This window comes from Epinephelus moara, chromosome 3 (assembly GCF_006386435.1).
Source record: "Epinephelus moara isolate mb chromosome 3, YSFRI_EMoa_1.0, whole genome shotgun sequence".
NCBI classification, from domain to species: Eukaryota; Metazoa; Chordata; class Actinopteri; order Perciformes; family Serranidae; genus Epinephelus; species Epinephelus moara.
Genome location: NC_065508.1, coordinates 19,868,002 through 19,927,903, shown reverse-complemented (window position 1 = coordinate 19,927,903; position 59,902 = coordinate 19,868,002). Strand labels below are relative to the sequence as shown.

At 42.1% G+C, this 59,902-nt stretch overlaps 3 protein-coding genes across 4 annotated transcripts in view; all 3 read left to right on the top strand.

Moving 5' to 3' along the window:
• Window positions 1-14,338, top strand: part of flrt1a (fibronectin leucine rich transmembrane protein 1a) — a 71,728-nt gene extending 57,390 nt beyond the window's left edge. For both annotated transcript variants that reach the window (XM_050041436.1, XM_050041437.1), the window contains exon 3: window positions 10,077-14,338. In XM_050041436.1, coding sequence (XP_049897393.1) covers window positions 10,154-12,211 — 2,058 coding nt within the window. In that variant the 5' untranslated portion in view covers window positions 10,077-10,153 and the 3' untranslated portion in view covers window positions 12,212-14,338. The remainder of the gene's footprint in view (window positions 1-10,076) is intronic.
• Window positions 14,339-39,008: 24,670 nt separating this feature from the next.
• zfpl1 (zinc finger protein-like 1) lies at window positions 39,009-47,751 on the top strand. Its single transcript, XM_050040812.1, has 8 exons — window positions 39,009-39,177; window positions 43,561-43,668; window positions 43,761-43,872; window positions 44,003-44,196; window positions 45,525-45,603; window positions 45,727-45,918; window positions 46,102-46,225; window positions 46,336-47,751. Exons 2-8 carry the CDS (start codon window positions 43,567-43,569, stop codon window positions 46,520-46,522), a joined length of 990 nt encoding a protein of 329 aa, XP_049896769.1. The 5' UTR covers window positions 39,009-39,177; window positions 43,561-43,566; the 3' UTR covers window positions 46,523-47,751.
• Window positions 47,752-55,806: 8,055 nt separating this feature from the next.
• si:dkey-273o13.3 (uncharacterized protein DDB_G0271670) lies at window positions 55,807-58,990 on the top strand. Its single transcript, XM_050041016.1, has 4 exons — window positions 55,807-55,849; window positions 56,977-57,206; window positions 57,459-58,306; window positions 58,491-58,990. Exons 2-4 carry the CDS (start codon window positions 56,998-57,000, stop codon window positions 58,988-58,990), a joined length of 1,557 nt encoding a protein of 518 aa, XP_049896973.1. The 5' UTR covers window positions 55,807-55,849; window positions 56,977-56,997.
• Window positions 58,991-59,902: the final 912 nt, after the last annotated feature.

The window sequence follows — 59,902 nt, the reverse complement described above, 5'->3', positions numbered from 1 at the left end:
TTGCCCGTTCACTTACGTTTTAACAGGTCTGACGCTACTATGCGCCCCGGCTGTATCTAGGCTAACGGCTAACATGCTAACTATTATTTTTATGTCACTAGTCACTTGAAACAAATTTAGGATGATAGGAGACAGGTTGAAATAAACCGAAATTTCCATTTAAAGTAGATTTATTTCTCCTTTCGACCAGAAATGTTAACCCGGTCTCACTCCCTAACTCATCAAATACCGATGCGTGGTCAGTGGCCTTCGGCGTCATACACTATTTTTTACACTCCGGCTAATTACAGTAGTGTAAAGAGTGGACAAGTCTGCCTAGTGCGGGTAGGAGTGAAGGTGGGTCAAACAAACACCGGCCTTTCACCCGGGAGTCTGCTGTTCATGTCTGGTGTAAAACCAAAAGTAAATCGAGGTCTTTTAATAATTCAAATAAACACAAGAAGTTTGTGTGCGTGTGTGTAGCATGCTATCCTAGTGAGGTATGTAATTGGACGTATATGGCGCTCAGTTAATTAGTAACATTCATTCATTTACTTTCTATAACCGCTTATCCTGTTAGGAGTCGCGGGCGGGCTGGAGCCTATCCCTGCTGACATTGGGCGAGAGGCTGGGTACACCCTGGACAGGTCGCTAGACTATCACAGGGCTGACACATAGGCTGCGTTCAGACCTGATTCAAATCTGATTCCTTCTCAAATTGGATTTTTAGGGCTGACTGTCCACACTGTTTTTAGCAAGTGTCCAAATCGGATTTGGCTCTGTTCAGACTGGGCCACATTATTGACCAATCTGACAGGTTGCTGTGGCTACGACATCGGAGCGGAGATGTCATCTAGCGTGTATTGTGTGATGTCATATAAGGAGCTGTTCAGACTCAGACACATCTGTCCAAATGCGATTTGAAACTACCTCCCAAAGATGGTTTTGATCTGGTTTGCAAAAATCGGATTTCATGTCATTTATGACTGTTCAGACTTCACAAGAGCCATCTGGTTCCAATCTAGATTGGCTAAAAATCGGATTTTGGCTGGCAGTCTGAACAAGGCCATAGAGACAGACAGACATTCACACTCACATTCACACCTACGGACACCTACGGAGTCACCAATTAACCTGCATGTCTTTGGATTGTGGGAGGAAGCCGGAGTACCTGGAGAAAACCCACGCAGACACGGAGAGAACATGCAAACTCCGCACAAAAGGGATGGGGGGATCAAAACCCCCCACCCTGGGTTCAAACCAGGAACTCTCTTGCTGTGAGGCGACAATGCTTACCACTGCACCACTGTGGTGCCACATCAATAACAGCTGTAATTATTTCAAGCCAAACAATTATGTTTTTCTCTGTACATTTCGTCGTCCAAAAATGCATGGCTCTGGATGCAGATTTTGCCATGTTGTTTCTGGCCTCTTCTTCTGTTACGCATTTAATGCTATTCAACTTCCAGGTCAAAGCCCGGGGAGGAAACTGTGGAGCATTCACAGAGCACCTAGGTCCAATTGACTGTATACATGCAGGAGTAATTCGACTCCCAATTGCATTAACTGGGTGTGTTAGTCTGACTTTGAGAAATTAAGTTTAGTATGATTTCAGTCGGGCTAACGTATTTACATGTATTATAAAAGTCTGGTTTTAGTCGGAATAATACAATAAATCGGGTTTTTCTTTGTTGTTTTGCATTTCTTTGTTGTTTAGTGTACAGTATCTTTGCAGTTCCTTTGCATCTTTTTGTGGTAGTTTTTAGTCTAGTCCTGTTGGTGTGTGTTTCTTTGAGTGATGTTTTGCAGGTGAATGCCAGGGGGGCCTGCAGGACACTTTGGGCCCCTGAGCCTGTGCCTTGTAGGCATGTTCAGTAATCCATCCATGGCTGTTTACACGTCTAAAGAATGCTCCTAAAATCTGAATAATACTGGCATATTCCACGTTTTAATTGGAAAATGCTACATTTGGAAAAAGACCTGATTCACAATATCCGAACAGAATATGCTGTTTACCTATCAAATTCTAAATATTCAGAATGATAGTGGAATATTAGTGTGCATGTAAACTTAGTCAAAGATCACGATTTTGCATATGTAAAAGAAGCAATCTGTGAAGAGGAAAATATTTTTTTAATGCTGCAGTTTGTATTTGTGCCATGTTTGTTTCTTTTAAGGATTAAAGTCCATTTTTTAATCTCCGTGTTTTAATAGCTTGAAGATTACAGTACATTATTGCAAAGACATGGCCTCTTAGATAGAGTATTACAAGAAATGCACACACAAATAAAACACAACAACCTCTCCGATTAACTAAAATGAATAGGCCATGCTTTTCTGGCCTATCTCATTTTTTTTTCTATCCCGGATCCCTCGAGTTATTGCTGTCATCACCGTAATCATTATATTTTGCGTCATCTTTTCCAATCTGTAAATCTAAAATACGATCCATGGACATGGCATGTAAGATAAGCTGTGGGCCACTATTATCTTTTCCCTGCCATCAGTAAAGTGGATTTCCTGATGCATCAGCGGCCCCTTCGGTCATCCAAAATCTGGTTTTCCAGATTTCCCACTCCTATCCCCTCTGTGGGGGTCTTAATGGGGAGATGGGATTCAAAGGTCTTGCTCAAAGCCGCTTTCTGTCACTCTCTCTCCCTGCCTGTTTTTTTATGTAAATCGATCCAGTCTTGGGTTCCAGCATTAGATTGGGGGTTGTTGTGTGTGCTGTACACTGCCTGAGGCGGCTGACTGTCTGGCTAACACATTACCCCACATCCCCGCTTTACTCCCCTCTACAGATAACTGAAATGTAGACTGCAACCATATAGATTGTCCCCATATGGGTTAATGTTTGCAATTTGATCGTGCATGGATAGACAAACACACAGCACGTCCGAAGCAGAAACATACACACAAACACAAAGAGCCTTCAGGTGCTCTTTGTGCTTTTACATCGTTTTCTAATAGAGGAAGAAAAATGAGCAACCATAGGGCAAAACATCCTGAAATGACTGTCTGCCGTCCTTTGTAGCACCTGCTTAATCCAGAGAATCACAGCTCAATATGCTCTATTAATCCCTCCGGCGCTCTGCACCACTTCAATCTCACACCACATCTATGTTGTTTTTAAAGGGCTGACCCAAATACTCCAGTGTTCGAGAGACTCGCTGCTGAAGCTCCTGGGATTGAAAAGTCATCCATTCTTTAGCACTTTTCTGCCACACACACATTCACACAACGAGACCTCATGACATCCACAGCACAGTACGGTGTACAGCTTTCTTAGTCATAAAATCAGCTCATATCAAACTGCAAGTTTACAAACAGTACCAGCTTTTTAAATTTCAGAAATGATTCTCTTCAGGTTCACTGACACCACTTCACTTCAATCAAGAGGACTAAAGTAGAAATAGACACAAAAGCTCTGATGCTTGAACTGATTGTGACAGACATAAATCAAACAAGAAATATAAAGCACTATTTGGGCCCAATACCATTCCTTATCTTTACCCCTACTCCTCATTTTCCAGTGCAATTTTACTGAAATGGGACAACCTTTCAAGACCCTGATATGTCATTAGTAGTCGTCAATATGGTGCTCTGGGAATGAGTCCTAAAACCTGGAAATGAATTAGCATTTTAGCACTTCCGTTTCCCTTGTCTCGAAGTCAGTGGTTTTTGGTATGATGCCTGAAATAAGCCCTGTTAACACAAGTTTAAGAGACTTTCAGGTTTTGTTCTATGACATAAAATATGTCAGTAAATACCACACTTGTGAATTTTGAAGCTTTTATGTGCCTTTGCCAACAAGTAGCTAAATGAGACTACAGAACGTTATCACGCCGAACACGTCTTTACAGCCTCGTTGTAGCAGGGATGTTAAGTCATGTGACCGTGGTGTACTTTGTTTGTAGCCTAACATCAGTTTCTTACTTATGGTGATCGCATTTAGGCCATTTGTAAAGATTATCTTGCTGAACAAAACGTGCAAGTATCATAGGAGCTCATGTCTTTGCACAAGAGCTTGTTATCTGCCATAACCCAAATCCAAACTGAAAAATCCCATTGGCTTTTTGACAAGGGAACCTGCTAACTTCCGTGTCAGCCTAAGCATTATCCCTGGAGCACTCTACGACATTTACATAAACAGACTGAACTATGACAATAATGGTAATAAAGACATTTGTCATTCATCTTGTGGAGATAGAAAAGCATGTATGCTCACAATTTGTTCACAACTGAAGCTTAACCCTATCAATCATTAGTCAGCAAATAAAAAACAATACTGCTTTATTACCAGGTGGGGCACTGTAGGCTCACATAGCAACCCGTCTGCACTGATATTAGAGGAGTAGTAGCACTGCTGGCCTTAAGTTAAATTTCAGGTGTCACATACCATCAAAGAGGTGGGATGTGACATGGAAGTACTATGTCGAAATGTAGGACTGTAAAGTGCAAACCAGCAATAACAATATAACGTCAGCTAGCTAGCTAGTTGGCTACTTAGACATTAGCTGCTGGCCTTAAGTTAAATTTCAGGCATCATATACCATCAAAGAGGTGGGATGTGACATGGAAGTATGTCGAAATGTTGGACTGTAAAGCGCAAACCAGCAATAACAATATAACGTTAGCTGGCTAGCTAGTTGGCTACTTAGACATTAGCACACTGCTAGCAATCTTTCTTGTTATGTTTGTTCAGAAAAAGTCCATAGCAACAGTTTCTTGCTTGTCCCGCCATCTTGAGGATGATTTCTCATAACACTTGGACTGGAGCGTGCCTCTTAAAAACCTCCGCTTAAAGCGCCATGTAGCCCCAACACTTCACCCCACCTCTCTGTCCCAACAATAACCGAGCCCCCCCTCGAGTAGATGTGAACACACAAAATGGAGGGCTAAGTGGTAGAGGCAAGAGGTGTTGTAACTGTGTTGTGACATTGTTCATAATGGCACTGTTGTGCATTTATTTTCTATCGAAGCTATTATTCTGAAGTCCCAAGTCTGCTTTCTAATGAAGAAATATATTAATAATACAACATCTGGGAGAGCAGATTGTTGGCAGGATTGATAGACGTTTACAGCTAGATTTCTATAATAATCTGCCCTGTCAGGGTTATAAATGTAGGAATATAAGAGCAATTATAATCACAAATGTGTTATTTTTTTTTACTACACTGATGAGGACAACTGAACTAAAAGAAAGTTTGGCATAAATGTGATTTTTTTTTTTTTTTTTTAAATGTCACACTGCTTTAAAAATGGCTGTTCGCTCTGTGTTGTTGTGCAGGACTGAGTAAAGCAGGGTACACACAGTGATGTTCAATCAAGCGACACATTCTGCTGCTGCCAAAACATAAATTGCATTTATCCAGCCTCAATCTAAGACATCCATTTCCTTATGTATAATGCCATCTTGCATTACAGATATTGTTTTCTGAATTTGTCACTTCCCATGCTTGTCAGTTTTATGATGAGATTTTTTATATTTTTAGTGGCCTTATTAAGAGATTGGTTTTGGCTTCACACACTTTTTAGCAAAAGTATCTCATGGTCATGACTACAAGGCGCAGGGGATGGGTTGTGCTAGAGAAGAACTTTTAGTTTTAACTTTAATTTGTAGAACATATTGTCCGACCACGTTGGGAGACAAGTAGTTTTGTATAGCCAGATATGTCTCCATGCTTGCTGAACTAGGGATGTCAATGTTAAACTTAATTTGGTTGACTGCTGAGATGTTTTTGACCGGTTACATGTTGGTCTATGGGTAAATTCTGCTGCTCTTCAGTTTACTGCACTGTGCACCACCCAGTAGTGGGAGCTAGTTAGTGACCAAGCTGCTTAATTTTAACAACACTAAAAGGGATCTGTAGCCTAGATGTGTGTTGGCTGATCAAAAGCAAAATTAAAGAAACTGTCATCCCTGAATTTAACCACAGATTTTTAAATTTACTTAGCTACTGCATGCCAGGATGGCACCTTTTCATTCCAGTGGAGATACTCGCCTGATGAACACGCTAAAAAAAGTTTCTAGCTTCCGGGTAAAGTCTAAAGTCTCTGATGTTTTCACTGCAATACCATGAGTGGCCACTAGAGAACATTGGCTGCAAGGCTGAGCAGAGTTCTTAGGGGCAAAGCTGAACCCTTCAAAATCCTGCACTTAGGGGAAAAAACGCCTTGGGTGGAGCTAAGTTCAGGATTCAGTGAGTGTGCCCATGCAAAACAGTGTGAACTTGTTTTGATGGAACATTTGCAGGTGGAAAGGTGAGCCCTAAATCTCTACAAACGTAAACACCACATAAAACACTAAAAAGATGTTTAGTGTTTAGGTTGCTTATTTGGAGGTTGTAGTTGTTTCATGCATCGTGATAAAGCGAAGTGGAGATGGGTCTAGCTATTTGAAACTAGTTTCATGTAGTGATGGAGATTTGGAAACAGTAACACGCAGATAGTGAAATAGCAGGAGAATTCCATTGGCAGGCTTGGCTCTATGCACTGTCCTGTGAGGAGACAAGTGTTAAAGGGTGATTGAAAAGCAGGCTGTCACAGAGGGGATGGAGATGCGATAACATAGATAATCACTCCTGGAAGGTGTTCATAGTGTTTGACTTGGTTGTTTACATCAAAAGTCACAGAAACAGTTGTGCCAAGAATGAACAAAGAAAGAGAGAAGTTCAAACCCTGGCTCCTTTCTCACCTTCACATAGCTTTCCAATCAGCAGCAAAGGGGGTGTGAATCTGAGACTGAGTGTGCATACAGTTTGAAAACAAGGCGAGGCTCCAACTAGAAAACAATGTTTTGATGCACTGGATGTGCTAAATATGCATATTAAGGCAGTACAGGAGGAGGTGCACATTAATAATCCTCCAGGACTGTAAAATGCATGTTTAACCCAAACAATAGCCCTTTTTAGATAGGAATCGTGCAAATTTGCAGGACAGCCCAATCAGTCTTTTTTCAGCATTGGCAGTTTAAAAGCAAAATCGGGGAGTACGGCAAAATGCTGCCTACCTACTTTTGATATACAGAATGCGCCTTTTTCGGGGCAATGGGGGGCGTGAGCAAGTAACAAAACGTGTAGCTCAGAGTGTGACGTAACCAGTGACGTGGGAGGGAAGCCGTGGCTGGTCAGTCCTTCGGCGATTCTCTCGTAGGTTGGCCCGTCCTTCACCGTTCCCGTCACTTGACGGTTAATGGCCTCTTCGTTTGCGAGGACAAGGAGGGTGGGCAATTCCTTGTCTCCCCAGTTGCTCATCTTTACAGTGTCTGTCAGGTTTGTGTTTCTCTCTTGCTACTAGCTGCTCATTCCTGCTATCAGCTGTTTCCTGTTAGTCCACCGCCAGTGGGTCGCACGTGTGGCGTCATCAACAGCTCCTCCCACAAGTCTTCAACAGCCCTTCCCATTGCTGAAGGCCGCCTCGGTCTGTTTAAACTAAAAAGGGTTCCGTCAATATGACTACCCTACGAGGTGGAAAATTGGGCACCTCGGATCAACTCGCCAATCCAATAAACGCTTGCAGCTTGCCGGCAAAATGGCCCAACATTCACGGAAAATCTGGCAGTGTTAAAGAGGCTACTGTGTAATGTTACTGTAGTTGGTTCAGAATTAACCGCACCAGAGTTCATTTGTAATCTGGCGGGGACCACCTCTTCAAGAAGGTCTTAATCAGGTTGTTTTGGTGCGCATCTGAGTATGATTGCTGTGTTCACACCTGCCCAAACGATCCGCACTTAGGGGGCAAGAGGAAGTTGAATTTGATTGAACCGAACCAAACAGGGCAGGTGTTAAAGCACCCTGAGTTTTAGAAAGTTACAGAAATTTTTTGGACAGCCCCCCCAAATTCCTGTGTCAGAGAGATGTGAATTTAAGGGGTTTCCAAAGCTGTTTATCCATCTGACAAGTACTGCTAAAGAAGCATACTGCCAGCTTAAAAGTCTCCAGATAGATTTGATAGTTGGACCCTGAAGTCCAAATCAAATCTAACATAATGGTGAATAAGATGGTCATAAAATCCTGCTCACATCAATTCTCAGTGAAGGATAAATGCAACCCTCTATTTGCAAGAAGAATTTACACAACATTTGAACTGACAAAGGACAGACGGTAATTACTTTTCCATTAAATGATTCCCGACCAGCCATGGCTGAACAACTGTTGGAGGGTTTGGCGTTATTTATTTTTTCAAACGGTGATTCATTACACTTGAAAATGAGTGCCGTGTCAACAAAGTTTGCTCTCATCATTTTCAATATTTTGGCAATGAATAAGCACAGATTAATGTTTGCAAATATATATTCAGCAAAGTCAACTCCCAGCAGAGTTGTCATTCATTTGGTTAATTATCGTGCTGTCTGACTTACACTCCTGGGAATCCTGTAATATGCATGAGAACCGACTGGCTCTGGCAGATCACCTCGGATCTGTGAGGAAATCAATACTACAGCCTGACTATGTTTGCTGCTGTGTGGGCCTTAACGGCTTGACTAATGGCTCTGGTTATTGAAGACTGCGATGGGCTCAAGTTGTCACTCTGTTGCAATTTACCAGTTTCCAAATCTCTGTAGTCAATAATGTACTTACTGTTATGACATCTCGCGCTTAATCAATAACAACAGCAACTCGTGGTGCCAATCAAGTCCTGAGTACAGCTCATGCAGACTCCCACAGCACAATGGTACTGATCGCAAATAGTTAATTAGTTGTCACATCATCAGCATCCTGCTGCAGATTAAACCTTTCCCTTGATATTTTTGTTCCACTGTTTTGTTTCTTCACAGCTGAATTAAGATGTGTGTAGAAGTTTTAATGAAGTTTTGTAGTGCCCAGTGCCATCTTGACTGCCTGAGGAGAGTTTAGCTCTTGAAGACGATGGCTCTGAGCTAAAACATGTTGTTCCGTCTTCATAATGAAAAGTATCTTCGGCTCTGTCTGGCTAATGCAGCCATCTGCTGGCAACTCCTAATGGAATTATAGAGCCTTTCAAGATCTCTTAAATAATTCAGACGTGGAGAATATTCTCAAGACTTCATATTTATGTGCGAGGCTTAATTCTAACTGTAGGATTGGATTTGTCAATTCCAGAGTTGCTTTTCCTAATACTAAATATTCACTCTGCTTCGAACATTCAGTGCAGGACAAAGTAAGTCTGGTCTTGTCTGTAATCTTGGATTACTGTTGCTAATTCAACATAATGATGGTTGGCTGTGCAGTTATCTTTCAGTTTTTCTGGCTTTGAATCGATGGCAGAATGTTGTGAGAGGCTGAGAGGAATCTTCACAGATCCAGCCATGTGTGCACATCTCCTTGATGATATGAGTATTAATTGTGGAAAAAAACAATCTTGTCATTGAGTGCAAGCTGTCTTTGTTTAGATATGATAAATGAAGTATTGTTTAGACACAAGAAAATGAAAGTATAGTGTAAAGCTGAACAGAAAAATTTTAACCGAAATCACCTTATACTCCTTTCCCACCAAAATTAATGCATGTACGGGGATTTTTTTTAAACATGGGATGACCTGATAAAAATAGGCGATGGGCTGCTTTTCCCATTGCCAGTAGACCAGTGAGCTCTGCAGCAGACGAGTATGCCTTTTGGTCATATGTGTCATGGTCATCATCACGGATTGGCCGAAAAACAGGTTAATAAACAGTTGAAAGCAGCATGGGGGCCAGTGAAAATGTTACAGTGGTTCTTTATATATCTCTTATTTTAGTCGCTCTCTCAAACCCAGTGCTGACTAATTTCGAATGATATTTGAGCACTGCTTGGATGGAGACTGACAGCGTTATGTGGCAGCCCATCATTGCATCATGCCAGCAAAGAGGCTAAAAATAGCGTGTCCACCCAGGTGTCGTATTCCCATCACTGCCAATCAAAGCTGATCAGAGGTGGAGTCAGTAAATACTTGTGACAACTGCAGAGTCAATTGTCCCCGGGGAGTGAACCTTTTCCATTAAATACAAAAGCCAGATGTTAATGGGTGTTTGTATTTTTTCGTGTAGTGGGGAAAGGGCTTCAGTTGTCTTGTCACCTGTGAACATTAATGAATTCATTTGTGCATCAGTGCTGACTATATTTCTCTTTCTCTCTCAGGGTGGAGGTCACAGGATTCCAGCTCACTGCAGCAATTTGAGGATTAACAACAGACCTGGAAAAGAGAAACAGTGCTTATGTTCACCATAATGGCACCCGTAGGCGTGGCTAAGCTGCGGGCTCGGCTCTTCCTGCTGTTTCTTTGCTTGACACTACGTGCTGGCATGCTTCAGTTTGCTACAGCCACGATACAAGGGTACATTGGAGACAGGGACATGATATGCCCGTCTGTGTGCAGGTGCGATGAGGACTTTATCTACTGTAATGATCGTGGCCTGAGCTCCATCCCCTCACTGCCCCCTTCGGCGTCCGTCCTTTACCTTCAGAACAACCAGATAAACAACCCGGGTTTGCCCACCTCCTTGGAGCGCCAGCTTGCCGTCCGTGTGGTCTACCTCTATGATAATGAACTGGATGAATTCCCCATGCACTTGCCACCATCCGTCCGTGAACTGCATTTGCAGGACAACAACATACGCACTATTCCTCGTAGTGCACTGGCTCGGATGCCTTTGCTAGAGAAGCTCCACTTGGATGACAATTCTATTTCCACTGTCAGCATTGAGGACCAGGCCTTTGCTGACAACCCACGGTTGCGCCTACTTTTCCTGTCACGCAACCACCTGTCCAGTATCCCCTCAGGACTGCCTGCCTCTCTGGAAGAACTCCGTCTGGATGACAACCGAATCTCCACTATCCCAACCCATGCCTTTCGAGGCCTCGCCTCACTTAGATGTCTTGTCCTGGATGGGAACCTTTTGGCAAACCAGCGCATTGCTGATGACACATTCTCCCGCCTTTCCAACTTAACCGAGTTGTCCCTAGTCCGTAACTCCCTCCAGACCCCTCCTGTCAACCTGCCCAGTGCCCATCTGCAGCGCCTGTCTCTGCAGGAAAACGCCCTGACTCATATGCCACGTGGTTCCTTGGATGGCATGCGCAGGCTGCTGAGGCTGGACCTGTCAGGAAATAACCTGACCACCCTGCCGAGGGGACTGTTCAAAGACCTGGACAGCCTGGGACAGCTGCTGGTGCGAGGCAATCCTTGGCACTGTGGTTGCAACCTGCGCTGGCTGTATGACTGGCTGCATGCCCGTGGTAACTCCATCACTGTCAGAGGGCTCACCTGCCATGGACCTGACAGGGTGCGAGACATGGCCTTGATAGACCTGACCAGTGAGATGGAGGAGTGTGAGGTGGTGAGGACAGCAGGGACCAGAGACAGAGTGGGTGGGGGTGGAGTCGATAGCTCTACCACTCACACTCCTCCACAGGGCTCTCTCTTCACCCTCCGCTCAAAGCGACCAGGCCTGGGGCTTCCTGACTCTGGCTTAGACTACACTCTTAGCAGCAGCGGTGTGGGGAAGAGTCTGGCCCTCAACGTGAAGCCGCTCTCTCACAACAGCGTCCGTGTTACCTGGAGCGTGGCCCAACCCAGCTCCTCCTTCAGGCTGAGCTGGCTCCGACTGGGTACTGGGAACGCCATGGGCTCAATCACAGAAACTCTTGTGCGGGGTGACCGTCGAGAGTACCTGCTTACCTCCCTCCAACCACGCTCCAGCTACATCATCTGCATGGTGCCCCTCCCTGCCAGTTCAGAAAGCAAAGGAGGAATTTCTGGAGATGCTGACTCTGATGAAGCTCTGGTGTGTGCAAAAGCTGAAACGTCTGACCTCACCCCTCTGGAGGAGGAGGAGGATGAAGACTCCCATCAGATGACAGTGCTGCCCCTGGCAGGGATTATTGGTGGGGCCACCGCCATTGTATCTTTGGCTCTTATTTTTGGCATCTTCTGTTGGTATGGACATAGGACTGGGCATTTGTGCTCCCGTGACCATTACACACGCAGCAGCTCCCGAAAAAACAAGAACTATGATGATTACATTGAGTCAGGCACCAAGAAGGACAATACCATCTTGGAGATCCGCAGTCCGGGGTTCCAGATGACGCCTATGGCGGCTTGCCAGCCAATGCAGCCCAAGCCACTACGAGAGGATTACATCATTCATACCATATTCCCCTCCAATGGCACTGGCCTGTACAAAGGTGACAACCATGTCGCTAATGCAGGACATGGCACCAACCGTGGCTATAGAGAAGGAGGAATCCCAGATATAGACTACTGTTACACATGATGTACTGTACCAGATCCTGTTCACAGTGTTATTGGTAAACTGTATAGATGCACAATTTCCCTTCGCATGGACACTTCTGAAGCACCCCTCTGTGCCTTCTTCTTCTGGTCTCCCATTCCAAAATACCTGCTGTTCACTGCACTGAAAGAACTGTATGTGATTAACTGGAACTGAAACCGTGTGGGAGCAGTTGACTGCAGGAAGCAGCAGCCAGTGCCCCAGGTGTAAATGCACAGCTGACTGTTTCTTCACCATCTTAGTAATGGCCTGTGTATGTTGTTTTTTTCTTTCTGCTCTTTCCGTGTGACATGCAAGCAAAGAATGTATACACTGTGGAAAGGTCAAACTTTGCATAGGTGCAGGTAGAGTTCCTCTTTCACACACAGGAGCCACAGCAGTCAATTCAAAATGGATTAAGAAATGATGAAATGACATTTTTGGTACTCTTTTCCTGCTCACCGGTCATACACAGTATGTAGTCTTATCAAGTCATTGTTCCAAATGCCTCAACTATATTGATGTGCCCTACCAGCTATCCAAGGAAAGGGCTTTGTAAAGCTGTGAATTGTTCTATTTCAAACGACCCAATAACCACTTGTCTTAAAGTAGGCTTGTTATTACCTTATTCAGTAGTTGGCAGGGTGAGGATCTTATCAGGGCTGGTCGGCCTTGGTTATACCTCTCGAGATCATTCACCTAAGATCAGTATTGTAGTGTTGCATCAGATGAGATGTGGCACAAGCGTGTAGATAATACTTAGATACCGACTGGGCTGTGTTTGAAAAATGCTTTGCTATTTTTATCCGTGGTTTGTTTAGTAATCAAATCCTGCACAGCTCTCTTTATTTATTTATTTTGTCCCTTATGTGATGGTTTTTGTCTCTGCTAAAGTTGCTTTTTATAATTTTTGCCCTCATGTTTGTCATTACTGATGAAACCCGGCTTTGATGAAGACAGTGGATTTGTTTCATCTGAACAAAATACGACAAGTGAAGAAAATATCCCGACGGCTGTCTACAGGCTCATGTTTTCTTAAATGCAGCAGAGTGAGTTCTTGAGTGAGACTGTTTATATTATGTAATCTGAAAATTAGACCCCACGCAAAGACTAGCATGTCAGCCCACTGAGACGGTAGAGACCAACCTCAACCCCTCTTTTCCCATTCTGTGCCTGTGTGCTTAACCTGTGACTTCAGTTGGTTACAAAATGTTTCCTCCACATTTTAAAGTGGCGTTCACAGAGAATCCAGCCTGGACAAATTACTAATGTGGAGCCTGCAATGTGAGGCAGACTCTTGTGAGTGAACCTCGAAATGAGGGCGAGAACTGTGAGTGAAACTGAGGAGACTCAAACCGCAACACTGTTGACCTGCACTGTGGAGCAGTGGCCAAGCTGTGGGTGGGTGGATTGACTGTCAGGGGAGTTTGGAGGTGGGGAGACTCCTCAGTGAGATGAGTTCATTGATGTTTGTTTTAGCAGTGCTAAAAGGCCTCCACTCATTCCACCTCTTTTATTACTGAGCAGCACTAAAAATGTAAATGTATTAGCACTTAGCAGAGAACAGGGATAAATGTAATGACAGGCACGGTGAGACGGAGGCTAAAGAAACATCTCCAGGCACTGAGTAAGATGGAGAATTGATGGCTCTGGCGCGGTGGAGTTCACCCATGCATAAATCTGTTTGTCATACTCAGCTTCTCCCCTTGGGTTTAATATTGTCCATCAGTTGTTTACCACTGTGTTGCTTCCAAAGGGGAAACCAATTGTGCTTCCTTGACTGTGCTGCCCGCCGGAGTTTTACACTGGTGTCAGACAATACGTCAGTGGAATGTATATTTTATCTTGCACCCAAAATCACTGGCTTAAACATCATACCGGCCCAGCTAATTCTGTTTTGGGGAATGTTGATATAGTGTAATTGCTATTTTACAGTGGGTCTATTCAAGACACGTACTTCCTCATCATTTGTATAAATAAAACCATGGCCACAGCCACATAAATATTTTTTCTGGTGAAATTATAGAAAGTAATGGTGCCATAACTTTGCGTAAAAAAAATTATGTGAACCTGAGATATGTGTGGAATTTGCTTTATAAATTCATCTTCAGAGGGGATCAATAAAAAGTTTTATAATCTTGTTATTACTGCAACCTGTCATTTCACCTCATGCCTGAGGAAACGGAATATCTTTATAACTCACAGAGGTATTGGTAGGGGATAAAATCTTATCCCAAGAAGCAGGCTTTTGTGCAGAAATTAGACCTGCATATTGTTTCTATTTGATGAGGGCTCAGAATAGCTCCGGGATAAAACAGTGCCAGCTACAGCCTGCGGCCAGACACTTCGAACCAGCTGAGATTATAAGATGGAGCTAAGAAGAGTCAACAGGCTGCCGCCCTCAACTTCACCTTTACATGCAACAAGGCCCAACTCCAAATGAACAACTTCATCAAAACAGATGAAAACTTGGGTAATCAGCCTCTACTGGGTTGAAATTTCAGTTCACCTGAAGGACTGTGCCTGTGCATCAGCTTGATACCTTTTATGTTACCTCTGAATTTCATCCACCTACACAGCCACTTCAGTCAAGGAAAACAAAGTTGTTTCATTTACAATACAGATGAGTGCAAATCAGTTAAAAACTGAACAATGCCAGCATTTAAGAGTGACTTGGTTTAGTCAGAGGTGTGCTCTGTTTCAGCTTTATTCACACTCATCAGTGACATCACAGTATACTGACACACCATGGAGTCCATCTAAGACGTCATACTGCGTTCCATTTACCCCGGAAGTCAGTAGTTGGAGCTGGGAATGACCTCACACCCAAGGTAATCACGTTCTAAAGCAACAAGTCAGAAAACTAAGATTTGCTGTAGCTAGGTTAGCCACAGTCAACCACTGGCCCCTTTACGACAGCCTGTTCAAGGCAGGAATGCTGCGCTGTTTTTCTGCCTTGCTGTACTGTATAAAAGGTAAATGGGACCGTTGGCACTAGCGAGTCCTTGTCGGCTCGTGTTGGCATTTTTGAATCAGTGTCAGAGGCAGCAGAGCCCTTCAGTGATTAAAATTACTCTTATTGGCAGTTCAGCCCAGTGTTCAAGAAAAGAAATGAAAGTGAGAAAAGCAAACAAATTAATTAAGTCAAGATGGCGGGAGATCGAATAAACGCGTTATATTAGGTATGTTTTTTTAGCCACTGAGCTCATTAGCAGAAACGGTTCTTAATTGTTCGCTGGTGCATGGTAATTATCATTTGTTCTTTCAGCATCCGGTTGTGTTGTTAATGTGCTAACTTGCATCTTGAATCCATCCTTTCGGTCTTCTGGTTTCCTTTCGTTAATGACGATTACAGACTATGGCCACCAGCTGGTATGGAGAGTTATTTCCTCTCACGCAGGCACAGGACGTACATGCTAGTTGGCCATTGGCTGTAGTCTTTGCGGTGTGTACATGTGCAGCTTTTTGGCCAAGACACTGACGAAGTGAAGCAATGCAACAGTTGGCAGTGGGCTGCGGAGGTATAGTACAGCGCTGAATCAACATCCGTGTAAAAAGTGTTAGCCAACAGGACGAGTGTGACAACATAAAAAGCAGCAAATAGCAGTTAGCAGCTAACTCAAAAAAAGAACAGCAACTGAAAATGCCTGCACCAAGAGCTCCTTACCCTCTGAGTAGAGGACGAGATCAGCCACCATATAACAGGGACGGTGAATCATTTTTATTGCCATGTTAAACCATCACTGTTGTTTAGAAAGCTCCAGCTATATGTTATATGGCACATTAGACGCCGACGCTGTTACACATCCCACCTCTTTGGCTTCCGGAATGTCAGCGTGCTATCTATGCCATCTTTGTTTGGTTCTTAATAAAAAAGCAAAGGTAGGATAATGAAGGCTCTTCATCACAGCAGCATTGTGGGACGTCTGTATAAAGAGAGCTACAGTTAACAATAGCAGTTGAAAGCAATGCAGTATGCCATACACCTGATAGAAGTTGGACAGTACTGTGTGTGCTGATTTAATGAGACACCAATAAGAAAGGGGTATTAATAAACAGTATATTATGACAGCTTTCACTGTTGATGCTCTGAGCAGCCATTTTGGATTCTGAGGTCTGGGTTGACGAGGTTACTTTTGACTTCCTGAGTCAGGAATCCAACTTCAGGGGGCATTCCAGTTGAAATTTGTGACTGGGAACTTGGAAATTCAGACTTCCCAGTTTGAACTGAATGCACCACTAAACCACCGGTCAGCAAAAACAGGACTTTTATAGGATGTTGAGTTACTCTTTAAGCAAACCAAAATACAAAACCTCATGTTTGTCTGTGTCTTATTTCAGTCTCTCATGTAAAATGGAATGAGAAATGTGTCTAAAATTATGGATTCACCCATTAACGTGCAGTGAAAGTGGTACTGTTCCAATTTATTCTCCTCTATTTTGCATTACAAATAGGAAAACATTTGTCAATTACATTATTACAAGCTGTAGACACAGAAACAACGCCTCACATTTAACTCCTTTTTTCGTACACAGTGAACATTGCTTGAGTAAAAACTCAGAATCCATTGGCAGCTTTTGTGTACCCACAGTCATGTTGTGTTTGGATTACCGGGTGTTGGACTGAAGAGAACCACCAACTGTGAACTTGAGGTATGAAATGTTGAAACTGCCATTGTTTTATTTTGTTTCATTCCTCCAATACAACTTGAATTTTTTGCCGACACACATTTGAGTGCCATATAACTGCAATGTGCTGCTATTTTTCTACTGTCTGTGCCCATGGGAATGCGGTAGGTCTGTAAGAGATTTAATAAGTATCACCACGGATCAACAATGTAACTGCTGTTGTACGGCATTGTGAACAGTTTGTAGCAGCAGCTGAATTCCCCATGCAGAGCAACAGAAGATGATTGGATTATCCCCTCCTCAGCATGCCGGAGCTGTGAGTCAGTCCAACACAAGTTAATTAATTTCAAGGGTGATAGAAATATGTAAAGTTTATACATACAGTACCTCTCAGACTCTGAATGAACACTCAAGAGAGGGAAAGACATCTTCAAGCGCCTTGATCACATCTTTACTAATTCTACAGCACGTCTATTGGCTTAAATAAAAAAAAGAACATGAAATCATTTACAATCAACACATCTTACCTCCTGTATGACCAGGTAGGTCTGGTTTTAAAGGTGTACTTCACTGATTTTACACATTAAAGTGTGTTAGCAGGTCTTATGCAGCACTACTGCGTAGGTTAAAAAAAAAAAAAAAAAAGCTGTAGCCTTTGAAGCTTTTCATGGAGCTGCATGAAGTCTGATAAATAACTGCAAGTGACGTCACTTGAGTCTGCGTCAGACAATAGAAATTACTAGAAATTACATCTGTGGTTTGCAGAAACGTACAATGCCAACATTCATTCTGGCGAGTGTGTTGCGTCAGTCGGGGCTTAAGACTTCAAGTTTGAAAATTAAAAATATCTGGGGGTGTGGAGTTAGAGAGAAATGAGCTGACCGGACCTCTAAAGCCCGCTGCTCATCTCTGCTCGAAGCCAGCAGCTCGAGGCTATATTAGCTGCTAGTAGCACAACACACCCGAATCTCTAACTAAACAGTTGGCGGTCCACTTGAATTGTGGGTAATGTTGGCACCTAGTTTTTGAGATAAAAGAAAAGTGCATGGAACAAAAGAGACAATATCTCCTGAAGGATAATCATTGTTTTACCAATTTATTGAGGGTAAAAATGAGAACAGGTTTATGAAGAGCAACGTCACCTTGGAGATGAAGATACTTCCATCAGAAATCAGTTGCATTGCAACCAACGATCAGTGCGGAGAGCACAGTATGTAATCTGGGATTGCATCAACAGAGATGGTTAAGACAGATCAGTTTTTGCTCATTGCAGTCTTTGACTAAAGGAAAAACCCTCTGATGGTCATCTTGGAAGGCTTTATGCCAGCAGTGCATATGTCTCTGCTGGTCTTGGACAGTGCACTCCCCCTCTCAAGCCCCCTTTGTGCTCTCAGAGATAAAAGAGTATCCTATTGTCATGGTCAGCCGGATCACAACTCAAATAACTGTGACCTGAGGGTTGGGCAGTGACCTATATTTCTTGCCTCACTTCTGGACGATTTAAGACCGTCCCCTGTAAATCTCATTGTGCAGCACGGAAAAGGGCGAGGGGAATGCAATATGAGAAATACGACATTGGAAATGAGGCCAAAAGGGGGGATATTGCAGAGGAAGAGATCGTGGCGATGTTGGCGATGGGAGTTGTTGAGGAGTCTCACAGCAGATGGGCTTTCTTGGTTTCTTACACAGATGGTTTAATAATGTTTCTCCAAGATTTCAACAGTTAAGGGTTGATAAGCTGGCAGTGTGATCATCTTGGATAAGTGTAATATAAGACTGCATGGATTTTGGAAATAACGCCTTGTCTGAGCCCTGATGATCCTGAGGGGACTGCGTTGGCTACACTGAAAACACAATTGCAAAAAGCAGAGAGACAAACTGAATTGGTGGCTCCCTGCAGAGTATGAAACAAAATCATCCCAAACTCAGTATTAAAGGGATAGTTTGGATTTTTTGTATTGGGGTTGTACGAGGCACTTGGTCAGTGTTTTACCAACAGTAGATTGCGGACGGCGCGCTTCCAGTTTGAGAAGCAGGCAGGAGTGCCACCATGGAAGCTAAGCCATGTACTGCTGTGGACGGGGGCAGCAAAATATGATTTAGACACCTAAAAATATCAGTAACACTTGAAGTGTATACGCTATATTTCGAATATTTTAATTGCTTTACCTTCCAGTCAGACAGCCCTTTCTGAATGGGGAACTCAAGCCATATATCTATGCTCTCTTCAAAGCCACACCCCCACAACAAAAACAGTAATTTTACCTCACAGAACACAGGTGCTGCTGGTCTACTGCTGCCTTGATTGGTTAGTCAGTGGGTGTTATTGTGTGACTTTGGTGTTTTAAAGGGTTAGTTCAGATTTACTAAAGTCACACAATAACAAATTATGGATCAAGGCAGCGGTCGACCAGCATTTTCTCTGCTAGGTAAAATAACCTAGCAGAGAAATGTCGTGTGGATGTTGGGTGTGGTATAGGCAGCTAGTAGTAGTCAGCACTGAAGTCACACTTGGGGGTTGGTGGTAATGACTCATCAGCTGCTATTAGCTGCACCTGGAGAAAAAGCTGAAGAGGCCATTAATCTGAGTGGGAACGCCACAAGGGAGAGGCTGGAGGCAAGACATTTTGAAGACAAAAGAGACTGAGAACGTGTTTGACACTCCACCACAAATTATCCATGTAAACACAGTTTCACTGGACAACTATGAGGAAGAGCGAGCTGGTTGGCTGACTGGTGCGATGGAACAGCACCCAAGGGGTATCCTGCGTAGTCATCCGGCCCGAGCGAGCTGGTTGTGAGGTGCAAGAGCGGTGGCCTCAAGGTGAGTCAACCACACATAACTCCCCCATATAGGGAAGGTTGCACTCACCCAGGGAAGTCCAGGCACATGGCTCACTAAGAGGCACTAAGTTACCGGCTTGCTAGCCTTAGTTGATGAAGTTTTATGAGCTAGGTTTAGCATAACAGTGTAACACTGACTCTCAAGTTTATTTGGTTATTTATTGTTATTTTGTAAACAAGTAAGCTTTTAACTATTTGTATACTCAACTAGTCTCCCGTCATTGTTGCAGCCTGACCCTAGGGGGACAACCTAACGCACTGACAAATTGACGCTGACCGGAAGTCATTCATTCCAATGGAGGTGAAAATGACGGATAGTAACGGACTAGCATGCAGCACGGCAGCGGTTCCGTTGACCATCAGACCGTGGAGGCATCAGATTTTTCCTACTCAGGCGTTGACAAGATGGGAGAAACGGAGCGTTATGGTGCTGGAAGTAGGAAATAAATTGCAATCACAGTTGTAAACAAACAATATCTCATTTATTTATGCAAAAGAAAAATAAGCATAAGCTTTTTTTTTCCACTATTAAAAGTGATTGTTGACCATAGGTTGATTTCTATGCGGTTGATAATTAATCTATATTTTCGAATTTTGCGCTCATTTCCATAGCCCATTTCGTGCCTATATATCAGCTCTTTCAATAGTACACTACTCAACTCGTCTGCAGTCACATCATATAGCAATGGATAAGCGGACACAGCAAGAATGAGGCTTTCGTCCATCTTGAAATGACGTCAGCATGCTTGCTAACCGCCCGCATCTGGCCAGGTCCGTCAACGACAGAACCTCGCGGCTTTGTTCTGGGGGTGGGGAATACGTTGGGGGAACGCTCCGTTAAAACAGGAAAAATAGGTCGTGCACCCAGCGTAAAAGCTGGGTTGTAACCTTGTCAAAGGACTCGTGGCTTCGATGAGATGTTGTAATGTCTTCAGCTCCTTGTTGGAAAGGGCTGTCTGACAAGGCAAGGTAAAGCGATGAAAATATGTGGAATATAGCGTACACTTGAACCGAGACTGACTTTTTTAGGTGGCTAAATATGTTCTGCTGTTGCCCCTGTCCAAAGCAGTACATTGTTTAGCTTCTGTGGTGGTCCTCCTGCCTGCCTTTCCAAACTGGGTGCATGCTAACCGCCATCTACTGAAGGTAATACACTGACTATGTATAAGTACCTCATTCAACCTCACTTCAAAAAATCTGTGCAATCCCTTTAAGTTCATCTTTCTGAGCAGTCATAATAGAGCAATATTGGACCTCAAAGAAATATTTGCAACTCGTTAGCCTACTAAAGATCAGGTAAAGACCTTTTCTTTCTCTTTCATCTTCACAAAATCTAATCTAAGAACTCAGAGCCCTGCAGTATAAAAAGGGAAATCTGTCCAAGGTCTCAAAAATATCGTCTTTGCCTCATAGTCATATCTGGGTAGGTAGGTGATTGCACAGATATATGAGAGATAGAAATACAAAGATGAGGCAGATTCAGTTCTCTCTGCATCAGGAGGAAATTGATTTGATGGAGCTGGACTGTGTTGTTTCACAGGAGGATAGAGCTGCCATGACAATGCAAAGCCTGAAATGATACTTCTTGCACTGCCATTTTACTCTTGACACTGAGTGTGCACTAACGGCCTTCGGATGTGCAAACAAATAGACAACTGCAGATTGGGAGCCTGACATAACCCCTTGTCCCCAAGAGATGAGGCTGAGCTTGTTAGCTGGAGCTCACTGGTGAGACCTTGGAATGAAGTGGACGTCAATGCTGTGTATTGGAATCACTGTATATATGCTCTTGAACCTGTCTTTGCTTCAACCGAGTTTTGATGATTAAATGTGATAGCTGCCCAGATGGAAGGGACCTAAAGTATGTATTTTTATATTTCAGCCTGTAACCAGCATTCATCAGCCAGGATTTCTTGCCTTCAGACATTTTATTTCTGCACAGTGATCTTGCAGTAATACTACACCAGCCCACTCCTATTTTTCTTGTCTGTTTCAAGGTCTCAGAGTCAGTATGTGGCAAAGATTCTCAGAAATGCAGAGATGCTGTATTGTTTTCTTGATTTTCTACTCTGACGCTTGCATTCTTTTTTTGATTAGTTAATGTAGGAGAGAAATGGAGACTGAATGTTTATGTGTAGGTGTGAGAAAGTGGATTGAAGTATTACCAAAGACAAATTTGTTGCAGCACAAATCTACTGTAGGTAACCTGACATCTGTATGAAGTGTGCTATTTATTCTGAAGAGGCTGTAATCACCGTGATGTGGCTCAAATTACTGAGGTAGTGCTCCAGACTAGAATAAAATTACATTTTGTAAACCAATTTATGCTAGCTGTTTTACAATTAGATCAGAGGGGATATTACTGATGCAGTTGTTCTGGATGGGCTCAGATAGTAAATAGACTCTGCAGGAGTTACTTAATAAAACTAATGCTGTTAAAAAAAGCCTATGTGTGCATGCTGGCAGGCCTTGTGCAACTTGAAGCTCTCAGTGGTTCTGCACAAAACACCTGCTGTTATGTTCACAGGGATTGAACCAGCAGTTAGCAGATGGTAGTAGTGTGTGTGTGTGTCTTTGTGTGTCCGTCTTTGCTCAAACTTTGTCTGGAAAAAAAATAGAGACCACAAACAAACCACGCTGCTGGAATCGGTTTCTTAATATTCTGTTGAGATTTCTAGGAACATTCAGCTCGTCAGTGTTGTCATCACATCTTCCATTTGCCAAACCGGCATCTGATTGTAATTTCGGTTTTTAGCCAGATAAGGGTTTTCAAACTGTGTGTTCTGTTTTCCTTCAGACTCAAAACGAGGCTCGTTTACTTGAGTGCCAGGAGAGAATGATTTTTTGTCTAATCAGATTTCCTTTGTTTTTGCAAATGACTGCCTCTGAATGATCACACTGAAGGGGAAAACAATTTTTTTTTTTAGAAAGGGTGTCTTATTGCTGTGTGATTAAACGTGAGCTGTGGGACGAAACAGTGGAAGCTGAAATCTTACTTTAAATTCAGTAGGATTTGCACTGATGAAATTTAACACATATGAATGACTCTTCAAAATATTTAAGTTTCTTTCAGAACCATCTTCTTACAGATATTTATTTTCAGTCACTGGTTAAAGCTGTTTTTGTTTTGTTTGTGTGTGTGTGTTTTTTTTTCTCACCTCTTCAAGAAGGTCATAGTCTGGTTACAAATGAACTCTGGTGCGGTTTGTTTGTGGTGAGAACGTGTTCCGACCTCGATCTGAACCAACTGCAGTCACATGACACATTGTTTGGGTTAAACATGAGCATGTACAGTCCTGGAGGATTATTAATGTGCACCTCCTCCTGTACTGCCTTAATATGCACATTCAGCACATCCAATGCATCAAAACATTGTTTTCTAGTTGGAGCCGCGCCTCGTTTTCAAACTGTATGGTTTGACTAAAATGAACAATGACAGCAATATAGTCCACGATGAGCAGCGCTAAAATCAACCTGCGTAGTTGTCCCTCCATTGTGACATTAGAAAGTGTCACATTTATCTTGCAAGTGTACTCTTCTTCAACATTTTGTTTACTTCCTGGATTTTTCCCACGTGGAAATTCTGACCAATCAAGAGCAGCTTTCTCGCACTTTATCTGGTCCACTTGTAAATGCTGACGTGAGAACACGAACCAACTCTAGGCAATTATGCAGCTTTGTAACTTAAGCCCTTTTTAAACAGGAATTGTGCAAATTTGCAGGAAAGCCCAATCAGTCTTCTTTCAGCATTGGCAGTATAAAAACAAAATCGGGGAGTGCAGCGAAATGCTGTCTGCCTACTTGTGTTTATACAGAATGCGCCTTTTTCAGGCCAGTTGGGGGTGTGAGCAAGTAACAAAACGTGTAGCTCAGCGTGTGACGTCAACAGTGACGTACTCTGAGGGAAGCCGTGGCTGGTCAGTCCTTCGGCGATTCTCTCGTAAGTCGGCCCGTCCTTCACCGTCCCCGTCATTTGACGGTTAATGGCCTCTTTGTTTGCGAGGGCAAGGAGGGCACACAATTCCTTGTCTCCTCAGTTGCTCATCTTTACAGTGTCTGTCAGGTTTGCGTTTCCCTCTTGCTACTAGCTGCTCATTCCTGCTATCAGCTGTTTCCTGTTAGTCCACCGCCAGTGGGTCACACGTGCGGCATCATCAACAGCTCCTCCCACAAGTCATCAACAGCCCCTCCCGTGGCGGAAGGGCGCCTCGTTCTTTTTAAACCAAAAAGCTTCCAACAATATGTTTAGCCTTACGCAGTGGAAAATTGGGCACCTCGGATCAACTCACCAATCCGGCTCTGTGTGTCTAAATGCTCACAGCTTGCCGGCAAAATGGCCCAACATTCACCGAAAATCTGGCAGTGTAAAAGGGGCTAAAATTAGTCCCTGCTTTGGACCAAAGCAAGACAACTGTAGGTCTAAAAGCACCCCAAGTCTTGTTGGTTGACATTTTATTCAGTTTATTATTAAACACTAACTATGCTAAATTTAGTGACCTGTTGTTTTGTAGGTATGGCTTTATTGTCACTTTCTTATGTTCTCTCAGGATGCAATGAATGTGTTGTGCCTTTGAGAGTGTCTTCTGTTGCTTTTGTCTTTGCATTGACGAATTCCCGAAAAGAACATTCTGGTCGTGCCGTGAATGCATGTAGAGCAACCACTGATTTCCATTGCTGTTGTCCTTCTGATAGATATAAACACAGCAGCCCAGCTGTTGGTAACATTCTAACTCCCATCACCTCATTATACACTCAATTATAAATACCCCCTTCTCGTACACCTTTTCACACACTAAATATCAAATTGTCTCATTTATGCAAAAAACTACCAAAGCAGGCCAATTTAAACTTCACAATGAAAGGAATGGCTGCTGGAAAATGTTGGTACGGCAGCATAATAGCCTCGTAAGATGAAGAGCAAGCTGTGTTGTGCTTGTTTTAAGCTTTTCACATCTGGTCACAGAGAAAACAGCATCTCTCATGACTGACACTGACCCTACTGGGTATCCAGAAGAGGGAAACACTTTCTACAATTTGCTAATTTATAACAACTCTTCAGCCACTGGCCCACTTTTTCTACTCAGGGAGGTCTGTCTTTCAACAGCTTTGTCTTTGAAAAATCTCAGTGGGTAAACTGTTACCAGGCCATGAGTCAGAGAAATTGTTATGACAAATTCACAGTGACTACTCATCTTTATATCAAGAGTTATTTTCTCTTCACGACAGATCCAGTGGAGTGTTCACTTTTAATCATTTGAGACTGAGCGGCGCTCTGATATTGTCTACAAAGCCGTTCTGATCAAACACCTCAGAGGTAGGTGGTACTGACACATCACTTTAATGGTTCATCTCCCGCCGCTGTGACTGAACACATCCATTACACTGTTCAAATCATTGTCATCAACTGTGCTAAAAACAACTGTATCCCCCTGGTTTTGACTATACCATCCTTTTCTCTCGACACTTCCCATGAAGGAGCATCGACTGGTGGACGTACAGTGAGTAAACAAATAAATGGAGTTTCAGCTTGACAGATGTCTTTGGTGTTTGTGCTTTGACATTGAATACTCAAATGTAATTTAAGCACAGTTAAACTGGGCCTACCAGAGCCACTGGGTGAGGCCAGTCACAGATGGCTCGCTAACTCTCAGACAGCTGCTGGACATTACAGTAAAACTGAGAGTTCACAGATCATAGCCAGCAAAACCATGTTTTCTCCACTATGTCCCATATAGGAAGGGACACAAACTATCAGTGTAATAACCATGGATCAGTGGGATCCACCTCTGTTCTTAACCTTCACTTATAAGTAGCCATTGTGGTGAGGGATCTACTGAACTGGGCTCAAACTGCTGCTCAACAGTGTTTCAAGGGCAGAAACACCAGACCAGACATTCACGGTCCCCAGAGGATGAATCCTGCGGCATCATCACTTTTTTAAAATTTGTTAATGACCAAAGAAACTAACTGAGCATAGCTTTAGTTCAGACATGACACAATGTCAAGCTCAGCTCACAACCCAGCTACATCAGCTGATCTCAAACAGCCCAGTCAACTGATGGAGCAGCTGATTGATGGAAGGGAGTCAGCTGATAGATCGCATGATTCCTTTCTATGCAACCAATTGGCGAATCTCATTCAGGGCGCCCTATTTAAACTGCTCTGGCCTGCCTACTGTTGCTGCTTCCTCTGCAAGCCGCTTTGCAACCCGCCTCCACCCCAGCTCCTCCTTTTAATGCTGTGTCTGACTTATCAATGTCATTTCTGTTTGTCATTGATGCTGCTCTGTTCTGTTCCCAGGGGGTCTTTGCTGCTGCTCTCCCTGCCTTAGGCTTTCCATGTAGGTGCATGGAAGGGCAGGGAGGATTGCTCTCTCTGCCTTAAGGCTTTCTGTGTACGCACGTGGAAGGGCAGAGAGGTGTGCTCTCTTCGCCTTAGGCTTTGCACGTAGGTGAGCCCAGTCTCACGCCGAAGTCATCGAAATCCGGCGCTTGCACAGTGACTTGCGGCTTCAGAAACCAATGAAAAAAAGGCATCCATTAACACGGCATGATATGTGGCCGGTTGCCGTTATAGTTTAACAGCGCCCAGCAGTGTCGGGGGGGAAACGTGGCGGGACAAGGATGAAAGTAAAAGCGGCGAAAGTCCGACTAGGGCAGGTAGGAGGGGTGGTGGATAGGTCCAAGAAACACCAACTTTCACCCGAGAGAGCGGTGTTCGTGTTCCATAAGATTCTAAAGCCAAACCGTGTTCTTTTTTTCCTAAACCCAACTGCGTGTATTTGTTGTTGAAGGAAAAAAATGGTCAATTTGTGGTGTTGTACCGACGTAGTGTGTTTATTTTGAAAGAAACTGTATGTAAACATTACATTTCTGTGAACATTTCTTTTGAAAGAAGATAATGCATGTAACAGGCTGAACTTGATAGGCTACGGCGTCCCAGAACGTCAACAACCAACACACCCAGGGTACCTTGCATGTCATATGTGGACGTGGAAAGTCCATGACCAAATGTCAACATGTGACGAGGTTGGAGTGAGAATGTGTTGCATAGACATTTCTGTGTAGGCTGTGTAGGAAACGCAGAGAGGCCCCAGAACAGAGCCATACCACAAAATATAAAAGTGCAAATGGAAAAAAATTCATTTCATAATTTAATTTCTTTGACTAAAGTGTTCCTGACTGAAATATTTTCGTCAGGCTATGCTATACTTTCTGTTCAGTGCTAATTAGCAAATGTTGCCTGCTAACATGCTAAAGGAAGGTGATAAACACCTCGGGTGGCCACACATTCTGGTTTTCCAAGGATTGTTCTCTTTTTTGAGCAACTGCCCCAGAAAAGGGCTATTCTTTCTCAGGACATAAATTGTCCAAGTTTTTTGTGAAAATGTACCTTTAGTTTAGAAAGTCCAAATAAAACTGGATTCTTTTACTGCTATTCTGTTTTTTCCTCTTTATTTTGAAAGCCCCTGAGCGGATGTTGCAGTAAGCTACTGTCATGTCTCATGCTGCTGTTCTGACAAATCAGCGTGTGCATCAAAAGCCTCATTGAAGCTTATATCCATTAATTAACAGCTGTATCTGGCTGCTGAGTGTTATCAGCTTGACTGCACGTCAGGACAAATAAAGGTCAAGTGTGAGTTGCCGAGTGTTGGAGATATCGGCCATAGACAGCACTGGGCCTTGCACATTAATCATCAATCATAATCATAATGATATTTAAAATTAAGATGAAGCACAACTACAATAAGCCCCATTAGACCATCAAGCACAGTATAATGTCATGATCCTGGGTTGTTGTTTATATTCTGTGATCTTGTGGACTTTGTTTTGGGGTTTTCAGTTTGTGTTCTAGATTGTTTCATGTTATTAATTCATGTTTAATCTGTTTCCTGTTTTGTATTTTGTAGATTCTGACCTTTTGTGTCATGCATGGTTTTAGTTCCTGTCTTTGTGTGTTGTTTTCTATCACACCTGTCTTCCTTCAGTCTCGTTAGTCCTTCCCTGTTCCTAGAGTCGTCCCTTCACACCTGTTCTATATCAGTCTTGTTTGCTCCACCCTAGTGTTCCCCTCCACACCCTTGTTGTAAACCAATCCCTATTTCCCTCCTATTGCCTGTGTCCAGCTACTCCAGTGGCGTCTCGTTCTTGTGATTCATTTTCTGTGTATATAAACCTGTGTGTTTCCTGTTGCTCCTTGTCAGTTCATCTCTATTCATTACTGTGTTCATGGTGTCGTTCCCTGCTCCATTTCCTGCCTGGTCTCTTGTCTTCCGTTTTGGATTTCTTCCCTGAATTCATCCCTCTGTTCGTAGTGCTTCCCTGGTTTGTTTCTCCCTTCTTTTGGACTTTGAGTTACCTGCCTGTTTTGGATGTTTTTTTTTTATCAGCTTCATTAAGCTCGACTTTTGTTCAGAATCCACCTGCCTACAGCTCTGCATTTGGGTCCTTTCTCAAGTGATTCATGACATGATATACATAATTGCTTGGAATAATAAAATTAATTTTGTGGTTAGATTGTGTCTGTCTTTCTGCTCATGCCATGCAGGTCTAATGTTCAGCCTCTCTTTCTCTTCCCCTCGAATTTGGGCCGGAAGTTACGTCACCACCACAGAAAGCAGGCACTGCTGAATCAGAGAGGCATGTTATGTCCATCTCTCCTCTGTTCCATACAGTATTGGAGATATTGGTGTGAGTGAGTGGGTCAAAAAGTGACAAAGCAGCGCTACGATTACTGTAAGTTATTAATAACTTACAATAACATTTCATGCAGTAGTCCACGTTCACCCTCTGATTTCATGTAGGAACGTTTTTCTTTCCACCCGCCAACCTTATCAAAAGGAAGCGTGCACAAACAAGTGTCCTGTGCTTGTAAAGCCCAGTTCAGACGAATGATTGGTGACGAGACGAAACCACTTCAGGACGTTGCAGAGAAAAGTCGCAACGGTGTGAACTAGAAGTCTGAGCTTGACTCAAGCCGGCTGATGGTGTCACCTGCAACTCAACTGGTCAAATCTTCGGCGGCTGGTTTAAGAACGTAAAGCACATCACCTGTTTTAAAGGTTGGCTTGTAGTGATGTCTGCTGAAAGTCAGAATGGTCGCAGGCGGTGTGTTCCCTGCGGCAGGTACTCCGTCCCCACCGATCCCTTTGTTTCCATTCTCACGATGTGCTGGTGTCAGACAGTGAGCTTTTGAAATGTATTTTCTGGCGCTTTGAGCACCACAAGCAAGGTGTCACCTAGTTCGATTATATTAGGGAGAAGGCAGACATCTCTACGGCTGATATCTCCAACACTCGGCAACTCACACCTAAACAAGCTAGACTGGGAAATAGCACTACAGGTAAGAGATAAAATATGTATTTTTGATTTGGGGTGAGCCGGCCCTTTAAAATCAGCATGTTAGCACTGCTGTTGTGAGCATGCTGATGTTAGCATATAGCTCAAAGCATCCCTGTGTCTGGCTGCTATCATGGCTGTGGACTCTTAGTCTTGTTATAATAAATGAGTAGATGACAGTGGTTAGAGATTCACCGATGATACCCTGCACCAGATGAAATGTCACTCTAGTCCGTCTTTATTCTGTTAACAATCAGTCACGGTCGGGGTGGACCCCACTCTGCGACACGCTGCTCAAGGCTTCTAACCTTTCTTTGTCCATCATGAGATCTTCGCGGGGGCGTTATCTCACACTCGCTGTGGATCTCACATTGGGGAGTGTCATTTTAATTTACAGTCTCATAAAGCGAGGCCCTTTGAGACTTAAAACGATGATTGCAGGCCATCCAGAGAACCAATAACAGCCGAGTGCCAGGACGGGGAGGGTGCCTTCATCCTCTGCACACCTTCACTCCCTTTCAGCCAGAGCACTTGATCCTTGCCTGCCTGCTGTCTGTCTTCATGGTTGAATCTCCTCTGTATACACCTCTTCATCTGACCCGGGCATCTCCTATCTCGACTTTTCCTATCTTTTCTTACCTGCAGCTGGCACCTTCACTTTCTACCTGTCATTGGCAAGATATCTGGATAATTGAACGTTGGGTCGATGTGGTCGTTATGCACTTTGGATTTGAATAAAGTCATGCTGGGGCTTCTTCCTAATTGGCTGAAGATGTGTATGGAAATTTTTTGCAGTCTTAAACGGCAGGAGGAACCAATTATAAGGCAGATAGGGGGTGAATACCAGGTGGAATATAGCACATTTTGGCTGATTAATAGAAACTTTGCAGAATTCTCTGCTGGGAGAAATGCGCTGTGCAGAGCAATAGTTTACACCAGGCATCTGTCAAAAAAATTATTCTTCAGGAAATGCTGGTGTCTTTTCTCTGTCAGCCAATGTGTCTGTGTGTATTTATAAGCGAGTGAGTGGGAGAGAGTCTGGCAGACAGACAAAAAGCACCTAATAACCAGCCATTCATTTTTATTCTTTGTTATTAATTATTTTGTGTGGAAATGCAGCTCTTTTTAGTTGTTAAACCAAATGAAACACAAGGGAAGCAGATGCACAAAACCATAGAAATAGAGTTATTTTCATTTTATTGCTATGCACAAAAGCACACACTATATAGTACACCATATGCACGACCCGAGGACGTATATGGCAGTCGTGCTGCAGTGATGTTTTATGTTTTATCTCCCACTTTCGTCGCCGAGCTCAGCGACGAGGACAGTCTAAGTGCTCCAGACCTCTCAGTCTGTTATAAGATTACAGGGTCCAAAATTAAATAGAGGCATGTGCAAAGGTTGGAAGGCCAGGGAGGAGTCAGACAGGGCCGAGGTAATGTCACTATGTTTCTGATCTTTATTGGGAACGACATAGACAGAACCTCCCTCCCTCCCTCCCTCCCTCCCTCCAACACACACACACACACACACACACACGCATTTCCCTGTATTGATTAGTTGGGGGAAAAAAGGGTTGAGGTCAGCAGGCATATGTCTGAATTTCTTTCTCTCTGTCTCTCACACTCCATTTATCTCTGTCTGATTCAATGCTCTCCTTCCCCCATCAGGGGGCCGTGCTTCATCCGTATATCTGCGCCTCCCCTCCCCTGACCCGCTCTCACACTCTGTGGTTTCTTTTTGTCCGTCTCTTTGCCCTTCACTCGACATACATAAATCAATCACTCAATCCAATTTCGTTCAGAGCAAAGCCTGATGGATTCGCTTCTGAGCCGCCGTCCTGATAAAGTACCAGTATCCACAGTGTAATTACATTACAAATTAAATGATGTGGTTATGACCGTGGATTTGATTTTGCTTCATTTTCAGTATTCACACACAATTGTACAAGAGGAACAACAAAACGCGTACAAACAAACACATGGCAACCAGACAGAGAAGCATTTCAAGCTCGCTGTGAAATGGGGTAAACACATGCTGGAGACTGGGACCCCCAGAGGGGCGCTAGATTGTTTCAGGTACTCGAGATGATTATGGAACAAAAATAAAACACAATTCTACTATATAAATGCATTGTACTGTTTTTTTTTCTCCCAGATATTTCCTCTCAGATAAATGGTGATTGTTTTGACTTGTTCAAACCTCTTCACAGCACAACAGCACTTTATGTGGAATGAACAATGAACCAGTTTTTCATTGTTTTGATGCTAAAATTATTTCAGCTCATTCAAACGTGGTCACTCAACAATATGTGCGTTCTCTGTTTTTTTTAAATTGCATGCACATAAACTCAAATCCTTGAAATTTCAAATGGGTGCCAGTTAATTTGTCACAAACACAGTCAAAAAGGTTTAACATTGAAGTTACACCAACCACAAATGGTTCAATTCTCATCTAAAGGTATTTATTTAAAGATACAGAGGTAGTGAAAGCCTTTGAATTTCATGACCATCTATATTAAAAAAGAACATCGTTGCAATGATTTTATTCATTTTTATTCACTAAATGCAGCACACACATGATTTGTTCTTGCTTGATAAAATTAATATGTGCCAACGCACATTGTAACATTATTAGAAACTTTGACAGTGACAAATGTTTGTGTTTGTCAGCACTGTGGTGCAGTGGTTAGTATTGTCACCTCACAGCAAGAGGGTTCCTGATTCGATCCCAGGTGGGGGAGCCCTTCTGTGCGGAGTGTGCATGTTCTCCCCGTGTCAGCGTGGGTGTTCTCCAGGCACTCTGGCTTCCTCCCACAGTCCAAAGACATGCAGGTTGATTGGTGACTCTAAATTGTCCGTAGGTGTGAATGTGAGCGTGAATGGTTGTCTGTCTCTATGTGTCAGCCCTGTGATAGTCTGGTGACCTGTCCAGGGTGTACCCTGCCTCTCACCCAATGTCAGCTGGGATAGGCTCCAGCCCTGCCCCGTATTGTCGCCTCACAGCTAGAGGATTCCTGCTTCAAACCCTTCAAATGTGGGGTTCGAACCCTGTGGTGGGGGAGCCCTTCTGTGCGGAGTTTGCATGTTGTTAGCGTGGGTTTTCTCTTGGTACTCTGGCTTCCTCCATGCATGCAGGTTACATGCAGGTGACTCTAAATTGGCTGTAGGTGCGAATGTGAGCGTCAGTGGTTGTCTGTCTCTATAGGCCCGTTTCCACTGAAGAAGTTCATGGTACTATTTGGGGGGCAGGAACTACTACAGGAACGTCCTCTCGCTCGGCCCTCTCAACCGCCGTGTCTCCACTGAGAGAGCGGAGTACGAGGAAGGTTCCTGTAAAGTTACGGGCTCTGGATGTGACGTAATCATTGTGCGACCATTTTGACCGGGGCGACGTAGGGACGCCTTTAGCTGTTAGCCGATAGCAGTGTCTGTAATAACTCACTAAATGGTCCGTGAAAAAAATATTTTTTCCTGCGGATGTCTTAGTTACAACATTATTGAGCTAACTGGAATAGTTTCATGTCGTATCCGACAACGGGAGGCTTTTAACAGATGACGTCCTGCTACCTTTGCTGCTGCTGTTAGCTGTCCCTGTCAGCTGCAGCCACTGATGCTTTCTAGACATTGTGATTTCCCAAAACTGAATAAATACCACACATAGCAAAACAAAACTGCTTTGCTAGCTCAATCATGTTGTAACTAAGATATCCGCTGGAAAAAATATTTTTTTCACGGGTCATTTAGTGAGTTTTTTTTACATGGCGGCAGAAGCTATATGAACGAGCTAACCCTCGTCTGCTGAGTTTTAAAAATGCCGGCTATTTTGTTGCTTTCTGTTGTCGTCACATCCCTCCTTGAGTATATCCAATCAGCACCAAGTAAACCCCAAGCCCCAGCCAGGAGTCTTTCGGGGCCGTTCTGAGTACCTACTCCGAGGCAGGGACTTGTTTATCCCCTGTAAAAGTTCTGGAACTCTGTCCTTCGGGGGTGGTTCCTGCGGTGGAGACACGCACCAACGGCCCCGGCCCTGTAAAATTACCCCGAAGTTCCTGTGGTGGAAACGGGCTTTATGTGTCAGCCCTGTGATAGTCTGGCAACCTGTCCAGGGTGTACCCCGCCTCTCGCCTAATGTCAGCTGAGATAGGCTCCAGCCCACCGCGACCCCTAACAGGATAAGGGCCAACAGAAAATGAATGAATGACAAATGTTTGTGTTCGTTTACATGAAATTAACTAAGCTGGTGTAGGCAGCAGTTTGGAAAGTTAATCAGAAAGCCCTATGCCACAAGGTATTAACATGTTATGCCTAATTTAAAATAAAAGCATCCTTTTTTATCTATTTTATCAACAGTTTGATGAGCAACAAGCAACTGCAGATTTTTCGCAGCACACAGTGTAGAGCAGAGAATAGCAGGCGTAATGTAAATGTGCATCACTTGTATTCAAGGTCACACTTTTAAACATGAGATGACACAATATACACAGAACATTTTCTTCTCACTTTCTGCTGTGACAGCCCTGAATCATCCATGCACAATCTGTCGAACTCAATCCCATCACCAGAGTAAATGTTGGCATTGTACGTTTTTGCAAAGCGAGGATATGAAACATTGGAACGTTATTATGGCAGATATGTTGAATCTTGATGTTTCTTTATGTTTCAATAATGCTGTAGTTTAGGCATAAAAACCACTTGGTTATTGTTAGGAGAGGATCATGTTTTGGCTTAAAATACCTGTTTTTTGTGCCACAATCGTAGCTGGAAATACCATGTTGTCTTACTAAGAAATACGCAATTTAAGTGCCATAACTGATGCTGCAAATGTCATTATGTTTCACTAGAAAACACATGGCTGTAAATGCCACTTTGTCTCACTTATAAACAACCAGATTTGTGCCACAGTCGGCGCAGAAACTGCAGCCATATCTCGATATTAAACGTACTATTTGGTTGTTTTTCTTGAATGGCCGGTCTGCAGCATAGCAGCTGTCTTGTCTTACACCTGCAGCTTTCGATAACACTTTACTTGAAGGTATCTACATAAGGGTGACATGACACTGTCATTCAGTTTTTGTAATGACAAGCTGACATTGTTTGGGTTGTCTTGATTATGACAACTTGACATTAATTAAAGTGACATTACCAGAAGTTGTCTTTGTCATGACAAGTTGACATTAACAAGAAATGCACCTCTTTTTGTGTTTATGACAAGTTGACATAATGATTATTATTGTCATGACAAAGACATCTTCTGGTAATGTCACTTTGATTAATGTCAAGTTGTCATAATCAAGACAGCCCAAACAATGTCAACTTGTCATTACATAAACCAAATGACACTTAATGACAGCAGTCATAAATGTTCATGACATGTACATAATGTTTATGACAGGTTCATGGCAGTGTCATATCACTCTTATATCGATACCTTCAAGTAAAGTGTTACCCAGCATTCCCGCTACCTCCTGATGACAAAGTGAGCTCATACATGTAACCAGAACTACGTCACTTTAGTAATGTTGATATGTATGAAACGTACAAATGTAACATATTTGTTTGCGGAAATGTGCAATGCCAACACTTTCTTCTGTCGACTGGGCTGTACCAGCTTCACTAACCAAATGAAACTGCAGGTTGTAGGTACAAGCTTGTGATTTTCATCAGTTTCCAGAGTTCTTGGTTTTTCAACACTGTTAATGCAACATGTTTTGAAGGTGTTACACATCAAAATGTCATAACTCTAGTAGGTAGGCGAGAGCCTCCACAGACCATCTGGATTATCAGCACCCCTCTGATTTAGGGCCAATCCCTTCACAGTAACATCAGGGAACAGATACATTAACCAAGCCATGCCTAAATCTTAACGCTTTGCCTCACAGATAGAGCTGATAGCTGATCAATAGTTGCCAGACTCAATCAATCAATGCCCCTCCCACCCCAACCCCAACAACCTCTCCAGTCACTTCAGACCCAGCTGCCTCAGCTCCAGGGCAGATTTGTCCTCCAGTGTCTCTGTCATTTGTCTTTAGATTTCCCTTCCATCTGATAGCTCCAATGCTTTTCAAATGCCCTTTCCACATGTCCTTACCCCCTGTCAGTGATTTATACGTGTGTCTGGTCATCACTGAGGACGCTGCAAGTTCATGCTCATTTGCACAAAGTCATTTAGTCTCATACTCGTTTTTTTTCTTCACATAAGTTTAACAATTTGCCAGTGGGGGAGGGATGATCCCACATGAATCCGGAGTTGTTTCAGTATGCTTTGTTAAATTTTACTTTATTAAAAGAATTAGAGCAAGTTAATTAATTTGCAAATGTGATTTTTTTTTCACAGCCATGCAAAATTTGAAGAGGGATTTTAGACTCCATGCTTCATTAAAACAACTTTTTATTTGATGCAGCATAATTTGATTCAGTGCTTTTAGACCTTGTGAGATGCAGAGAACATTTCTCCTTCCCTCCTTCCTTCCTTGGCACTTCTTGGACTGTAGCTGTTTTTTATTTTGCTTTTTCATTTTCCCATTTTACTCCCATCACTTCCCTCTACAGGCAATTCACAGATGCAGTGAACTGTGAAGGAAAACATTTGTCCCCTCATTCTCAAACACATGCATGGCCATTTACACACACATACATACATGCATACTGTACAGACAAAAAGTCGTGATGCATCATGCATGCGGGGGCAGCGTCCTGCACACATCGATGTCATTACCATGCATTTAAAAACGCTTGTCATGGCTGCACTGAAAGCTACAATGTCCCAACTTTTTTTTTTTTTTAAAGCAGCAGCAGCAGTAGTTCTGAATTATTGTAACACTGTTGATGTCTATCAAGGATGGCCTGGGTTTTTATGACAGTCATTTCCTACAGTTACAGTCCCTTACTATCTCTTTACGTCCATCTTCATTTATGACATTTGGCAGACGTTCTCCGGCAGACCGACTCAAAATGTGCTCATTAAGACAACACTGCTGCTTATAAGTGCAAGAGAAGCTACACCACTCCTTCATAACATCTGCTCTGCTCTGTCTTTTACTGCTTTTAATTAAGTCATAGCAGTAACTCACAGGCTTGTGATCAAAGACCCCGCAGTCATTGATCATCTATTTAAAAAGATCCACACATACACACAGAAAATCAATCAATATATCTGTGCTGACTGCATTTTGGGTTCTGTTCTGCTGATGAAAGGTTAATATCTTTATCTACACACACAGTGCTGATTGGTGGATGATTGAACCCAGCATTCTGTGTACTTTTGGTAATAGCCAATACTTTATTGGCTGTCAGTTTGTACACCATCTGCTGACTGAACACACAAACTGCAATCTGACACAAGCTTGCCAAGTACAAAAAGGCAAAAGAACAACAACACAAGAAGCGTTTTTTTTTTTTTTTTGCTGCTGTCTAGCGAGGAAAAAATGTAAATGTGTTACACTAAATTTAAAACTGAAAAGCATTAAAGTTTCATCGCTTTAATGCCTCTACTTTACACTGTTATGCATATCTGCACACAGGTAGCATGTGTGTGTGTTTATATAAATGCACCTGTGCTTCCTTTTGCTCAGAGACTCTTTACTTTAACATGATTACAGCCAAACTCCACAGCAAGAACAGGCAGGATGCCAAATATACAAAGTAGCATTATAAAAAAACCTATTATTTTTAATATGTGCTGGATTTTAATTTAATTATATAAGCAAATATGTAAAGGATTGTGAGACGCACAGTAATGCACATTTAAATGTGCATAAATCATATATAGCGTCGACTAGACTCATGTTGTGAGAATCTGTTGCAAGAGAGACATATGGTGTCGATCATGAATAATTCCTTGTAAATCGGCTACCTGTTAGTATTTTATTTTAAATGTAATGTTCATTCATATAACTCACGGTGTCACTGTATGTCGTGCACAGACAGTTTGGATGCTATTAAGCACCTGTGCATGTAAAATAAAGCAGAGCCTCCTCCAGTAGCCGACAATATGAAGTGACACACACTGACTTAGCGGTTAACATGAGAGGAAAAAACTAATGAAGTGCAATCAGTGTCAGGATAAGGTTTACTGCCAAGTAGGTTTTCACTTACAAGGAATTTGCCTTGGTGTTTGGTGCCCACAATAACATATTAAGAGGAACTAAAAATCAAAGCAATATACCTCAAAAGTTGAGAATGTAAATACAGAATATAACAATTTTAAGAAAAACATGGAAAACTTACTTTGAAAATTGATATAGGCTAACAAATACTGTTTGTGCATGTCAAGATTGGCAAAAATATTGATAAAGAGATGTGCAAATGTTCACAGTATAGGGCAAACTTGTCTACTACTTGCCTAGATTTTTTTTTTTTTAAAGATATTTCTTTTGGGCATTTTTAGCCTTTATTTGACAGGACAGACAAGTGTGAAGGGGGGAGAGAGAGTGGGAGTGACATGCAGCAAAGGGCCACAGGCTGGATTCGAACCCAGGCCGCTGCGGCAACAGCCTTGTACATGGGACGCCTGCTCCACCACTAAGCCACCGACGCCCCGACTTGCCTAGATTTTTAAAAAATAATTTCTTGATCAAAGAAATAAAGGTATGTTAACCCTTTGAAACCTGAGCAGGCTTGGTTTCTTTGTAAACATGGGAAGAAGGCAATGAGCAATGACAGAAGAAATGACCTTACCTTCTTACCAAGTCGGCCGTATTTATTTACTTGTTTATTTGACAAGGACACAAGCATAAGACATTGCCTCATATGTAAAATACGAAGTAGATGCAACACACATGTTTCTAGCCGTGGCTAATTTGCAACCCCTGTCCCTGCTAGGCTTTTAGAATTAAAACAGCAAGTGTAAGATTACTGAGCATGGAGCAATTCAATTCAATAATACAACACAGTATGTACAGTAAAATACACAAACAAACACATAATTAATTGCCTTTTTATTCTTAAGGCTTCCCATTGCGGTGCCATTGTGCTGTAGTTCTTGATAAAAAAAAAAAAGGTCCTAAATACGGTTTGTGATCTCTTTTTGTGAATGTGGAATATTCGCAATAGAATTAAATGCACAAACAAACACAAAACATCTTTCAAAACACATAAAAATGTCTTTATCCTATGATTAAATTGTTTGTCTGGTTTTTCTTCTTATATAATGTTGAACATCCACCCAAAATATTGTAGTATAGGCCACTGGTGTAAGGTCGTTATGATGGGCCCTAGTGCACGCGTAGATGGCCCTTGTGATGGCCCTCGTGCACGCTATTGTGCACATATTGTCTCGTCACATGGTCAGAGACTTAACATTGGATAACATCAACATACATATTACCCAGCAATCATCATTGCATATCTGTATCTGACAAAAAATACCAAAGAAAACAAGTAATTGAGAAATGATGAATTTAATTCAACAATTTTAATAGTCAATTTATAGAATGTTGATTTACAGTTATAGAATAAGCATATTATTTTGTATTAGATGCTGTTGACTGTTGTACAAATAAAGAAAAAAATAAACATGAGATGATTTTGCCTTTTTGAGAGCATATATACCAAACGGCACTGTTTTTTAATTTGATTAGTTCTTCTTTGAGCACAGGCATATTTTCAGGGTGACATTCACTCATGAGGGCCCATTCTCCATTCAACATATCCAGAATATTGTTGGAGGGCCCACTCTCTCTATTGGCCCTCCACCTTACAGGCCCCAGTGTCTATATTTACGCCCCTGGTAAGTTATAGGCCTCTAATTCTGTCCTCTAATTGACAGAAAGACTGCTGTCTGCATTGTAGCCCACATATGGTAGGCTACGTCGTATGTCAGATAGAGTTCAATATTTTTTGTAGTTGTATAAAAACCATAGTGTTAAATACCTAATTGAAAAACATCGTTGACATGGACGTCTATACAGTCAATGACTCCCGCTCGGTAGGTGGCAGCAGAGTGCAGTAGTCGGTTTGTTACAAAAACCCACGAAGAAGACGCAGAAGCGGAAGAGACGTGGCACATAAACAGAGAGAGGAAGGAAACAGCTAGCTGCAGCCAAGTTTTCCCGATGACAGCTTCTGGAGTCGCCTTCCATGTGAATTTGACACGGAAGCTTCAATGACAGTCGTTCAACATCACCTGAAAGCAACGGGGCTCCAATAAAGTCAGGTAACACGTAATTATGTATCATTTGCGTTGGAACTTCCTCAACTCTGCCAAGCTAGCTTGATTAGCTCGCTAACGTTTCCTCAACTGATAACTTCCAGCTAATTTAGCAGCTAATGTTAGCTTAGATAAATATTGGGACTGAGCTGACGAGACGTGTTCGTTTAGTTCGGTGTTTGAACAGTAAGTTACTGTCGAAAAAATGACTCATTATGTCCCGAAACGTGTACGATAATTTTTGTGAAGTTAGCCAAAATTACAACAATCAAGATGCAGCTAGTTACAGTTGAATAACTACCGTTAACACTAACAGACAGTATGTCTGACAGTGTCTTTGATAACCAGTTAACTATACAGCATGTTAAAGTAATAGACTGTCGGTGTCGATAATGTGGAGATGATGTAACTGGCAAAATTGCTGCTCTTACTGTATGCAAACCTCATGTTGGGCTGCCCCATCCAATACTTGTGACATGGCAGTAGGTTCAATTTTATAAAATCCATACGGTTTGCAGGTAGATAATCCATTAGATACCTCTTATATTAAAGTAAAATAGGAGCAGGAGAAGCTAATGTGATAATACAGGGTGACTAATGGGTGGGAATTCACTTAAGTAGCCACAAGACCACAAACAGGTGGAGGGGGTTTAACTGGAAAGTTAAGGTAAGGTGTTTTAGGACCCCTCAACTGATGTCTGGGTTTGTTGGAGTTTCCTTAGCTTAAATAATGATGCATAATTACAATATGGAGATCATAAACATTACCCTATCAGCACAATGTAGTGTATGCAGGAGAGGCTGTGGAATAATTTACACATATTTCGGGGGATTATGCAACACTATAGGAGTCTTGGGAGAATATTAAAGGGAGAAACCAGTCATTTTAGGTGTTGATTTAATTTTAATCCATCGTATAATATGTTGGGATATTTACCTAGAGCAGGGGTTGGCAAGGCTTACTATCAAAAGAACCATTTTTGATAAGAAAAATCTTTTTGGAGCCACATAACGATGATTACTAATTGGTGTAAATGAGCATTCAACAGTATGTGTTACCACAAGATGGCTACTCTGCAGTGGGCTTTTTCTGATTTTTGGTACTTCAACTATGCAGTATTTGCGGTGAAAGTTAACTAATTTGTCCTGGCACTATTCAATCCTCAATTTTCTCATTGTAAAGCTTTTACTTTTTTGGATTTGGAATCCATAGGTGGCCTAGCTGGGACACTAAAGAGTCACCAACACTACTTGAGTGTCAGCAAAATGTAGAGGAAAAGGTGCCAGGTCGTACACGAATGAAATGTTAAGACATTTATTTTTTTCAGTTTTTTCAAAATGCTGTCAAAACCACCAGGAGCCACTTGAGATTGGCTAAAGAGCATGGCTCCAGCGCCACAGGTCACAGTTCACCTATATCTCAGCATTTCATTCATTTCTGTGAGGAAAACTAAACTAAATTGTTGTTCTTGAAGTTTGGATCATTGTTTTAGAATTAGTGTACAAAACTTTGGTTGAGAGTGCTTTAACTTTTCTCCTCCCTGCCTGGTACGGTCATGTTAACTGTACATTCAAGAATAAATTCTCTAGGATTGTGACAATGGCAGGTAAAATAGTTGGCATGCCATAAAGGCCCTTGACTCAACTCCTTACAGAAAGGACGAGGAAGAAAGTGAGGAGTATCTTGGCAGATAGCTCCCGTCCTCTCTTTAGCCAGTTCGAGCTCTTGAGCTCTGGGAGGCGCTATAGTGTCCCTCTGGTAACTAAAAAAGTATTTAAGAAGTCCATCCCAAGTGCCGTCAGTATCCTTAACTCAACAAAGGGACTGATGAGTTTTAAACCACAGACAATGAGCTGATCTAATTTGTTAAGTGTTTTTGTATTGACTTGGTATGTTTGTTTTACAGACTGTTTGTCTGCTTTTTACAATGTTGTCTTTTGTGTCTGGTGAGCCAAAGACAAATTTCTACCCCTGATGGACAATAAAGATTTATTCTATTCTGTTCCATGATATTCAAGGTATAAACTTAAAATCTCTTAAAGGGTAAGGGCACAGTGAATTGATTAGTAATCGTAAATGTTGGATGAGCCTAGTTGCAGCTAATGTTACTAAAGATAAATGTTGTGACTGAGCTGACAAGACTTGTTATTTTTGTTCGGTGTAAAACATCGAGGTAGAGTAGAAAATATGACTCGTTATGACCTGAAATGTTTACGATAACTTGTGTGAAATTTGCCAACTCCACAACAATCGAGGTGCAGCCAGTTACAGTTAGATAATTACAAATCCCACCAATAGACGGTATGAGTAGCATCCAGTGCTGATAGCCATTAATAACCACTTAATTATGTGGCACGTTAACCTAATGGACAGTTGTCTACTGGACCAAGAGACTGAGACAGGTCTACATAACGAAAGAAATGTCATTAAACAGGATATTATTGCCTAGTTGTCAAGTGTTATGCCCAGCTTGTTTAAAAGTAACGCAAAGAAGGGAAGCAACCATTTACATAAGCAAGACATTTGTTAAAGATAATTCAACATAAGCAAACTATGATTTATTAAGTCAGCAGTCAGTGGTGTAGCAAGGCTGTTGGGTGTGAGGAAAATGTGGATGTTAACTTAAACTACCTGTAGCATGAACCAAGGCTTAAATTCAACACAGTAATAACTAAACAAACCAAAATTGGGGAACTGAAAGGCAGTGGTTGAGAAGCCATTTTAATATTAATCTCAGAAAATGTCAGTTAAATATAAGAAGCCTATCCACCTTATTCCTAGCCCCCATGATACTTTGCATGAATTATAGGTGCAACTTCCGGTGCTGAACTCAAACCAGCGATTTCCAACGGTAACATTTTGTTTACAGTGCTCTATTCTTCTTTACAAGAGCAATAGGCTCTGTGCACAGAGCCTATTGTGAAATAAAACATGGAACACACCATCTGTTAAAGCTCGAACAGGATTATGTGATCATACCTCTGCCATCTCTGACAGCCATCTCAAAGCATTGTTTTTTTTTTCCTTTTCAACCGAGCACGCTAGTAATTAGTTTGCCTTGCTCCCATAAAATATTGTTAACTTGCCCTATTGTTAACATGGCCTGAGCTAGCTTAAGGTAAAATCTGCTCCTTGTAAAGATGATTTATGATTTCTGATGGCTTATTAAGAGATACTAACACATTCAGCAAACATTTAACATAATTCAGTATTAACTGTAGCTCCAAGTAAAATGAACTGTACTGACGCTGAGTGACGGACCTGTCAGTGTAGGTGTCATTCTCTTCTGCAAATTCTGATTTAATACTTTTTCGCTATGTCTGTGAAACTCTTGTGGTTTTATTTCTCATATCAACGGTACCTTTGGCAACAGGAGCAATCTCTTTTTGTTCTGGTCACATGTTCAACACACAGTTGCTGAAGACACGGACAGTGCAACAGGTACCAGAGCTCTGCAAGGACATTTAAGAAAATGCTAAGTTATCATTAGTTAAATATTTGTTAAAAAATAAATAAGTATTTGCTAAACTGAAGGCAAATTACTTTGGAAAAGAACCAGCGTTGACGGTTAGCCACCAAGAGTAGCCACTGGGACTAACCACAGACAGTCTATGGGGCTAACTAGCTTACTGCTACTTCCGCTATCTCACTGGAAGTTGCGCCCAAAATCATGAAAAAAATCAGTCAGGAAGAAAAGAAATCAACAAAACAAGAATGACTATATTTGGCTAAACCAGCAAATGAACTACCTGACGAATATATACTTCATCACACTGATTGCCCAAGACAGAGATATGTACCTTGTTTTATATGACATGGCAAAGTGTCTGAAGATTGACGCATTTATGTCGTCAGTATCTTCAAACCACAATATGTAACATACATGTTGACATTATGATTATTTTCCTTTGCTCACGTTGAATATTTGTGATTATCTTTAATGTAAGTGGTTTGGCAGAAGAGTTGCACACATCGCACAACACTTTGAGGTTCAAACTCTTCTCATTACTTTGTAAGTGAGTCAGCTCATGACACTCAAAGTGGTCACACTCAAAAATATGCCAACGGCAATTGTGTCTGAGGAAATTTCTGGCTGTCAGGAAAAAAGGGATGAGATAAAGTCATGTCAATCTTTGCCTCTGTTTTGTTGCTCTACTTTGTATTAAAGGGAACATTAGCCTCGGGATACATACATTCAGAGCAAACCTTTTAATGTCATTTTGCTAGACAATGAAAACACATTTGTCTTGCTTGTAGCTTCTGCTCATACTAAACAGCAGGACGGTCTGTAATTTACAGAGAGAGGAGAACAAGGATCCTCTCTCTCAGTCTGTTGTATACATCCAAAACAAACCTGCATTTGTTTGTCTGTCCTCCACACAACACAGGTGGCTATGGGTCTCTGCAAGTGTCCAAAGAGAAAGGTGACCAATTTATTCTGCTTCGAACATCGTGTAAATGTGTGTGAGCATTGCCTGGTCTCCAACCACAACAAGGTCAGTGAGTAAACAAGTATCACCTGATGTATGTTTGTACAAAGCTTGTAACACCACATTAAAATTCTGCGTTTCCACTCGCTGCCCTTCAGTGTATCGTGCAGTCATATTTGCAATGGCTCCAGGACAGCGACTACAACCCCAACTGCACTCTGTGTAATACTCCGCTGAATGCTCAAGACACCGTCAGGCTCGTCTGCTACGGTAAGATTACAGAATTACACTGTTGTATCTATAAATGCGTAACAATATAGGTCAATGGAATTTTGCTATTCAACAAAATGACATCCCGTCCTTTTTGCTTTGATGTGAATTCTTTCTTTTTCCACCACAGATGTGTTCCACTGGTCCTGTCTTAATAACTTGGCCTCTCGGCTGCCCCTCCATACGGCTCCAGCGGGATACCAGTGTCCCACCTGTCAGGGTCCAGTGTTCCCCCCTTCCAACCTTGCCAGCCCAATTGCTGATGTGCTGAAAGAACAGCTGTCGTCTGTTAACTGGGCCAGAGCTGGTTTAGGGTTGCCGCTGGTAAGGGCCTATTAATGTTACATCCCTTGTTTGGCGATAACAGAACAATTAGACTATGTAAGTAGTGTTAATTTGTGTCAGCTATTTTTTTAATTTAGTATTAGTCTTGTGTAAGGCTATGTATATGTACACCGCTCAGCCAAAACATTAAAACCACTGACAGGTGAAGTGAATAACTTTGATTATTTTGTTCCAATGCATTGTTCTGCTGGGAAACCTTTGGTTCTGGCATTCATGTGGATACCACCTGACATGTTCCACCCACTCAAGCATCATTACAGACCAAGTACCCCCCCTCTCATGGCAACAGTACTCCTCAATGGCAGTGGCCCCCCAGCAGGATAATGCACCATGCCACACTGCAGACATTGCTCAGGAATGACCCAAGGAACGTGACAAAGACCTCAAAGTGTCAACCTGGCCTCTAAATTCCCCAGATCCCAATCTGAATGAGCATCTGTGGCACGTACCGTAACTTCACCTAACAACCCACTGGACTAAATGGATCTGCCGCCAATGCGCTGGACACTCCCAGAGATCCTGTGTCTATGCCGCAACAGGTCAGAGCCAAGTCCGATCCAAGGAGGCCCCACCTTGGATTAGGGGTACATCTGGGGTACCGGCACATCACAAGAATCCTTGAGCAGATTGGGACCTGGGAAATTTAGAAGCCAGGTCGACACCTTGAGCTTTTTGTCACGCTCCACAGGCCATTTCTAAACAGTTTTTGTAGTGTGGCATGCTGCTTTTTTCTGCTGGGGGGCCACTGCCATTGGGGAGTACTGTTGCCATGAGGGGGGGTACTTGGTCTGCAACGGTGTTTGAGTGGGTGGAAAATGTCAGGTGGTATCCACATGAATGCCAGAACCAAAGGTTTCCCAGCAGAACAATGCATTGGACTGTGCTTCATTTGCTCTGTGGTGTAGTTTTGATAAAGCAGACACAGCACAGGAAGTGGAACTGCTGTACTGACAAAAACAGTTTAATATGTAGTGTCTTTTTTGTCAGCAAACAATTTAATTTCATGTTAAGTTGTTATTCTCTAAATTACATTTTAGTCTCATCTTGTTCGTTGACAACCTTGCATTTTGATATACGTAGTCAAAGTTAGGGTTAAATGGTTTTGAGCCGTCTCGTCATTGTCTCGTCTTTGTCATGGAAAAAAGGTAGTTGACAATCAGATATAGTAAGTTTTCAGTAATCAACTAAACCAACCCAATCGCTCAAAAAAATACACATTCGGAATTGTGCATTTTCTGATTGTATTTAACGCACAAATCATACAGATTTAATTTTCTAAGTTACTAATAAAATGTTACGTTTGACAGATTGAAGAGCCCATTGGGGGCCTTGAGGAGACCACAGCTCATGATGTCACTGATTACACCGACTGGTCAACATTTGATGGTGAGCCTTAATGTTTACTTTATAGTAATTAACAAGATGTGCATATTTATTAAGGACTGTTTGTAGCTGTTATGCAGTATTATTAAAGTAGTAAAATTAAACTCTCTTTATTTCTTCCTTCAGCACAAGAACAAAGTAACATTTACCCCAGCCACTCTTACAACACCAGCCTCAGCCCTCCACCAAATTCTGTCTCAGCTCCAGCACAGGAGGACCTCGGAGGTCCTCGTAAAAACGGGGATCCAAAACTGCAGGAGCACACTGTGGTTAACTTCACCAATGCCACTGCCTGTGACACAGTTACACTACACGCAGGTAAAGCAATGGAAAGTCCTCTGAATCTGCTCTCGCCAACTGCTTTTAAAGCCCTGCATGTCTTTCTTTAAATGCCCTGAAATGTTTGAAATGATTTTAGGTCACCTTTTTTGCCCATCATTTAACCTACTATGTTGCCTCTTGTGGTGAAAGATTAACAGAATTATTGCTGTTACTCCTCAGCATCGTCACCAAGAAAGATCTATGACACGCGGGACGGAGGTCACAGCTCTGTCACACAGATTGATTTTGATGACGACAAGTACCGGCGACGGCCAACGCTAAGTTGGTTTGCTCAAATTCTCAAGTTAGTATCCTGATCCTCTGTGGAGCCAAAGCTGTCTTTTATTGTCACAAAGAATAAATCACAACAGATATAATTGTGATTCCTGATTTCTTGATCTTTTATCTTTCCAGAAATCGCACAGGAGGAAAGCGGACATCTCTGTCCTGGAAGCAGCGCGTCTTCATGCTTCTTCTGGTCGGAGTTCTTGGATTCTTTACGTTGATAATCATCATGGCTAAACTTGGGCGTGCCTCTGCTGGCTCTGACCCAAATCTAGATCCTCTTCTTAACCCCAACATCCGTGTGGGGAAAAACTGATTAAAAAAAGCATCGATTCCTTCTCTTCCTTCTGTGTTACACATGTAAGCACGTGTAGAACGAGCTGAAATGGGACTTTCTAATACACGGTTAGCCCAACAGAGGGAGCCGTTTACCCAACTTGAGTGGAAAAGAGAAAGAGACGCTGCACCTCTGTAGAATGGAGGCAATCTCTGGTCAGGTCAGTAGGAACATGCCAGGGCCCTTCACAGACCCTAAAACAAATCTCACGACATTCAGAAACTTTCCTGTGATCGATCCAAACAACCCACAAACTCCAAAGGTGACCGAGGCCCGGGGCATGTAGACGAAGGATCAGGTTATTGTGGCTTTGAAAAGCTAACAATGAAAAGAGGTAGTATTTATATTTACAATTCCAGCTAACATTTATCAGTGATCTTTGTAATTTTTTTTAAGTTAAGTAGAATCAATAGAAACATGGTTGATGTTGAAAGAACATCTTTAGCTGGCTGAATTGTCCAATAACTTCTACACGGTTATAAACTGATTCCACCTGCTGATTTAATTTGAGTGCGTTTCTCCTTTAGAGAAGATTTCGCCCTCACAAATGGGATCAAATATACCCCAACACTTTAATTAATACATAACATAACTATTTATGGGTGTCTGCATTACTTCTGAAATTGAGTGCATTGCTTTTAGATTTGCCATACATAACTGTATGTACATTTTCCTGATGTTTTTTGACTGTCTATTAAATGGGAATACTACACACTGTCAGTATTACAATGTTATTTAAAGTCCATCATCAATTATCTGCAGCTGTGTACAGGCAAAATCAAGAGTGAAGAGTTTCTAATATGTCAGTCGTGTAGTGCAGCTTTGATGAGAATAATATATCATTGAATATATTTATTCATTATTATTTGAGTGCAGTAGCTCAAACTAAAATGTAATTCCACTGCCCAGTTCTCATAAAGCAGCTACTGGCTGCAAAAAACATATTAATGCTATCACAGACTGGTGATAATAACAGTCAAGAATATCTCACACACTAGATGCAGTGATGGGCTCTGTGTGTACCACACTGTAAATTACTGCACTTCTTTTCAAAGCAACATTTGCACTCAAGTGACATTTATGAATAATTACTTAAATGAACAGAACTGGAGAAGAGACAGCAAGTAACCGCTCTCTTACTTGCTTTTATAACACCGGTATCTCACTATGGCAAGACACTGCATATATGTCTGGCTTCAAAATAAACACTTTCAAAGATAAAGCAGTTTGTACCTTTTATTTCAACAGGTGGCAGGTAAAATAAAGGTGTCAGATACATTTAGCTTGGACCACCTTTTTTTTTCTTTCTTTTTTTTTTTTGGGGTCCGAGCACCACGCCGGCGAGGGACCTATTGAAATTGAAGTTATTATTTAATTTAATTTAAGTTAATTTAATTTAATCTAATTTAATTATTTTATTTTGAAGAAAATCGCCCTTTGAGGGATTTTAACATACTCGAAAACGTGCCAATTTCTTGCATGCACTTTAGTTGCAGTGTAAATTTACATGTGATTTGGCTGTTGTTAGTGGGTGTGGCAAAATGGCTTGGCCACACCCTTTAAAGAGCAGCCCCCGCAGCATGTTTCACTGACATGCACAAAAATCTGTACACACTTGTATCATGCCCAGATGCACAAAAAAGTCTTTTGGACCCATTGCCTAAGCACAACAGGAAGTAGGCCATTTTGAAGTCCGTGTGGTCATTTTTGGCGTTTCCCAGGTGTTGTATTTTTACGAATTTCTCCTACAGAGTGAATCAGATTGACTTCAAAATTGGTTTGTGAAAGCTTGGCTACATTGAGATCAAAAGTTATCACAGGATCTACCTCATGTTGAATGGAATGCCGCTGCAGAGAGTTTAAATTTGATGTCTCGCCATGAGACACGAAATTGCTACAGCTCTGGAGTAAATGGTCCAATCTCCATCAAACTTAACCTGATTCATTATAGTCCCACCCTGAACACATCAATACGACAATATTCCGTGATACTCATAGCGCCACCTAGTGGCGACAGGAAGTACATCTTTTCAGACTCTTAACTTTTGATTTACCTGAAATGTACATGCTGTGGTCTGTATTTGATGCACAAAAACATGTGTCATTAGTGCACTCTCCAGCGCCCCATAGTGGATAGAGGAAATGGCACAAAATGTGAATTGGTCATTTCAAGGCCCACACTCTATGAAGGATATGCCATCTCACTCCGACGTGTGGTGTCTGACTTCCAGCATCAAGAAAGCATACTTAACTCACATATCTATCAGGGTACTTAAACTGGGTAAGAAAATACATGGAAAGAAAAACCAAAAACCAAAAACAAAAACCAAAGAGGTAGTGATTACAGAGGGTTCATGTGTGTCTTAGTGAGTTGTTGATCGACAGGATAAACTAGACAAAGCAGAAAGAAATATAGGAGTCCGTCTCAAGATTCTTGGAACAGTAGATATTTTATGAATAGGATCCAGTATGACCTTCCACATTTGTTGCTCCTCATGATAAACTTCTTAAAGGTTAGGAGTTGCTCCCTCCATAGAGATCATCTCCAGAAGTTCCTCTTTCAGCTGAACTGTGTCCTCCCTAACTGTTGCTTTAAGTCTTTAAGCTGTCATGCATCCAGTGATTACGATTTGTGTATTGTGTTTTGACCACCTTCGAGTAACTTGGATGCATCATCACCTGATGAGAGGAGCTTCAGAATGATTTATTTCTTTATTACCAGGTGCTTGTTTGTTTTGTGAAAGGGCAGCTCAACCTGCAATTTAAAACCCTATTTGTTATAGTGGTGGGATTGCCAACACTGTAAAAAGATGCGGTAGTAAAATCCTGAATGCAAAGGGCAAAGTGCGATTAAAAAATATCTCTTATTTTTCAGAGGACAAATTAGACATAAGATACCATGTGCTGTATATCATGCCCTTTAAACTCTAAGAAAGAGCAGGCGGATCTGCAAATCCTGATGAATGCACTCACTAGTGCTCAGCCATGTCACCTCTCTACAAATATTTGCATATTACTCCCCCTGGTGGTGCATCCAGGTTTGGAGCTCCATAGATCTGCTCGGTGACAGGACAGAGACCAGAGTCAGATCTGTTTCCAGAACTATCTCTGCTCTTTCAGCTCCAGTGTGATTCTGTACTCTGCACTATACATGGCACCATTTAAAACATTTAAATTCTATCCATGTGGTTGACATTGGTATTGTTTTCCCTTTGCAAAGGTCAAAGTTATACAATTCACAAGACGAAATATGTCCGTTTATAAATACAAACAGTCAAAATGTACAAAATGCTTACATGGTATTTTAAACTGCAATGTGACACAAAGATGTGGAGATGTTGGTATCATGTATGACCTCATCAAATGTCAAGTATCTGCAAGGGGAGACTCTGACATTTATCCAAAGATCTCCTCTGCAGGTCAGCCAGTATGTATTTAACCACCATGTTGCTGTTTATCACAGTCTAATTTATTGTCATGATGCATTTAATTTTCTATAGTTTTGTGCAAATATCATTGTGTGACCTTACAATGGCTATATGCTATGTTGTTTATTTATATAGCACATTTTAAAACAACCGGTTAGAACAATTACATACGTAAAAAGATTATAAAATACTAAAATATTAAAGCCACTATGAACAACTAAAGGCCATTGAAACCATGTTTGTTTTGTGACACATGGACCACTGGCATTTAAAGGAATACTTTACCCACAATATCACCATTTGTAAATCAATTAATCATACTGTGTTACCTTGAATTTGACAAGAAAACTTCATTGTTCTTGAATGCCTCCATGTAAAACGGGTAACATATTGATTTACTGATTGATTGGGGGCAGCTTTCAACAACAGCAAAACTCAATTCAATTTTATTTTATTTATAAAGCCCAATATCACAAATCACAATTTGCCTCTGAGGGCTTTACAGCATATGACAACCCTCTGTCCTTAGATGCTCTCAGTGGATAAGGAAAAACTCCCCCAAAAAACCTTTAATGGGAAAAAAAAAAAAAACGCTATATGAAAACATTGTTTACAAACTCTCACACAACAGGTACAGTGTGATCCAAGACTCATTTATCCAGTCGTATGCTCAGTACTTTCTAAACACATGCATGAACCTGGGGCGACAGAGCCTTCTCCATAGCCGCCCCCTCCCTCTGGAACACCCTCCCTATACACATCCGTGACTGTCCAAATCCATCCACCTTCAAATCACTCCTCAAAACCCACCTTTTCAAATCCGCTTTTAACCTTTAACATTAGCTTTTCGTTCTCGGTTCCTCATGTGCCCTCCTTTTCTTTGTTTTGTACTATGCTTTTGCACCTTGTTGTTTTATATTGTCCTTGTCTTCTGTTTATGTCTTTGCACTTACATGTATGTACTTCTTTTCTTTGGTTTTAAATGTAAAGCGTCTTTGAGAGCTGTAAAAGCGCTGTATAAATAAAATGTATTATTATTATTATCATTATTATTATTATGTTCACTAAAACCATGAATGGATGGATGGATGGATGGATGGATGGATGGATGGATGGATAATACATGGATGATACATACATGGATGGATGACACATGAATGGATGATACATGGATGGATAGATGGATAGATAGGTGGACTGATGATGGATGGATGGATGGATGGATAATACACGGATGGATGACATGAATGGATGATACATGGATGGATGGATGGATGGATGGATGATGGAAAGATGATAGCTGGATGGAGAGATGGATGGATGGATGGTTGGATGGATGGATGGATGGAGAGATGATGGATGGATGGATGATAGATGATGGATGGATGGATGGATAGATGGAAAGATGATAGCTGGATGGATGGATGATAGATGGATGGATGGAGAGATGGATGGATGGATGGATGGATGATACATACATGGATGGATGACACATGAATGGATGATAGATGGATGGATGATGGATAGATGGAAAGATGATAGCTGGATGGAGAGATGGATGGATGGATGATGGATGGATGGATGGATGTTGGATGGATGATGGATGGATGGATGATGGAGAGATGATGGATGGATGGGTGATAGATGGATGGATGGAGAGATGGATGGATGATAGATGGACAGGAGATGGATGGAGAGATGATGGATGGATGATGGATGGATGCTAGATGGATGGATGGATGGATGGATGGGTGGATAGATGGATGGATGATATAGATAGATGATATATGGATGGATGGATGGATGGATGGATAGATGATAGATGGATGGGTGGATAGATGGGTGGATGGATATAGATAGATGATATATGGATGGATGGATGATAGATGGATGGATGGATGGATGGATAGATGGATGATAGATGGTTGGGTGGATAGATGGATATAGATAGATGATATATGGATAGATGGATGGATGGATGATAGATGGATGATGGATGGATGGATAGATGGTGGATGGATGAATAGATGATAGATGGATGGATAGATGGTGGATGGATAGATGGTGGATGGATGAATAGATGATAGATGGATGGATAGATGGTGGATGGATGAATAGATGGTAGATAGATCATAGATGGAAGATAGGTGGATGGATGGATGGATGGATGGATGGATGGATGGATGGATGGATGGATGGATGGATGCTGCTTACAGTTGCTGTATGATGCACCACAGCAGTGGGTGGCTGCATGTTGCAGTCCTTCACCTGCAACAAACTTTATATTGTTAAGAAGTAGTGCATGTAGTGGTCATATTTCCCTCTCATATATTTAAAGTTACTTTATTGAAAGCTATAGCAAATAAATTGCATGTGAAAAATGCGTTCAGTAAATTATCCCACAGGAGATGGGCGTGTTACAGCATAGAGCGTGCTGCAATCATTATCAGTCCTTTGATGAGATCCTGCATGATGCAACTATGTTACATGCTGTCCTTGGGAATCCTCGTAATAACCCCCTACAAGTGTGAACATCTGTGTTATAAATATTCACTGATACGTCACATGTTTGTGTGTGACTGTCAGTTGCCTCTTCTAACTTTCCATTGCGTTTATCAATGAGTGACAGCAGTGCAGCTCTGCCATTGATTAACAGTGGATCTGAGCCATATTACATTGATGCAGGGAAAGCTGCCGGCGGCGATGAAGATCCATGATGCAAAATTACAACAGAAATGACACATCTGGCTCTTGTATACAAGCTGTGGTTTGTATTGTCTGATGTGCTTCTTGACATGAGAAAATAGTCTAAGTCATGAGTGGATTAATAAGACGTAACAAAGCCCTGTGATGTGTAATTGCGTTTGTCACTCTATTGGAGTTCAATGTATCTCTCAATTACTCTGAGATATTAGATTGCCCATTGCTCTGACATAATAGGGACATCCTGATCAATACCGTGACACTCTGTTGTTAACATGCGAACTGTGGGCAGCACAGTCTTTCTGTACCTCTGCTCTGTTCTCATGAGGTGGAAGAATCATCTTTGTGACAAACTGCTGACATCCAGAGTGATTTCTTTTGGGGCCTTTTTCACAGCGAGCACTGACATATTCTGATGAGTGAAAGGGAATTTTGTGAATACTTAAAGCTTAAGTAGTGCAAGAGGAAAGTGGGTGACATCTGACACCCACCCACCACCATGCCTCCAGTTACACTTGCTCACTTCAACAGGAGAGTTTACCTCTGACATTTCTTCATCTGCTACCTTTGATGTGCAGCACTGAAGGGACCTTGGTACAAGTTGAAGAATGAATGCTGGAAGCCAGTGTTTTTTGGCTGGCACAGGCACTCAGATCCTCGACTTTAAAACATCTATAATGTGCTCAGGGCACCTCCAAATAAAAAAATATCATTGAGATATGTTGAGATATTATGGAAAGCCAAACTGCAAAAAAACAAAACAAAAAAACAAAACAACAACTTTATAACATTCATTTTTGGCAGTTTGAGTGGTTTATTAAACAAAATCCTAAAATAAATATATTAAAATATTTGGCTTATTATCACTTTCAAGTCTTTCAAGACGTTCAAAAAGCCATTAAAAGAAAGTTAAAAAAGAACAGAAGTATGAGTAACAAGCACATGTGAATACAGGGAGGTTTACCCCGGGGTTCTGTGTTAGGTACGCTGCTATTTTCAATATATATTAATAGTCTTGGTCAAAACGTGGCTGGTGCCAATTTTCATTTTTATGCCGACGACACAGTGATATACTTATCTAACACAGAGGGTCTGGCCAAATTGCAAGCTGTCTTAAAGGCGCTGTATGTAAGAATGTGGCCAAAACGGTTACTGCACTGAAATTCAAAATACTGCCGCGAGTTGTATCCACCCCCCCTCCCCTACAGATTCGAGGTTGCTGGACAGCGGCACGCTGGAGACTGATTTGTTTGCCCACGGGCAGCTGCCGTGGCAGGGCCGCGTTGCCTCGTCCTTGATCTTCGGTTTTCCAGCGGACCGTTCGAGCACGTACGGCTTCTCTGCTGCTAACGCTGCTGCCGGGATACAGCTGAGGAGGAACCGACTGCTAATGCTATGTACCGGGACACTGCTAATGCTACTTGCCGTGCTGCTGTAGCTCAGTCGTAACTGTAACTGATGCTGAGACTCCACTGACTGCGTGACTGGTAGACGGCGGTGGGTGGCGCAACAGGCCAAAACACAAATTCAAAACGTAAACATGATTTGCGGACCGTAAAATATTTTTTTAAATGCGAATATTCTGGCTGTACTATTGTTGTCGGTGAGATCAGTATGTTATATGAACATTATTCCTTAGTCTCTGTGACATATTAGATTTCTTACATATAGCTACTTTAAATCTTATCCAGATTCAGCTTTCACAACTAAAGATGGTTTTAATTGTTAATAAAACTAAGGTTATGCATTTCTCAAATGCTAAGAAGTAGCCGGTGAACACTCCAGATGTTGCTCAGGGAAAGAAGTTAGAGGTCGTCAAGTCCTGCCTCTCCTTTGAGGTTAGAAAAAGACTGGTTGCCGCTACATTTTTACTGTTTCTAGATTATGGTGATTTGATGTACATGAATGCATCTGCACATTGTTTGTACATGTTAGATACTACATATCATAGTGCACTGAGACTTGTTGAAAATTGTAAAGCCCTCACTCATCACTTTACGCTTTATTCCAGGGCTGGTTGGCCATCTTTGACCTTTTGTAGGCTCAGTCACTGGTTTTTGTTCATTTATAAAGCCATGTTGGGTGAACTCCCTTCGTACATTTGTACTTTGATTAAACAGAAATCTGACCAAAACTACAGTCTAAAATATCAAGGCTTCTATGTGCTTTGCTCCCTTCACTTGGAATAACCTTCAAAAAGAGTTGGAATTACATGATTTGGTTTCTCTGCCTGACTGTAAAGCTCTCATAAGTACAAGGTTGAATGGATAGATTGGTTCTTGTCATTGTGCATAGATGTTCTAATATTTCTGGTTACTGTACATCTTTTATGTTTTTTATCATGTAGTTATTTGGCTGTAACTTTTTGTGTGCTGCTGTCTTGGCCAGGTCTCCCTTGTTAAAGAGATCCTTGATCTCTACGGGACTTACCTGGTAAGATATGGGTTAAATTTTTAAAGTTTTTTTTTTTTTTTTTTTTTGAATATCTGATATATGAAGAAAGGTTCTGTGGGTACCCACAAGTCTCCCTTAAACTTGAGAAGGCCTTATCACAATAAATGCTTTGTACCTCACAATCAATGTACTCCTTTATATTGAAGCTGTATATTCGTCTTTTTAAATCTATTTGTAGAACAATCATCACCAAGCACATGATTATACAAATACATAACACATTCAGACGAGATTGTTGTGGAACTCAACACCTGTTGTGGTTTTTACATATTTTTCAACAAGCCTATACACTTCAACAGCATAAACAAATTGATTGATTTGTAGTTATGGCTTTTGGTTTTGGTGTGCCACCCCAAGATTTTCAGTGGCCCCTTCTAGCTACAACAGTGAAAAAATTCTGGCGTTGTCACTGTATACAAACATACAGTGTGCACTGATCTTATGTTCGCTGTATGTAAAGTTATACTGTATATGTATTCATTCATGCTGGTATCTTTAAAATATGTGCATAAGTCATCACACACAGAACAGCATACAGCAGAGTTTAATACAGTACAACAACTGGTCGCTCTGTCATTGGATGGCACAGGAGTATATATTGATGTGTGGGTGTGTGCGGGTTTTACATGTGCTTCCCAGTTCAACTGGACGGTGGATCATTGGGAGAAAGTCAGTGTTTCACTGAACACTGCCTGTGTCATTCTGTGGCTTCTTTGAGGACGTAAGTACAGATGCTGGCTGCATGGTAGATTATTTCTGAATTAACTTCTCTGTAGCTGCTTTCTCAATTACAATGAGCTTGCTTTAGAAACTGACAACTTGTTTTATTATTATATGTTTCATAGTGTTGCATGCAACTCATAACACAAGGATTAATTTTACACAGAGAAGTCTGCATTTGACTTTTTTACATTTGCCTTTACATTGCATGTAGCACTACATATTTTTCAAAAATAGATTTATTTTTTATTAATACTTCCGTACAGTTTAGAAATGATGTGCATACACCTAATAATCAGTCATGTAGTAAGCCAGTATAGTTTTCAACCCAGTCACCAGAAGGCAATGTTGGTTTCTGCGAACCACAGATATGTTACTTTTGTACATTTCATATGTATCATATCAATGTTTCTAATGTGACGTAGCATATGAGCTGACCTTGTCATTGGGAAATGGAGGGGATGATGTGACGCTTAGTGATGGTGAGACAACTGTTTGAGATTAACAGTGACTTCAGTGAGTCTTCCAGTAGCATTTTATCACCCGAACGTGGGTGTTTTTCAGCGTTCAGTGGCTGTGTTTCCAAAGGGGATAGTGCCACAATTTTTTTGTCTTTTAACCGAGTCATTGCTGCTTTTCCTGCTGCAATAGTTCCCAAAAAGCTTTTATTTCTTAACAGAGATAGCACTGCATTTCCTTTTACGATGGTGCAGCAAAAAACGGTTGTGTTTTATGGAGACATCGCTGTGTTTCCTGCTGGGATAGTGCCACCAAAAGTATTTTAAGCCAAAATCTTTTCCTAACCATAACTAAGTGGTTTTATGTGAACCACAATGTTGTTGAAATGGAAAGTTGTAACGTATCTGCCCCATAATAACATATAAGCGTAACGTATCCATGGTTTGCAGAAACATAATACCAACATTCATTCTGGTGATTGGGTTCATAGTTTTATGAAGTAGTACTGTATTAGTATCTATCAATCATACATTTTGTAATCATTATCTTTTCCTACTTTACTGCAATAATAGTATGAATTAAAATTCAAATATTACCATGTGTCTATTTCTGTAAAGTGGATAGGAAAATAATTGTCACCGCAGACTGAATTATGCAACTTTTCCCCAGGGATTGATATCGTGCCAGTTGATGGAGAAATATTTCAGACCTTTACGTACTCATCAGGACACCAAAGGCGTCAAAGGTCATAAGCCTGAAATGTGTGACCATCAAGAGAAAGACCGCAAGCATGGAAAGAATGCAAACTCAAAAATTCCACAGATGAAGCACCATCACCAGAATCAAGGCCATCGTCATCGGCAAAAGTCACATCAGTCAGATGATAATGACAGCCATGAGTAATTATGGATTTCTTATCTACTGTTTCTTGCCTGTCCTAGAATATGTGCTTCTCTTTTTATTTTAATTTTTATATGATAATGATGAAAGTGGCAGAGATCTGTGTCCTTCTGTGTTCGTTTGTTATGAGAGTTTTGATTCATAACTTTGCTCTGTTATTACAAAAAATAATTATCATTATCATTAGCTTGTCTCAGTCTTATATTGGTTTCCAGTGTGTCTATAATAATTTTATTTTCTTTCTGAAATAGCACCCATTCCACAGCGGACGACAGCCTTTTCAGTGATCTTCCCTCCGGCCATCAGCATCAGCATGATGAAGACAAGACTCATCATCCTCACTCTCACCATTACCATCGCAAACAAAACCATCGCCATGTTTCTCTCTCAGAAGCTCCCTCGAGTTCCTCAACTGCTTCCTCTTCATCCTCCTCTTCTTCTCATTCTACTTCGTCCTCATCAGTATCCTCCTCCTCCTCCTCCTCCTCCTCCCCCTCTTCTTCCTCTTCCTCCTCCTCCTCATCTTCATTTTCTTCCTCCTCTTCAACATCTTCCTCTAGCCTGTCCTCAAACTCCAGCAGTGACTGTTCAGATAGACATCCCCTTAAGAAGGCTCAGCATTCGCAGTCCTGTACTGACATTTCCGGGAAACACAAGCACTTTGAGGAGGAAGACGACACGGTCCCTTTGATAGATAAAAGAGGTTATCAAAACAGGCTCTCTGCTAAACAGAAACAGGAGAAAGGCAAGTCCTCTCACAGCGGCCCCACCAAGGGAACCAAGAACCGGGCTACAAGAGGCTCAGGAAATGATGGAAGTGTCCGCAAAAGCAAATCAATGGAGGCTCTCACTGGACCCAAAGAAAAAGACTGGCATGAAAATGAAGATGAAAATGAACAGGAGAGGAGAAAAAGTGAAGCCAAGAAGAATTTAATGAAGGAGAAAATGAAGTTCTCTGCCTTCCTTAATGAGATCACTCGGCAGGTGCTCAGCCCGATGAGACTCACCACTCTTGGGGTTACAGATGCTCAAAGACCCTGCAGTCCAGGGCAAGCCTCTGTTCGATCCAGTAAGGGAGACAGCAGCACTGAGAAACACAGTCAGCCAAGGAGTCAGCACGACACTGCAGAATCAGTTTGCTCCAGCAAGTACTCTCATACCAGCAAGGACTCTTCTCAGCCTTCTCACTCTAAATCTTCTCACCAGCGTCAACGTCACCGTTCTACAGGCTCACCCCATCGCACGGGTCACAGAAGCTGCACCGATGTTCGTTGTTTGAAAAGAAGTCAATCATGGTCTCAAGCCTCTCAGCATCGCTCCCATTCGCCCTCTTACGAGCACAACCACCATCGTCACCAAGGAGACGATCACGCTTCTAGTCATCATCATCACCATGGTGATCGCAACAGCCCATGTTATAACCATCATCACAGAGACCATCACAACACAAGTCATCACCATCACCACGGACACCACCACAGTCCTCTCTATCATCATGGTGACCACCACAACAAGTCTCATCACCACAGAGACCACAAAGACACATCCTATCACTATTACCATGGAGACCATCATCATGGAGACCACCGTCACCATGGCAGCCATCATAGCCCCTCTCGTCATCGTCACCATGAAGACCACCACATCACAACTCCTCGTAAAGGTCACCACACTCCAACACATTACTATGAAGAACATCACAGTTCAGGTCACCGCCGCCATAGCGACCACCCAACCATTGAACGCCCAACTACCCCACGTCACCATGGACGCCAGAGCCTAACCAGTGACACAATTTATCATCACCATGGTGACCACCACAGTGAACCTCATCATCATCATCATCATAGAGACCACCACAGTGAACCTCATCATCATCATCATCATCATAGACACCATCACCAAAGTCCAGGCCATCACCATCACTATGGAAACAAACACAATGAATCTCAGCAGCATCACCATGGAGACCACCACAGTGAATTGCATCACCATCAACACGGAGAACATCACAATCCAGGCCATCAGCACCACCATGATGAACACCACAGTGAATCTCATCACCATCACCATGGAGACCACCATAGTCCAAGCCATCAGCACCACCATGATGACCACCACAGTCAAGGCCATCAGCACCAGCACCACCATGGAGACCACCATGGTGAATCGCATCACCATCACCATGGAGACCATCATAGTCCAGGCCATCAGCACCACCATGATGGCCACCACAGTTCAGGCCATCAGCATCACCATGGAGACCACCATAGTTCAGGCCATGAACATCAACATGGAGACCACCACAGTACAGGCCATCAGCACCACCATGGAGATCACCACAGTCCAGGCCATCAGCACCACCATGATGACCATCACAGTACAGGCCATCAGCACCACCATGATGACCACCACAGTCCAGACCATCAGCATCAACATGGAGACCACCACAGTACAGGCCATCAGCACCACCATGGAGATCACCACAGTCCAGGCCATCAACATCAACATGAAAACCACCATGGTTCAGGCCATCAGCACCACCATGATGACCATCACAGTACAGGCCATCAGCACCAACATGGAGACCACCACAGTCCAGGCCATCAGCATCAACATGGAGACCACCACAGTCCAGGCCATCAGCATCAACATGGAGACCACCATAGTCCAGGCCATCAGCATCACCATAGTC

Excerpts from the sequence above, each read along its gene's own strand:
- zfpl1 (XM_050040812.1), top strand. The coding sequence starts at position 43,567 with ATGGGTCTCTGCAAGTGTCCAAAGAGAAAGGTGACCAATTTATTCTGC. Across the intron at positions 44,197-45,524 it reads CTGGTTTAGGGTTGCCGCTG|ATTGAAGAGCCCATTGGGGG; the intron begins GTAAGGGCCTAT and ends TACGTTTGACAG. Across the intron at positions 45,604-45,726 it reads CGACTGGTCAACATTTGATG|CACAAGAACAAAGTAACATT; the intron begins GTGAGCCTTAAT and ends TTCTTCCTTCAG.
- si:dkey-273o13.3 (XM_050041016.1), top strand. The coding sequence starts at position 56,998 with ATGGAGAAATATTTCAGACCTTTACGTACTCATCAGGACACCAAAGGC. Across the intron at positions 57,207-57,458 it reads GATGATAATGACAGCCATGA|CACCCATTCCACAGCGGACG; the intron begins GTAATTATGGAT and ends TTTCTGAAATAG. Across the intron at positions 58,307-58,490 it reads CAGCAGCACTGAGAAACACA|AAGTCAATCATGGTCTCAAG; the intron begins GTCAGCCAAGGA and ends TTGTTTGAAAAG.